The 54,036-nt window shown below is 50.7% G+C and overlaps 1 protein-coding gene across 1 annotated transcript; it reads left to right on the plus strand.

Moving 5' to 3' along the window:
- The first annotated feature begins 7,134 nt into the window (after positions 1-7,134).
- On the plus strand, positions 7,135-44,833 carry Zc3h4 (zinc finger CCCH-type containing 4). Its single transcript, XM_052762043.1, has 15 exons — positions 7,135-7,437; positions 7,618-7,792; positions 23,320-23,539; positions 23,822-23,932; positions 27,331-27,550; positions 28,439-28,590; positions 29,140-29,236; positions 29,330-29,469; positions 30,438-30,548; positions 32,163-32,274; positions 32,562-32,671; positions 36,321-36,679; positions 36,860-37,239; positions 40,007-40,255; positions 41,219-44,833. The coding sequence occupies exons 2-15, from the start codon at positions 7,623-7,625 to the stop codon at positions 42,706-42,708; spliced, it is 3,921 nt and encodes a 1,306-aa protein (XP_052618003.1). The 5' UTR covers positions 7,135-7,437; positions 7,618-7,622; the 3' UTR covers positions 42,709-44,833.
- Positions 44,834-54,036: the final 9,203 nt, after the last annotated feature.

A 54,036-nucleotide genomic window follows, 5' to 3' on the forward strand; every position in this document is an offset into this window, starting at 1 on the left:
TGTAGCCTGGCGTGGTTTCTCCTGTCTATAATCCTAGTCCTCCAGATGCTGAGGCAGGAGGGTGGTTTTTAGTTCCAGGCTAGGCTGTTAGACTAGGAAAGGAGGATGTCAAAATAAAACAAAAACTGTGTATAATGGCACAGATTTTTTTTTTTAAGAAATGATTTATTTTTATTGTATGTGCATTGGTGTTTTGCCTGCTTGTGTGTCTGTGTGAGGGTGCCGGATCCCCTTTAACTGGAGTTACAGACAGGTGTGAGCTGTCACAACTGGGTGGTGGGAATTGAACGCGGGTCCTCTGGGAGAGCAGCCAGTGCTCTTAACCACTGAGCCGTCTCTGCAGCCCCAGAATTTCCTTCTTCTTCTTTTTTTTTTTATAATTTATTTATTTTTATTTTATGTGCATTGGTGTTCTGCCTGTATGCATGTCTGTGTGAGGATGTCAGATCTTGTAGTTACAGACATATTAGCTGCCATGTGGGTGCTGGGAATTGAACTCATGACCTCTAGAAGAGCAATCAGTGCTCTTAACCGCTGAGCCATCTCTCCAGTCCCTTTTTTTTTTTTCTTTCTTTTCTGAAGGCCTGGCACAGATCTTTAATCCCAACACACAGAAGGGAGAGGCAAGGGGAACTGTACGAGTTCCAGGCCAGTCATGTCAGGGCTCCATAGTGAGACCCTGTCTCAAAAAGAAAAATAAAGCCAGGCAGTCAGCCAGGCAGTGGTGGCTCACGCCTTTAATCCCAGCACTCAGGAGGCAGAGGCCGGTGGGTCTCTGTGGGTTCGAGGCCAGCCTGGTCTACAGAGTGAGTTCCAGGATAGTTCCAAAGCCACACAGAGAAACCCTGTCTCGAAAAAACAAAAATAAAAATAAATATTTAAAGGCTTTGCTTTCTGAGTGCCCATATGGCCTCATCATGTTCCTGCTACCATGCCTTTCCCGCCATGATGGACAGATCCCTCCAAATTTATCAGAATCTCGTGCCTGTCTGCTGCCCTTCTCTGAGGGTGTGACACCTCAGGGTCTGGAGAGTGAGCTCTCCCTAGAGGAGACATCAGTGGGCCCAAGAGCGGCAGCTGATCCAATGGTGCTCCGGGTCATTGCTGGAAGGGGAGGAGACGGGTATTCCTAGCCCTCTTCCCGTTTCCTGTGTGTTCACGGGATTAGCAAAATAAAATAAAAATAAATATTGCTGCCGGGACAACCAGCAACCCTCAAGGGCCTTGGAGAGCTGGAGTTACCCCCATTGCTGCTGCAGCTCTTCCAAATGCAAGACCTAACTGCAGAGCCAAAGGCTGAGTGGAGGAAAGACCAACAGGCCGCGGGGCTCACAGACGAACCTGATCAGTATGGGCGCCTTGCCTGAGGCCGCGGGGCTCACTGGGGAGGAACTCAGTTTGGGTGCCTTGCCTGCTGTGTAAGGAGCAAATAAAGGAACAAAGGCAGCCGGGCGGTGGTGGCGCACGCCTTTAATCCAAGTACTCGGGAGGCAGAGCCAGGCGGATCTCTGTGAGTTCGAGGCCAGCCTGGGCTACCAAGTGAGTCCCAGGAGAGGCACAAGGCTACAGAGAGAAACCCTGTCTCGAAAAACCAAAAAAACAAAAACAAAAACAAAACAAGGAACAAAGGCAGAAATGGTATCAAGTGTACCCAGGGATGGGGAGATGGCTGAGTAGCCAAATCCCCTGTTTATTTTTATTTTATGTGAATGGGTGTTTGTGTGAATGTTTGTACGTGCGCCACACGCATATAGGTGTCCTTGGAGGCCAGAGGAGGTCGTGGATTTACTGGAACTGGAGCAATAGATAGCTGTAAGAAGCAGGTGTTTTTAACTGTGCATCATCTCCTTGCAAGTCTTTCTTTCCGTTGTTTTTTGTTTTGTTTTTGAGGGGGACAGAGTTTCTCTGTGTAGCCCTGGCTGTCCTGGAATTTTCTCTGTAGATGAGTCTGGCCTCCAACTCACAGGGCTCCTGCCTGCCTCTGCCTCCTAAAAATGCTGGGATTAAAGGTGTATGCTACTACCGCCCGGCTTGCAAGCCATTTTCAAGTGGATAATTCACAGTGACATTTAGTGCATTTACTATGTCGGCCAATTACTGTCCTGAATGACAATGACAAAACATTTCTTCTTCTTCTTTTTTTTTTTTTTGAAAAAAAGGAGGATAGCCCTGGCTGTCCTCTTTCTTTCTTTTTCTGTGACAAGGTCTTGTGTAGCTCAAGCTGAACTCCAAGTAGCCATTTACTGGAGGATGACCTTGAGCTCCTGATTGCGCGGCCTCAATTTCTATAGTTCCCGAAATTTTGCCTTTTGCCCCAGGCCTGGATTTCATTAACTGTTAATGAGGTAATCATTTATGATGAGTGCAGTTCCCTAGAAACAAACCCCTCATCGTTGTAACTAACCGTTAAAAAAAAAAAAAAAAAAAAAAGGAAATTAAAAAAAGGGATCCTAAGGGAGGGTATACTGTTCCCTGGAGAAAGTTGATTACTGAAAACCATGCATTCATTTTCTTTCCTCAGTAATTTCACAGAGATCCTCTAGGGGGCAACATCATCCCCCACGAGAAGAGGATGGCTCTGTCTCTAGGCTTTGATTTTATTACCTGGCACCTTCTTTCCCCCCCCCCCTTTTTTTTTTTTTTTTTTTTTTTTTGGCTTTTTGAGACAGGGTTTCTCAGTGTAGCCCCCGCAGTCCTGGATCACTCTCTAAAGATAAGGCTGGCCTCCAACTCACAGAGATCCGCCTGCTTCTACCTCCGAAGTGCTAAGATTAAAGGCGTGTGCCAGCACACCTGCCCCCTCCCCCACCACCACCATGGCTTGGCTTCCTTTCTCTTTCTTTCTCTCTTTCCTTTTCTTTTTTTTCAAGACAAGATTTCTCTGTGTAGCCATGGCTGTCTTGAAACTTGCTCTGTAGACCAGGTTGGCCTCGAATTCAGAGATCCTTCCTGCCTCTGCCTCCTTAGTGCTGAGTTAAAGGCGTGCGCCACCACTGCTAGGCTCTGATGGGTTCCTGTTTTTTCTAGATGGCTCCAGAGGCTGGTACTGGATATTTTTCCTCATTCATCAGGAAATGAGAGTATCTTCTGTGTAAAATCCTTCATTTACATAATAAAAACCCACCCTAGAGCCATCCCAAGAACTAGAAAGAAAAGACCCTTGTTGGGCTGGGGAACAGAGATCAGTTGGTTAGAGTGCTTGCTTGGCACACAGGAAGTTCTGGGTTTGGTCCCCTAGATGGGATGGTGCCTGCCTATAATCCCTGCACCCTGGAAGTGGAGGCAGAAGGGTCAGAAGTTCAAGGTCATCCTTCACTACATAGGAAATTGAAGGCTAGCCTGGGATATATGAGACTGTCAAAAAAGAGAGAGGGAATGGGCGGTGGCGGCGCACGCCTTTAATCCCAGCACTCCGGGAGGCAGAGCCAGGCGGATCTTTGTGAGTTCAAGGCCAGCCTGAGCTACCAAGTGAGTTCCAGGAAACAAACAAAAAAAAAAAAAAAAAAAAAAAAAAGAGAGAGAGAGAGCGCGAGAGCATGGAGCATGGTGATACGCACCTATAGTCTTTACTTCTCTGAAGCCTTTGGCCAGAGGATCACCTGAGCCCCGGAGTTCCAGGATATCCCAGTAACATAGCAAAACTCCAGCTGGGGAAGAGAAGGGGGAGGGAAGACAAAGCGAGGCAGAAACAGATTCAGGGAAGAGCTCTACTGGCATTTTGTTTCTCTCTCCAACAGTAAAGGGCAAAAGTCAGGTGGGGCACGCATACACCTGTACTGCCAGCACAGAGGGAGTGGAGGTGGGAGGGTCAGGAGTTTAGGGTCATCCTTAGCTACATATCAAGTTTAAGGGCAGCCTGGGCTAAATGATCCCTTGTCTTTAAAAATTCAACAAGTCCAAGGACTGTGGCTGTGACTCAGAAGTAGAGTATGTGTCTGGCATGCGTAAGGTCCTAGGAAAAAGCTTTGCTGGGGAGGGTGTCATGGACCTGTGGTCTCTCTACCTAGCTCTGGCTGTCCTGGAACTGTAGATAAGACTGGTCTTGAACTCATAGACACCTGCCTGTCTCTGCTCCTGAGTGCTGGGATTGAGGTTTGTGCCACCATGCTTGGCTGGGAAGTTTCAAACAGTGCTTCCAATAGAAATTCTTGCTTGTTTGCTTCAGGTAAGGTCCAGGCCCAAACACATTGTGTAGTAAGAATGACCTTGCTGGGATGATGGGTTTAGCCCAGCTAGTCCAACCCTCTTACCCTCCCTCCTTCTCTTCTTTTTTTTCTTTTTTCTTTTTCTTTCTTTCTTTCTTCCTTTCTTTCTTTTTTTTGTTCGAGACAAGGTTTCTCTGTGTAGCTTTGGAACCTGTCCTGGAACTCACTCTGTAGACCAGGCTGGCCTCGAACTCACAGAGATCCGCCTGGCTCTGCCTCCCGAGTGCTGGGATTAAAGGCGTGCGCCACCACCGCCCAGCTGAGTTTTGTTTTAAGATCAGGTCTTACTCGAAGTTTACGTTGCCTTGGAACTTACTGTGTAGTCTGGGTTGGTCCCAAATCCAAGACTCCTGTGTCAGTTTCTGAAGTGCTGGGATTACAGGTGTGAACTACCAGTGGCCAGTGTGTGTGTGTGTGTGTGTGTGTGTGTGTGTGTGTGTGTGTGTGTATTGGTTTTTCGAGACAGGGTTTCTCTGTAGCTTTGGAGCCTGTCCTGGAACTCACTCTGTAGACCAGGCTGGCTTCAAACTCACAGAGATCCACTTGGCTCTGCCTCCCGAGTGCAGGGATTAAAGGCGTGTGCCACCACCGCCAGGCTATATAGATACTTTTAGATAATTTAGTTATGAGCAGGTCAAAAGATCTGCTCTTAGAGACATTGTATGTAAGAGAATAGCCTGAGTTGTGGCTAATCTCAATACTCTGGAGGTAGAGGCAGGCAGATCTCTGGGAGTTTGAGGCCACCCTAGTCTAGAGTGAACTACATAGTGAGACCCTGTTGAGACAGACAGAGACAGAGGCAAAGAAAGCTCTTACTAGATTAGGATAGGAACTGAGCCTGGGTGTCTCAGAGAATTTGTGTACCAAGTACAAGGGTTTGGATTGCGCCCAAAGAAATTAGAGATTGAAAAAAAAAAAAAAAAAAAGAAATTAGAGATTGAATCCCGACAGATACTTTGGCTAAAGATCAGGAGGCTCTCAGCAAGCAGTCTCAAATGGGTGGCCCATTAGTTTTTCAGAACTAATTTTATGTCACCACCAACCCTAACATGCATCTCAGGTGAGTTAATGAATTTTGTTTTCTTTCATCCCAAGGCCCTGTCTTCGTACACTTTTCTCTCTCTTTTGAGAACCAAAGCGATACCTGCGTCATCGGGGGGGTGGGGGGGGGTGGGGTGGGGTGGTGAAAAGAGCTATTTTCTCCCTTTGGAACTTTCTCTTCCTCCTTGTCCCTGCCTGTACTGTCTTTTCCTTTATTCTTGTTTCCACTTTCTCTCCCTTAAGGGCAATTTCCACTACTAAGCTCCAGGATGATGCTGTGCCCATCTTTTGTCACAGAAACTGGCACTGTAGAAAGAACCGATGAAAACATAGATCTCTGGGTGCAAATCGAATTGAACAACTTAACTTTTAAATTATTTAATGTGTGAGCCTGCGCCTGAGGTTAGAGGACGTGGTATCTTTTTTTTTTTTTTTTCGTTTTTCGAGACAGGGTTTCTCTGTGTAGCTTTGCGTCTTTCCTGGGACTCGCTTGGTAGCCCAGGCTGGCCTCGAACTCACAGAGATCCACCTGGCTCTGCCTCCCGAGTGCTGGGATTAAAGGCGTGCGCCACCACCGCCCGGCCTGCGCCACCACCGCCCGGCCGTGGTATCTTTTGAGAATCGTTTCTCTCCTTTCACCGTGTGGGTCAGGATAACCTTGAATTTCTCATTTTTCTGCCTCTCCTAACCCCCGCGCCCCGCACCGTCCCCCGGTGCTGCGGCTACAGGCCAGAGCCATCGCAATCGGTTCTACCCGCTGCTGGGGATGAAGCTTTGGGTTTCATATATGTCTAGAACCAAGCACTGCCAACTGAGCCTTTTCCCCAGATCCTGGCCCTAAATCTATGATCTTACGCCAACTGAGCCTCAGCCTTCGGCTTCAGTCTCCACCTATAAACTAGGAGCATCAGTTTAGGCAGGTGGTGAGGGTCAAAAGATTTCCTTAGTGGTTTAAAAGAACCTAGAAGATTTCCACTACGCCTGGCATAGCCAGGCCCCGCCCTTCTCGCCCCCAAGGATGACGTCACCGCGCGAGTTATGTCGTGACGTCATCTCCGGGCCGCCTCTGCTCCAGCCCCTCTTCGGAAACGTCCGACTCCTGGGACCAGTCTCCGGCTCTCGGTTAAATTTTTTTCCCTCCCATTCTCCCACCTAAAACTTTTGGCTCTTCCCGCCTTCCTTCAAACTAGCAATTTTCGGTTCTTCTCGCTTGCTCTGGGGCGAGTTTCTGAAAGTCATTTACTCTTTGAGTTAATTAATCGCCTTTCCAGCCCCACCCGTCCAGCTCATTCGCTAATTCCTATTCGCTCGGCTCGATTTATTTCAGCTACTTCCGCCTCTTGCCGCGATCCCTTCACTGACTTCGGCTCTTTCCGGATTTTCTCAAGTCCGTGGGGGTTCTCCAGTCCCGAAGCGCTTCGGCTATTTCCGGCTCTCCGTGCCTTCTCTAGTCCCACCCCCACGACCACCCTTGGTTCTTTAGGTGGGTCTTTGAGCCGCTTCACGTTCCTTCCGTGACCTCGATCTTCCCTCGGCTCTTTCCGGCTTATTCCGGCCTCTCGGGTTTTTCTCAGCGGCATTCGGCTCTTTCCGTCTCTCCGCCACCTCGCCCTTCCGCTTCGGTTCTTTCCGCCCGCTGTCGGGCGGGCCGTCGCTGCCCTTCCCCACGTGACGCTCCTCCGGCCTCTCAGTGCCCCCCCCCCTCCACGCCCTTCCTCCAGCTTCAGCCTGGGTGCTCGTCCCGGCTGTGCCGCCATTTTGTGTGAATTCCTGACCGCGGCGGGGGCCGGGCAGCTGGGGCACCTAGGGCGGGCAGACAGTCGGCCCCATCTCCGCAGCCCGTTCCCTCTTCTCCCTGGTGTTTTTTTTTTTTTTTTTTTAACCATCCCCTTGCTCGCTCTCCTCTTTCCCCCCCCCTTCCCCTTCGCTTGCTCCGTTGCGCGCGGTCCGCGCTAATTACACCCAACCACCCACCAGTGTCCGTGTCCCCCGGGTCTCGGGCCTTGGGGGCCCGTATGTGTGTGTGTGTGGTGTGTGTGCGTGTGTGTCTCGGGAGGGAACCTCACGCCCCGATGAGGGTCCCGTGCCCGTGAGCGAGTGATCGCAGGGGGCGCGGGCTGCGGAGAAAGCAGGCGGCGGGCGGCCTCGCCGGGGCCTAGGCCGCGCGGCCTACGTGGAAGTCGGCTCAGAGGTGATTCCGAAACCGAAAAGAAAAAAAACCCTCTCTCTCTATATATAATGTGTATATGTAGACATAGCTAGATAGATAAATGCCCCATTCCCATCAGGAGCCTCGGAGAGCTGAAGTGTGCCCCTCCCGCCACGCCCAAGCAGTCCTTTTTCGTGCATTAACATCCCCTCCCCCTCAAAGGAACGATGGAGGCCGCGCCCGGGACCCCCCCGCCGCCGCCATCAGAGTCGCCGCCGCCGCCGCCATCGCCGCCGCCGCCGCCGCCATCAACGCCTTCGCCTCCTCCGTGTTCCCCCGACGGCCGCGCGGCCACCCCGCACCTCCTCCACCACCGCCTCCCGCTCCCTGACGACAGGTCAGGCCCCCCGGCCTGGGCCGGGCAGCGTCCCCCGGGGAGGGGGGAGGAGGAGGAGGAGGAGGAGGAGGAAGGGGACGGCCGCCATGTTGGGCCGGGCCGCGGAGGAGGAGGAGGAGGAGGAGGAAGGGCGGGGTCGGTGGGTGTCTCTAACTCGCTCGCTCTTTCTCGCTTCGCTTTCTCTCCCGGCCTCATGCGTTGCCCCCCCTCGCGGCGTTCGCCCGCTCTCCCTCGCTCTCGCTCTGTCTTTTTTTGGGCGCCATGCTGAGGGGAAGGTGAGGAGGCGCCCCCCGGACCCCCCGCGCCCGCCGGCCCGTCCGTCTGTCCGTCCGCCCGCCCGGGGCACGGGCCGCCAAGGGGGTGGGCTTGCCGAGGCCCATCAGGCTCCTCGGCCGCCCCTGCGCTCGCTCGGAGCTGGCCGTCAGCGGCCTGTCGCCTGGCTTCGGGGAAGGCTTTGGGGGAGGGGCCCCCGGATTCTCTTGTTTTAGGGGGATCCTCCAGCTTACAGCTCCTCTCTTAGGGGTTCGGAGTTGGGGGTCTTCCCAGTCCCTGACAGTATCCTTTCTCCTGGGGGAGGTTATACCCTGCCCATTTTGGATAGGTACCCGAATCTAACGCAGGCAGAAAGTGGGGGTTCGGATCAGCCTTCGCTCCAACCTTCTGTGGAGGGCTCCTTAGGATGGGGGCTCTTGTGCACATTTTTTTGGCGGGAGGTATTTTCTAGTTACTCCTCTAGAAGGCAGGCAGGGAAGGGGTGCATCTCCAGCTCTTTTGATGAAAGCTCTTGACCTTTTTTGGAAGCCCTGTTTTTTCTCAGGGTCCCCTCTCTTTTTGTAGGTAGGTGACAGTGGTGGATGGTCCTTAGTCCTAAGCCTTTTTATTGTTACTTATTTTCGCGGGGAGGTTGAAGGTTGCTTTCCCTGCTGTGGATGGGAGAGGAAGTTGGCCACCGCTTTCCCCTGGGCATCTCCCCTCTTAGGGTAAAATGGGGTGCGGTTGCTCCTACGGGAGCAAAGGAGGTCTCCTTATACTTTGGCAGGACGTGAACTGTGGCGCCCCTTGTTCTTTATTAAGTGCGAAGTGGGTTCCCCCACGCCCTTCTCTGGCGGGTGATAATGGGGACAGCCCCGCGTGCGTTTTCAGGATAAGGTTTGGGGCCCTTTTGGCCCTGCTGGAGCATAAGGGTATGGGGTAAGGGTTTGCTGACTCCTGGGGGCTGGAGTGAGTAGGTTTGAAAAAGAAAGGTGGGTTTCAGTGGGCAGGAAAGCCAGTCTTGCAGGCAGTGGGGGGTGGGGTAGGGTGGAGAATTCGCTGGACAGATGGCTGGCAGCCGCTTGGGGAATCGCAGAGTACCCCTCCAGACAAGGGTCTCAGCCCTTTATCCCACTCCCAAGTCCTGTTTTCCCTTTCTCCTTCACAGACCCTCCTTTGCCTTTTAAAAGAAATGGCACCCACATTCAAAGACACAGGTGCAGCAGTTTGGTGAGCTTTTTACTTTTTTTTTTTTTTTTTTTTCTGTTTTGTTCTAATTAAATGTATCGTCCTGGGAATCGCAGCCCTTCGCAGCCAGACTACAGTTCAAGGAAATAAACAGATTAGCGGAGGTCTGTTCGCTAAGCCCACGGTGGGCTTCCAGGCCCTCTCGGGGCAGGTGCCTTACTCAAAGGTGCTTACGAGCTTTATCCGACCTCTAAGGAGTTCTCTTATGTCAGAAGTGTATGTCTTACAATGGGTTGGGATGGTAAGTAGCCTCTTTTATTGAGTAATTCAATGATCTCCCTCTTTTAGTCCCTTTCCTGCCTGCTTCCTCCTCGCCTTTAGACCAAAGTGATGCTTGAGAGTGGATTTATTATGTTCAAATCAGGATTCTAACCCTGTTGAGCCCTTTTAGACTTGCACATCCTTTCAGTGTTTAATTTTTAAAATTTGATGTACACAGTTTTCTTAAAAAAAAAAAAAAAAGTGTTACTGTAACATGACAAAAATCCATGGAAAAGGCCCAGTATGTTTTCAGACCCTTGGTCCCTCTTTCCAGATCCACCCATTGCTTTGTCTCCAGCCTTCATGTCAAAGTGGCTAACTTCAAGTGCAGGAGACAAGCTTACTGATTTGGTTTCTACTTCTATTCAAGTTAAGGTCACATCCCTTGTCCTCCCCAAAAAGACTGTTTCAAGCAGGTCCACTTCCCTTATTTTACTCGAATGTTTCTTACAGTGATAGACCTTTAAATTGAGCAAGTCATTTGTAAAGTACTGTCTAAGCACAAAATGTATCTGTAAACTGTGTCAAGCCCTGATCTCTCCTGTCTCCACTGCTCTTTGTTCGAAAGCACATGCCTGACCGTGAAAAGTTGATGTAAAACGTGTTACACGCCCAGTCATGTTGGAGAGAACACCTCCTGCTCTCAGTGCCCCCTCATCCGACACATACAAGTTAAAAAGAAACATCGACCACAAAGCAACAGCAATGACTTGCAGGACCTAACGCTGTCCTTCTAATGTGTTTTACAAGCATCAGTTCTTCTGTTAAAAGACAAAACACGGTGACGTTCCCTGTCCCCTGGCCCACTGTTGGTCCCTGAGGTACTTCGTTAGGGGAAGTCTACTCACACATGAGCCTGGCCCCTTCCAAAGAGCCTGTTGCCCTCTGCGTTCTCGGGAGAAGTGATGGCCACCCCACTTGAGCATGTAAGCTGCAGTTTGCCAGGTCACTTGTTTTCTTCCTTTAATGTATTCACAGTTTTACCTGCCATGCAGTGGTGGTCTGGTGTATAATCAGTTGCCCGAGGAAGGAAGAAGTTTCCATAACATGCAGTATTCCTGCACAAAATGTCGAAAGCACGAACTCAACACACTGTCCGGTGCGCTGGGTCAGCTGGAAAAAACATTTGAAGGTTCCTCCCATCTTGTGTAAAATTCCTCCTCTAGGAGCTCAGAGCAGAAACTGGGTGCTGACCGATAACCCTTCCAGTCCACATGTTTAGGATTACTGAGTTGTAAAAGGATGTTTAAACTTTAAAAATAAAATGTTAGAAGGAAATGGAATTCCTTTTGTAAATGAAAATTTTAGCAGTCATTTGCTGAACTTGAAAATGTTTCCTCCAAACATTTTAAAGAGCTCTTAGGCATGTCCATACAAGGGTTTGTTGTTTTTGTTTTTGTTTTGTTGGCAAAGGAGTCCCCAATATTAAGTTAGCTGTGTTTAGGTATTCCTTATTTTTGAAATGTCACAGTAGTACCTTTTTTTTCCTCCCTAAACTGATGTACCAGTATTAGTTAACAATGAAATTAATGGATGTTGCAAAAGCAAAAAGAAAAGGGTGTCACTTGGAATCGCTGATTTTAACAGCAAAGCATATATAGATATACTTTGTAACCTTGGAAGTTTTTGTTTCCTCTGGATGAAAAGTTTTAACTTGAAAGCGAGTCAAAAATCTCCCAGTAGGAGCACAGTGGGCTTTGACCACGACAATGTAGATGCTCAAGTCAGAGGCCCTCACATCCCGCATTCTCCAATTTAATCCTCCAAAGGGAGGGTGATTGATTCCGCATAAGAGCTTTCTAACTCCTAGTCTGTCTTCTAGGGCTTTCCTTCATTTACTCTAAGGTTTAGATTTTTGATTCTTGATAAGACAATTTTCTGGAAGTAAAGTTAGCTGTTTTAGAAAATCATCCATGTGGTTTTGCCTTATTCAGGAAGACTTATCCCAAGGGGAAATTGTGTGGGAAATAAGGCTACTCTGACTGCTCTGCCTGGCAAGTTAGAGGTGAAGTGTATGGCTCCTGAGTCTGAGTGTTTCCATATAGTTGAACTCTGGGACAAGTTCCTAGGCCCTGGCTCTGCCTCCACCCCTGCCCACCCAGTGTTCTTGAGTCCTTAACCTTCCCTGTGGGCTGTCTCAGAACCACCTCAGGTTCTTCACTGTTCTGTGGCGTCCCTAGAAACCTTTTTCATGGAGGTGATGTTTAGGGATTCATTTCCAGTGACTACCTTAAACTGTCTCCAGGTATCTGGATAGCTTTAAGTCAAACCAAATTCAGGGAACCTACATGTAGTCCATGTGGATGGAACCTTCTAGTAGTGCCAGAGTGACTGGTTCTGCCCTGCTATGGGATCTTAAGTGATAGGCTTGAGTTGAGCCAGGCCCTTGGCTGTACCTCACCACTGCTGGGGTGCACAGCCAGGATGAGAGGGAAACAGGAAGGTTGCAGCATTCTGGCAGTTATTACTTGCTGATTGCTTTGAGGACCTGAAGGAGCAGCCTGCTCATTGGCAGAGGTAATGGAGGAAATGGTCTGGAGTCAGTTACATAATTAAGGCCTCATAGGCTGTGGCAAGCTGCCTGTTTGGATAAGTTAAGGCAAAAAATGAACTTGCTCAAAGGGAGCCAAACTTTCCAGCTCTGACTTTCCTAGTTTCAAGGCCTCATCTGCTACAAAGCTCTGTTGCGTCTGTGAATGTTGTGGGCACACTGTTAGACCCAGTGCAGCATTAGTGTGGGGATAGTGCTATGTGGTGAGGTGAGGCGGTTTCAAAGTCCATTTCAGGCACATTGCCTACAGAGGTGATTTTTTTGAGCTGGTGTAACAAATGAAGACATGACCTATTATTGGTTGGTGCTAGTTACAGCTATATCATCATAGAGATAATTTTTCTTTAGCAGGATGGAGGTTGTCTGCTAGGAGTAGCTTGTTTCTCTTGGCCAGATTGCTCCTCCCGATAGGGAACCTTACTGTTTTCCCTGCTTCAGCTGTGTTGATTGGTGGCTCAGCTCCCTGTTTGTCAGGCAGGCGGTGACATCTCTGAACACTGGAGGTGGCAACAGGATGTGAAGGAAGAGTGGGTATTTGGAAGTCGCTGCTGCTGTTCAGGGCTGGTGCCCACTCCAGCACCAGTGCCCACTTGTCAGGGTCACCACAGGCCAGTGGGCACTGCCGAGCACCTACACAGTGGCTGCGGCTCAGTGCCTCTTCCTTACCAGGAGGAAATTCCAAATAGAACGCTGGCAGCCTGTGTGTAAATAGAAGCAGGATGTGTGTGACTGAGGGAGGTTTACTCATCCTGCACCTCTTAGGTTGAAAGGAGCCTGTGGGGGACTGAAGTCGATGGAAGCCATCTTGTGGCACTTGTTGTTTCACAGTGCTTATCTGGATGCTAAAATGGTCCTGCTGTCTGGAGCCCGTGCCTGCTGTCCTGGCATGTGTTTGCCTTTGCAATTAAGAGTGGAATGAGTCAGCGTTCCCGCTGAGGTTGGCCCCCTGAGAACCAGGAAGCTGGGGATCCAAAGCCAACCCTCGCTCTCCTCCCCACCTCCTCGCTCTGCTTCAGCCACCCCTTCCTGGTCTGAATCTCTGAGGGCCAGGCCTCCTGCATTCCAGGGTCTGTCACCCTTGTAATTTGGCTGAGTCCCTGAGGGTTATGCTTATTCAGCAGCAAGGCTTGTCCTACATGTTGTGCCTAAATACTTGCTTCAGAGGAAAAGCCAGTGCAAGCAAGCACTTTTTTTTTCTTCTCGGAGCTGAGGATCAAACCTAGGGCCTTGAGCTTGCTAGGCAAGCGCTCTACCACTGAGCTAAATGCCCAACCCCCTTGTCCCGCATTTTGATTGGAACAGAAGTGTTTGATTGTTGTGTTTTGTTTTCAGTACTAGGGAGGAAGGCCCAGCACCTGCTGGATGTTTGCTCTACTCCAGAGCTGCGTCCCCAGCCCTTGGTTGTCGTTGTGTTTGTTGTGAGACAGTTCAGTCCATACTGGCCTCCAACTCTAAGTGATGCTCTTCCTTAGACTTCAGGATGCTGGGATCACAAATGCAGCCAGTAGGCCTGGCTAGCCCTTAGTATTTGTTGATTTGGCTGGTTTAACAAGAGAGGTTCTCACACAGTATCCCTTGCTGGCATAGAACACTGGCTATCTTACCATGCTGAGTCCCATGTACGGCAGTCCCTCTGCCTCTGCCTCCTAAGTGCTGGGATTGCAGGTGTGTTCCACTGTGCCCTTTGGCTTTTTGACGCTGGGTCTCAGTTTGTAGCACAGCTGTACCTTTGTGAGTGGAAAGGTCAAAGGGTGATAACCATCAAGCCCTGCTGCAGACTTCCCACAGAAGCTCCTTAACCTTTGGTGGGAAATCAGCAATAAGATCTAGTCACAAAAAGCGCTGGAGGCTATATGTGACAGATGCTGTCTCTCCCCACTGCGCTGTCCTGAGTCTGCTACAGTACTCCTCTCTCTTTTCCACTCATTTTATTTTAAAGTGTGTGTGTGTGTGTGTGTGTGTGTGTGTGTGTGTGTGTGTGTGTGTGTGTTTGTGTTGGCATGTTTACATCAGTGCAGGAGTTATTATACCTACTTGGGGGCTGGGAACTGCTCAGGTCGTCTAGATGAGCATTTAGTGTTCTTAACCACTGAGCCGTGTCTTTAGTCCTCTTTCTGTTTTGAGATGGGGTCTGATTCTACAGTTCGGGCTGGCCTTAACCTTGAAGTAGTCCTTCTGCCTCAGCCTCCCAATGCAGTAGTATAGTACTTTTTTGTTGTTTTGAGACAGGTTCTAAACTCAATATATAGATCAGGTTGGCCTCAAACACAGATATCTGCCTGCCTCCACCTCCCGAGGTTGGGATTCAAGGCGTGTACCACCATACTCACCATACCTCACACTGGTATAGTACTCTTCACACTGTAGGATATGATCATTAGTGGTCTATGAAGTCCAGTTATTGATGTGTCTTCATATCAGACAAACATCAGAAGAGGGTAGAAAGAAATGTAGTTAAATGAAACTTCCTTTACATTTTACACAGAATGGAAAAGGAGCTATAGGTCAAGGGCAGAAAGTTTGACCCTGGCATGATGATCAGGCCTACAGTCTCAGCTTCCTGGGAGGCTAAGGCAAGAGGATCGATCACAAGGCTTGCCTGAGCTAAGCTCATGGGTGCCTGAGTAACTTTAGCAAGACCTTGTCAAGATAGAAAAGGGAACTGGCTAGGGACGTGGCCAGGGGTGTTTTGCTTGCCTGGCATGTACAAAGTTCTGGGTTCCATTCCCAGACCCAGTACTGCAAAACAAGAAATAGAAAAAAAGAAAAAGAAAATAAAAATTGAAAACCGTTCATCTAGTATAGGACTTTGCAGACCTTTGCCCTTGTCCCAGGTCAGTTTTTATAGGCCAAGTTTATCAGCATAGCCATGCCCATCTGTATTATCCTCAGTAGCAAATGGCAGAGCTGAGAAATTGAGACAGGGACCGTGTGGCCTGCAAAAAAGCTGACAGTATATACTCTGGGCCCTTGACCAGGCTTGCTGGCCTTTGCACACAGTGGCCACAGTATGTTTATGTGGAAGCAGATGGGAAGTGCAGGGATGGCAAGTAAAGTTGGTCCTGCAGAGGTGGACATCACCGTCAGCCTCCCGACTGCAGAGGGTCCTATCATCGTTACGTTCTGTGCCTGGGCATGTAGAGATCCAGGCTCAAGCTTTTCAGCTGCAAAGTAGATGGATGGATTTTTCCTTTTTGAAGTACTGGGGATTGAACCAAGAATGTTCTAGACAAGTGCTCTACCACTGAGCTATATTCCCAGCCCTCATGGATGGAACTTTGATTCATGAGAAGTAACCAAAGTCTTCCTGAAGCCTAGCTCTGGAAGTGATCACAGCTAATACATCCTTCTGTGGCCTAACTCTAGGCAGCTGGGACCAGACTCTAGAGTTGCTTGACTAAATGTCCACTGTAGGTGGATAATTGCCCTCCTCATTTTCTTTTTTGGTTTTTGTTGTTGCTTTTCTTTCTTTCTTTTTTTTTTTTTGGAGCTGAGGATCGAACCCAGAGCCTTGTGCTTGCTAGGCAAGCGCTTACCACTGAGCTAAATCCCCAACCCATCATTTTCTTAAGAGACACCGGGGCTTAGTTTTCCTTAGGACGCCACCTTACAGGGCACCAGCAGACAGCTATATGCAGTTAATTGCAGCTCTTCAGAAGTTTTGTGTGTGTGTGTGTGTGTGTGTGTGTGTGTTTTGTTTTTTAAGATTTATGTCATGTATGAATGTTTTGGGTACAACATGTGTCTACCTGCTGCTCAAATAGGGCATTAAAATTCTTGGAACTGTGAGTTCGAGGTCAGCCTGGTTTGCAGAGTGAGTTCCAGGACAGCCAGGGCTACACAGAGAAACCTTGTCTCCACCCCCAAAGCAAACAAACAACAAAAAGCCCTAATTCAGTGGTTAAGAGAACTTGGTGCTTGTCCAGAGAACCTGAGTTCTGTTCCCAGCATCCACATCTGGTGGTTTACAACCACCTATAACTGGGGTATCTGCCACCTTCTGGCCTCCACTGGCACCCACACAGATGTGTACAGGTAAACATAAAAATCAAGCTGGGCGGTGGTGGCACAACCTTTAATCCCAGCACTTGGGAGGCGGACACAAGTGGATCTCGAGACCAGGCTGGTTTGCAGAGCGAGTTCCAGGAGTTCCAGGACAGCCAAGGCTACACAGAGAAACCCTGTCTCAAAAAAAAACCAAAAAAAAGTCAAAGGCAGGGAATATAGCGCTCAGTGCTAGAGTGCTTGTCCAGTGTGCACAAGGCTCAGTATATTAGGCGGCAGAGTTGGTTCCCCTAAAAATTTATAAGGTGGAGTCTTTCTTCAGATTAATTAGACATATTAGACGTTTCTTTCCTGAGTAATGGGAATGAGGTAGCCTTGCCTTGGAACTGTCCGAAGCTCCTAAGCTGGTATCCCGTGGCTAGCAAAGGGTGTGATAGTTGCTGAGGGTCGTCTTCTGAAAGAGCCATGTATCTTGGCTGTTTGCCAACTGGTGGGAGGCAGACAGTAGCTACTCCCACAAAAGAAGTGGCAACTTTGTATCTGGGAGGTTCCTCTGGGCTGGCTTTCTTAAGCAGTTGATTTGAAGCTTCTGCGTTAAGAGGTTCGTGCTTGAATGAACCACAATGTGGGGGCTGCAGCTTGTGAATACAAGTGTGCATTTCCTTAGGGCACTTTGTATATTCCCTCTTTTGGTTTTGCATTGCTTGCTTATCCCCTTTTCCCACCCCAAGACTATGTCTTACTCTGTAGTAAAACTGTCCTCTTGATCTGATGGAGGGTCAGATCCTGGATTCTGACAGCTTGCATCTCCAAAGGCAAGAGCCTGTCCCGGCTCCACCGTCTCACTGGCCCTCCTGCCTCATTTTGACATTTCTTGGAGTACTGTCATTTCATCCATTTCATATGCATGTTGCTCATTTTGTCTGTTTAATGAATTATTCCTGTACAAGATGATTTCTAGTTATCTAAAGGCTAGAGATTAAGAGCTAGTCTTTGGGGTCAGAGTCCTGATTTCTAATGCTGTTTCTTGCTGTGACCCTACAGGCAGATTTCTCTCCATTTCTTAGCCTCAGTTTGCTTGTCTGTAAAATGGAGGTGTAGATGTCAGTAGTGAGCAGTGCAGACTGCCTTCAGACTGCCCAGGACCCCAGGATACAAGAAGTAGGTCAGAGAGATGTTGCCCAGCCCTAGCTTGTCATATATTTGTTCCTTCCCATTTTTTTCAATGTGTGTGTGTATGTGGTTTGTTTTGTTTTTCCTGAGGTAGCATTTCTCTGTGTAGCTTTTGGAGCTTGTCCTGGAACTCACTCTATAGACCAGGCTGGCCTTGAACTCACAGACACCCGCCTGCCTCTGCCTCCCAAGAGTGCTGGCATTAAAGGAGTGTGCCACAATGCCTGGCTAAGAATGTGCATGTATACTGAAAACCTCCATTGTTCTTAGCAAAATTAGTAGTTAGCCATTAAGTGCCTGAAATACCCAGTCTCGGTTCAGTCTGCTTGGACGTCCCTTGTGTGGCATGCTGTAGGTGGTTCAGATCCATGCACTGGCATCAGGAGGTCTCTTTCTTCCTGTGGTTGGTTTGTGCCAGTGGTTCATCTGGTTGTCACAAGGCAGGCATGTTACCATGGAGATGACATGACATCACAGAGCAGGTTATGATTGTGCCTACAAATGCCAAGGGGAGGGCAACAGAGCCCACTTGCTCTTGGTTTCTGGTTGATGAACTGGGTAGTAAGGACACTGACAAACATGTGTGAGGTGCAGAGGCTTACTTCAGGGCTCTCCTAGCTCTGCAGAGCCCTCAGTGCTGTCCCCCTTGGCTGCTGTACCACTTCCTAGATCAAAGGAAGGTCATGGGTCGGGGAGGGAGGCTTCTTTAGTTATGAGCCCAGGCCAGCTTTCTAAAGGAGAGGCTCTGTGCCTTGGTTCCTAGTGACTGACCTGTCCTACAGGGCCGGGCCAGGATCCTTGACTTCTGCACTTAGGCCTGTTGTTAAGCATTTGAAGAGGCAGCGCCTCCTTAAATTTTTGTGATTTTTGTCCCCAGTTAATGGGTCATTAAGAGCCTACCTAGGCAATTTGTTGAGAGTCCGGTCAGTTAATGATCATAACCCCGACCTTCACATTAACCTAGCAGCCTCATGAGCTTCAGGTAATAGCCACTGTTCCATGAGTTTCCACTTCTGTTTTATGGTGTGGTATCTGTCTCTCCCCTCTCTCCCCCGTGTAAACCAGAGCCACAAGCTCCTGGCTTTCAACTTGGTTCAACAGAACTCTTTATCTATAGAGTTGCTGAGAGCTACAAGATTCCTTGTCCTGTGGGGTCTTTGTCTTTTCTACCAAGCTTGATTGGTCCCACTGTCCTCTTTGTCAGCTCTGCCTGTCTTTTTTTCTCTTGGTCAGACATTCTGAGGCTTCGTGGTCCCATGTAGATTAGTTGAGGAAATGGAGTCAGCAGGTGTGGTTGAGAGAGGATGGCCACAGTGAAATGGTCACTTGTTGGCGGGCAGTCAGCAATGTCCCCCAGGAGGAACTGGCTGTCGCTTCCGCCCATGCCTGTTCCCCAGGTCACATGCCAGCTCCTTCAGGCTTCTCCATGTTGTGTGCCCTGGTACTACTGTTTTATCTTGTTCTTTGGGTTCTGGTTTTTGAGACAGTCTCGTGTAGCCCAGGCTGGTCTCAAAGTTGCTCTGTAGCTAAGGATAACTTTTTTTTTTTTTGTTTTTTTCAAGACAGGGTTTCTCTGTGTAGTTTGGTGCCTGTCCTGGATCTTGCTTTGTAGCCCAGGGTGGCCTCAAACTCACAGAGACCCGCCTGGCTCTGCCTCCCGAGTGCTGGGATTAAAGGCGTGCACCACCGCCACCACCACCACCACCACCACCTGGCCAGCTAAGGGTGACTTTGAGCTCCTGATGCTGCTGTCTCATCTGGTGCACTAGCTGCTCCTTGGACAAGTGTAGCTTCTACTCTGTTGCTTACTGTCTGGCTGCTCTTTGTGCAGGGCTTTGTCTGTTGTCATTTAATGTCCCACCCTGGAAATGCCTGTAAGGCTATCTCATTGTCCAGGTGAGAGCCCATTCTAGGGAAGAGGCAGAGCTGGTTGTGTGTCACTTGGTCTGTAGGAAGTCTTGTTCCGTCCCTGAGCTGCTTGTTCCGTCCCAGATCTCCTTACTGAGTGTTTTTGGGAAGCCCATGCTGTATGAGTTGGCAAGCTAAGGACCCTGGGGGGTTTGGCCAGGAGCTGTTGCTTAGACTGGGCATCTAGGTGTATTCTCTGACTAAAGAGGAGCTGCAGTGAGCTCCAAGAATGGAAACTTGGAAGCTTTGTTCAGGAGGTTAGAGGCAAAGCTGCAGAAAACGAGGTGGTGTCTGTCCCATGCCCATTTCTATCTGCTGGCCAGGCACTGTCCTGGGATGGCTGGTTCTTGTCTTTAGGGGTCCTGGAAGTGGCTCCAGCCGCAGACAGGCAGGTGAACTGGAGTCTCTGCAGCCCAGCTGTAGAGTTTTCTCCCTGAGCACCTGTCTCAAGAGGGTTTGGCAGGGCTAGATTGAAACTATTAGTGCAGTGGGGCTTCTCCCACTTTTCTTGGGGGATTATGTCACAGTCTATTAAGCGTGTTCCCTCGGTATTTAATCCCACTCTGACAGGATTTTTCTGGCAGCCTGTTAAAGTGCCATTTTGTGAACCTGCCAGCTGTTTTCTGTCCCTGGCCCTAGGGATATCCGCCCTCTCCCGGTGACTTCCTTCCTTTCTAGTGAATAGTCTGCAGGAAGTAGTCAGACCTGATACACAGGCCTCTTAGCTGGGAAGGCATCTGCAGCGTGGTGACCATGGCAGAGATCATATAGTCTCTGGGGGCTGAGGGCAGAGCACAGCCGAGTGTCTGCAGATGTGGTGACCAATCTAGTGTCACCTTCCCAATGCCTCTTCTAAGTCACAAGCAGTTTTTTATTTATTTATTTATTTATTTATTTATTTGGTTTTTCGAGACAGGGTTTCTCTGTGTAGCTTTGTGCCTTTTCCTAGAACTCACTTGGTAGCCCAGGCTGGCCTCGAACTCACAGAGATCCGCCTGGCTCTGCCTCCCGAGTGCTGGGATTAAAGGTGTGCGCCACCACCGCCCAGCTTATTTTTTATTATTTTGTCATTTTGAGACAAGATGTTGCTCTGTAGCCCAGGTTGGCCCTGAACTAGAGATCCTCCTGCCTCAGCCTCCTGAGTGGGATTACAGGCACAGATTGCCATGCCTAGCTAGATTTTCAAAAAATTTCTATTTTTAAGGGTCTCTCCATTCAAGGGAAACAAAGTTTTAAGCAAGTGTTGGCCCATTTTGTAGAAGCTTGTGCATGTAGCTCTTGCTGAGCCCAGATTTGCCTGGACCTGTTAGCAACACTATTGGTGAGAATGTTGGGCTGAAGTCTTTGTAGGGTGGAGAAGCTTCTGGAAGGAAAGCTGTATGATTCTTGATGACAGTTAAGGTTCATGATAATCTTGTCACATGTTCCTAGGGTGTTAGAAATGGGACACCTTCATCAGAGCCAGCTGTAGCTTGGGGACAGAGTGGAAAGCCTCATCTGATCCTGGGCAAGTTCTCTACGTGCATAGCTCTGTGCCCAGGGACCTATCCAAGACTGCCAGATGGGCTGAATTTCATGTGGTTCCTGCCGTTTTCTTACAAGGAAATTGCGGGAAAGGAGGTAGTCGGGTACCCATGCCCAAGACCATTAGCTTTCCTTCACAGGGAATCCCAGCCTGCCTGGCTCCAGCTGCTCCTAACCTCTGCCTATTCCTCCTCTTTCTCTGAGGCGTGGCCCTGGCCCACCCACAGTATTCCCATCAGAGTGGCTTTGTTCCCATCACCGCTGGCCAGTGGCCATGTCACTGAGTAACAGCTTCTTCCTCGAGACAAAACCAGTTTTCCTAGTCAGGTTTTCCCATTGCCGCTGGTTCTGAGCTGAACCTGCAGGGTGCCTCACTTGACAGGAATGCTTCTCTGTGCCCTGCCCCATCCAGAGTTGGCTGTGTCTTCTGTGCAGGTGGGGTCCCACAGCTGAGCTGCTTAGGTGGAAAGCCTCTGAGGAACACAAGGCCTCACTCCCCACCGTGGTTGCCTTTGACAGCATTAGGAGCCTTACGCCTTGCTGTCTGAGTGTTGTCCTTGACCTCCATTTTGTGTGTCTTTGGGGCCAGGCCTCTTGGATGTTGAGCCAGGCCTGGCTCTTTTGAATTGGGCTCTAAATTAATTAGAGAAGCGCCTCTTGAAGCTGGGAAAGGGCTGTGGAGGGCTGGGGAAAGAGGCTCTTGTTTCCCTGGGAGCCCTTACGACCCTCAGGGCTCCCAAGTGGTTATTTCCTCCTCCTCCAAAGCCGCTTTGGAGGGCTGTTCCCTGTTCCCTTTTCTTTGGTTAGCTTTTTCCCAGCCTATTGAAATTTTTAAAAATTGTTTTTTGGTGTGGTGTGGAATAGACTCTAGGCAAGTAGCCCAGGCTAACCTTCAGCCTGCACTCTTCCAGGTTCACTTCAATTCTCTTACTCTTACTACTATTATCATATAATCTCTTTTTGACCCTTATTAGTTGAAGTGTAAGGGACTTGTGTGCTCATTCAAAGACCTTTCTGCTGTCATTTATGAGGAACATTTATGAGGGAGCTATAAACTAATTTGTGCTTGTTTTGTTGTTTACCTTTTTTTTTTGTGATAGTGTTTCTCTGTGTAGCGTTGGCTGTTCTGGAACTCACTCTGTAGCCCAGGCTGGCCTTGAACTCACAGAGACCTGCCTGCCTCTGTCTCCCCAGTGCTGGGATTAAAGGCCTGGGCCACCACTGCTCATTTGTTTGCCTTTTGAGAGAAGGTGTCTGTAGCTCTGGCTGTCCTAGAACTCACCATGCAGACCAGGCTGCCCTGAATCTTACAGAGACCCTCCTATCTCTGCCTCCTGAGTGCTGAGATTAAAGGCATGTGCCACCAGACAGGGCTGAGAGCTTTTAAAATCTTTTTTTTTTCTCTCCCCCAGGCAGGGTCTCACTGTATACTTTTGCTGACCTGGTACTGTAACCTGGCCTCAAACTCAAAGAGATCAGCCTGCCTCTGTCTGCCATGACACCCAGCTAAATTTAAAAGATTTTTCCATTCTCCCAACTCCTGTGCTTAGCAACATCTGTGTCTGTGGGTCTGACTTGAACCTTGGACTCCTTTCCCATCTGCTGCTTTTCTTGACCCACCCTGACTCCACCCATAGATACCTGCCCCTACCCCACAACCTGTCCATAGCTATTTAGACGTGTTGGGTGACTCATAGCTTGTTAGGTTAGGAGAGTGCTTTTACTTTTCAAAGCGCTGAGCCCTGAGTGACATGGGGAGTTGAGAACGTCAGGAAAAGTGCCTGAGAGGGGTGGGAAAGGGTACCTAGAGTCAAGGTGAGGGAGTCAGCTGGGAGAGAGAACAGAATTAGCTAAGGGAGGGCTCAGCAGGAGTGGGACCTGACTCTACCCTCTGGGTCCCTAATGGAACAAGTTCAGTTTGCTGTGTATCTCCATATACCAGAGTGTGTCAGTTGGGGTTCCCTGCAAACGAACTTCTGTGGTCTAGTAGGTCTCAGTAATGCTGTATAGAAGAGCTTTGTGGGAGCTGGGCAGCAAGGCCACTCAACCTATAGCAGTCAGTACCCAGGAACACATTCCTCAGCTCAGTGGCCACAGGACCTACTGCTTTTCTGCTAAGAGCACTTAGGCTCTGGAATGGTGGGGAATCCTGAAATAGGCTTGTCCCTGTGTGAGCACAGTACCTTTCTTTTTGTTTACTAGTGGGGGTTTTTGTTTGTGCTTTGTTGTTTTTGTTTTTGAGACATGGTCTCACTATGTAGCCTTGGCTAGCCTGGAACTCTTTTGAAGACCTGGCTGGCCTCAAACTCAGAGGTCCTCCTGCCTCTGCCTCCCCAGTGCTTGGATTAAAGGCGCGCTGTATCACACCTGGCTTAGCCTGGCTTTTTATTTTTTGAGTGCTAGGACTGGGGCTCAGGGCGTCTTGTGTGTTAGGCAAGCACCCTCCCACTGAGCTGTTCTCCCTGCCTGCTGGTGATGACCCAGGATGAGAGTTGGCCCTGTCCCTCCTGGGGCTTGTCCCAGCCACTAGAGCTGTACCCACCTTCAGAGCCTTCAAAGGCCCTGCAGGCCCCGAGTTCACGGTGGTTTGGGGGTTGATTCGCAGGGAAGATGGTGAGTTGGAAGAAGGGGAACTGGAAGATGACGGGGCTGAGGAGACCCAGGATGCTCCTGGCGGACAAGAGAGGAGTCGGAAAGAAAAGGGGGAGAAGCACCACAGCGACTCGGATGAGGAGAAGTCTCACCGGAGACTGAAGCGGAAGCGGAAGAAGGAGCGGGAGAAGGAGAAGCGGAGGTCAAAGAAGAGGCGGAAATCCAAGCACAAAGTAGGTCCCTGAGGGTTCCCCACACACCCGTCCACTGCTGGCCCAGAGCCCACCTGCATGCCTAGAGGCACTCTTAGGAACAGCCTTTCTAGCATCCGGGGCCTGAGGACAGTTTATCAAGTCTGGAGCTTATGCTCTGTTGCTGTTGAGTGCCCCCAGGTGAGAGTTTTCAGGCAGAGCGCAGAGTCCTTCCAGGCACACTCCAGCATTGTTTGTCTTGGGGCTGGCTGTGCCAGGGTGACCGCCAGCAGCACTCACTCACGGCGTCTCTTCTCATTGCAGCGCCATGCTTCTTCCAGTGATGATTTCTCGGACTTCTCAGATGACTCGGATTTCAGCCCCAGTGAGAAGAGTCACCGCAAGTACCGGGACTATAGCCCACCATACGCACCGGTGAGTGACACTATCCCATGCATTCTGCAACAGGACAGGTGGATGGTAGCCCAGAGACAGTGGGTATTGTTTTCAGGTTGAGGGAACAGAGAGTTGGAATGTATGGCTTTGAGTCGGGGAAATGGCTTTCTCCACAAGGCCTGCTCCTGAGTTTGCCTAGTGTCGAGTCTCCCCCATGGTTTGGCAGGACTCAGTATGTCTAACTCATCCGGGTCATGGATGACTGCTTTCCACTGTTCATAAGTGACCTTTTGTGGGAAATTGGCAAGAGAATGAAGTGGCCAGTAGAGTAAATTATCTCCAGGGCTGCGCAGTTAGAAGTTAAATACCCCATTACAACTCTGAATTTAACCATAAATTTACATCATTTGTCCGGTGTGTGTATACTTTCTCTTTTAAAAAAAAAAACGTGTAAGGAAAAACAAGGACTGGGGATGTAGCTCAGTGGTGTAGTGATTGCCTTTGTGCTCATAGCCATGGACCACTGCCACCACTACTAATACTAAATAATAGAAAATAAAAACAAACAGGAAATGGGGACACGGACTAGTAATCCCAGGACTAGGAAGGCTGAGGCAGAAAGATCAAGAGTTGGAGCCCAGAAGCTGGAGAAATGGCTCAGTGGTTAAGTTGCATGCATTGTTTTTGCAGAAGATGCAGCAACTATGTGGTAGCTACAGCTCTGTGTGCCTCCAGTTCTGGGAGATGTGGCCTCTGTGGGTACTGCATGCATGCGGTGCACGTGGTACATGCATCAAAACACTCATACATATAAAAATAAATAAGTAGAGTTTGTCTTAGGGTTTCTATTGCTGTGAAGAGACACCATGACCATGGCAACTCTTATAAAAGAAAATATTTAATGGAGTGGCTTACAATTTCAGAGGCTTAGTCTGTTATCATCATAGTGGGCCATGCTGGAGATGAGATTCCTACACCTTCATCAGCAGGCAACAGGAAGTGAATTGAGACACTGAGTGTAGCTTGAGCATATATGAGACCTCAGAGCTGGCCTCCACAGTGACACACTTCCTCCAGTAAGGCCATACCTACTCCAACAAAGCCGCACATCCTAATAGCCACTCCCTGTGAGCTCATGGGGGCCAATTACATTCAAACCACCATAAAGTTAGAGCCCCGCCTGACCTATACAGCAAAACCCTGTCTTTTAAAACCATGGGCTAGGTGGGGCACTGGTGGTACATGTCTTTAATCCCAGCACTCGGGAGGCAGAGGCAGGTGGATCTCTGAGTTCAAGGCCAGCCTGGTCTCCAAAGCGAGTTCCAGGAAAGGCGCAAAGCTACACAGAGAAACCCTGTCTCGAAAAACCAAAAACCAAACAAACCAAAAAAAAACAAAGAAATAAAAGTAAATAAATAAAACCACATGCTAGGAAGAGTGTGACGGCACCTTTTTTAATTAAAAAATATTATTTTATGTGTCTGTTTTCCTGTATGTCTGTTTGTGTACCATATGTATGTCTGGTGCCAGCAGAAGCCAGAAGAGTGTGTCATAGCCTCTGGAACTGGAGCTACTTACAGTTGTGAGTCTCTATAGCTGCAAAGAGCCATACTCAAGTTCCTGGAATAGCAACCAGTGTTCTTAGCTGCTGGGCTGTCTCTGCAGCCCCATGATGGCACTTTTTAAAGCCTTTCCTGTGACAGCATCGTGCACCACTGCAGATGGTGGAGGGTGTGGTACAGTGATCCGGACTGATTAATGCAGAAGGGTGTCTTCTCCATGCTAGGGGCTGGTTTGGTTATGACCCTGAGCTGGAGTGCCTGTGTGTCCATGTGTCTGGGTCTTACATTTTCCTTTTTTAGTTGAGTCTGGCCATCACTAAAGTGTTGCACATGTATGTCACGGTGTTACGACCTGTGAGTGGGTGTTGTCACATTAGTATCCACTGATCTTCCTTGCTTGGCTTAGTTTCCTGAGCTGGTTGCAGTGGGCTTGCTGTTCTAATGCCCCACGCTCCTCAGCCCTGTCACCAGGGCCACCAGACCCTACTTTTTTTTTTTTTTTGGTTTTTTGAGACGGTTTCTCTGTGTAGCTTTGCGCCTTTCCTGGATCTCGCTCTGTAGACCAGGCTGGCCTTGAACTCACAAAGATCCGCCTGCCTCTGCCTCCCAAGTGCTGGGATTAAAGGCGTGCGCCACCACCGCCCGGCAACCCTACATTTTATAGCACTTGGGTCCACCTAGCTTTTCCTTAACAGTATACTGAGAGGTGGCTTATTGTGTTTTCAGTTTTGAGACTAAATCTTTACTTTGTTGCCTAGGGCAATCTGTTTTGTTTGTTTGTTTTGTGAGACAGAGTTTTTCTGTGTAACAGCCCTGACTGTCCTGGAACTCACTTTGTAGACCAGGCTTGCCTTGAACTCACAGAAATCCATCTGCCTCTGCTTTCTGAGTGGTGGCACCACCGGCCCGCAACCTAGGGCAGTCTTGAACTCCTAGGCTCAAGCAGTTTTTCTGACTCAGCCTCCTATGTGAATGGAACTGCAGACATCACACCTTGTCTTAGCAATGTGGATTTAATTAAAGCCAGGTATGATTGTACAGGCCTATAATCCCAGCACTTTGGGAAATGGAGACAGATCAAGAGTTCCAGGCCAGGATGGAACTCCCAGCACTGGGGAGGCAGAGGCACACAGATTTCTGAGGGGAGGTCAGGGCAGCCTGGTCTACATAGTGAGTTCCAAGACAGTCAGGGCTACACAGAGAAACCTTGTCTTTTTTGTCTGTTTATTTGTTTGAGACAGGGTTTCTCTGTGTATCTTTGTCCTAGAACTTGCTCTGTAGAGAAACCCTATCTTGAAATCCTTTCCCCTCTTCCCCCTCCAAAAAGATAGTGTTTCTGGCCAGGCTGGGCTACATAAGACCCTGTCTCAAAATAGTAAAGTGTTTTCATTGCTTATAGCTTTCATTGCTAAGGTGGGCCTCATTGTCTAAATGCTACACTTTGTCTGTTCACCTGTTGAAAGGCATCTTGGGAAGTGTCTCTGGAAATAGCAGTCTGCTATGGCCGTGGGGGGCCATTCATTGAAATCCAAGGCCCTAGGGAAAGCTTGGACAAGCTTGGACCCCTCCTCCTTCCTCTAGACTCCTGCCCAGGCGTGTTTGCTCTGCATCTTTGTCCTTGGTTTGCTAGGGTGGGCTCATGTTTCTCCTTTCCTTCCACATCTTGGCCCTTTTCTTAAAGACAAACGTGGGCCCATTGCTGTCCCCCAGCCTGTCAGGGTATACAGGTCTCCAGAGAGGCCACGAGCCAGTGGTAAACCAGGGATGATAGAGATACCCAGATTCACAGGTTCTGCGGACTGAGGTGACCTCAGTGGTCCTGACCCAGGCCAAGGGTCCTGGCTCACCTTCTCCCCTCCTGTCTCCTGACCCCAGTCCCACCAGCAGTACTCCTCATCACACAACACGCCCCTGCCCAAGAAGTCCTACTCCAAGATGGATAGCAAGGGCTACAGCATGTACGAGGACTACGAGAATGAGCAGTATGGGGAGTATGAGGGGGATGAAGAGGAGGACATGGGCAAGGAAGACTATGACGACTTCACCAAAGAGCTGAACCAGTACCGGCGTGCCAAGGAGGGCAGCCGGGGCCGAGGTGAGCCCGCCCTTCCTGCCCTTCCTGGTACTTCTCCATGGCCAGTGTTGCTGTTGGGAGTGGAAATTTGCAGAGTCAAGGAGATCCCAGCAGCCACCCTGAAGTGAGCCTCATATCTAAGAGCCAGGCAGAGATGGCCAAAGTGCACAGAAGCTGTACACTCAGGGGTAAGGACTAGGGACAACCTTGGAACAACAGGCACAGAGCAGGGCAGCTAGTGTCTCTCATCTGGGCCAGTGGGAGGAGAGCTGGTGGCCCCAGCTCTGCCCTCTTGCAGTCTTGGGCTGTCTGTCACCTGACTGACCATTTTGTTCATCTCTGAACTTTGTCCTTCAGGAAGCTGGTGAACTTGTGGCTGGAGGCCTAAGGGAAGATGGGGGGGGCATAACAACTCAGGCGATCTTCTAAAGCCAGAACAGACAACAGCTGGAGGAGGCTTCCAAAGTCTGCCAGCTCAGCTTCTTAGACTTACGATCCAGGTTATCGTTAAAAGTGCTGTCCATGTTTGCTCCGGGAGCAGGCTCTGCTTTGTGGAGACCACAGACTAGCGTCCCCCAGGGATGCAGTGGGCCACCCACATCAGTACAGTGAGAGGAACCAGGTCACACTTGTTTATTACTGTCTTATCAGTCTTACCAGAATCTATAATAGACACCAAGACACTCCCTCTCTGCTCTCCCTAAGTCGTTAAAATCTGGTATGAATCTCCCAGTTGGACTAGCAACATGTCCTGGCTTTTTAGCCACATAGGGCTGGTGGCTGCTGTCTTGGACAGTGCAACCATGAGTAGAAAGGATCAGGAGGCCAGCTAGTGAGTGCCGGAGTTGCTGTGTGTCCAGGGTGCCCAGTGAGCCCCACGTGAGGCTCACTATCTCAATCACTCCACAGGTAGCCGAGGCCGGGGCAGGGGCTACAGGGGCCGTGGAAGCCGAGGAGGATCTCGAGGCCGAGGAATGGGCAGGGGCAGCCGAGGCCGGGGCAGAGGCTCTGTGGGAGAGCACCCAGAGGATGAAGAAGACTTGTACGAGGAGGAGATGGAAGTAAGGTTTTCTGTAGCTCTTGGGATGTAATGTGACTAACAGGCTCCCCGGGCCGCAAGTACTGCGGGGGTGGGGTGGGGGGCACTGGGAGACTAAGGTAGGAGGACTCGTGGTACCCCAAAGGAAAGGCTTTGATACAGGCACACACATGGTTAAAAGGTTCCTTTTGGGGCAAAAAGAGAAAAAACTTGAGTGGCTGAAGCAGGAAAGGCACCAGATGGTAAACTACAAAAACTGACCTGAGGCAGGGCTTCTCTGAGCGTCTTCTAGAAAGTCTTCTGCCTCTTGAGGCAGGCACGGGAGGAGTGTGCAGAACACATGCCGTTCTGTCCTGCCTTCTAAGTCCACGTTGGGTGACGCATTTCTTGAAGTCGCACTGCTGCCCCTGGTGCCCAGAGGCCCCGTGCTTGGCTCTGCCCAGTGGTGTAAGAGTTTGAAGTGAGAAGGCTGCCAGGGTAGGGCTTGGCCTCCCCACCCCCAGGAAGCCACTCAGTGTTGGGTCAGCATTGTCGCCTGTGTAACTCTTCTGCCCTGTCCTCTTGGATCTAGTATGGAGAGAGCGAGGAGCCCATGGGAGATGATGATTACGATGAATACTCCAAGGAACTGAACCAGTACCGCAGGTCCAAGGACAGCCGAGGCCGAGGTGGGCAAGGGCGCTGCAGGGACAGGCCGCCTGGCCTTCAGCAGCTGCTGGGCTTAGCATGGGAAGTCAAATCCCTTCTCTCCTTCTCCACAGGGTTAAGTCGAGGCCGAGGCCGGGGTTCCAGAGGAGGTCGAGGGAAGGGGATGGGCCGGGGCCGAGGTCGAGGCGGCAGAGGGGGAATGAACAAGGGCGGGATGAACGATGACGAAGACTTCTACGATGATGACATGGGCGTGAGTACAAGCTTGTGATCCGATGCGGATTTTGTTTGTTTCTCATTTCACTTTCCTGTGGATGGGTGTTGTGTCTGTGCTGCAAGTGTGTCCTTGGTGCCTACAGAGGCAGGACAAGGGCATGGAGTTAGAGACCGTTTGGAATGGCCGTGTGGTAGTTGGAATTGAACCTGGGTCTTCTGGAAGAATAGCCAAAATTTTGTTATTGTTTTGTTTTGTTGTTGTTGTCTTTTTTGAGTTAGGGTTTTTCTGTGTAGTCCTGGAATTCGTTTTGTAGAGCAGGCTGGCCTCGAACTCGGAGATCTGCTGAGCAGCCAGTTCTTTTTATGTTTGGTTTTCCGAGACAGGGTTTCTCCGTGTAGTTTTGGAGCCTGTCCTGGATCTCCCTGTGTAGACCAGGCTGGCCTCGAACTCACAGAGATCCGCCTGCCTCTGCCTCCCGAGTGCCAGGATTAAAGGCGTGCGCCACCACCGCCCAGCGAGCAGCCAGTTCTTAATGCTTTTAATCAGTGAGCTCTCCAGTCCCTGTGATCTGATGTTTTAACCAAGGCTACTTTGGGGATTTTTGATACTGTTTTCTAATGAGCCTTTCTCCTAAAATTGATCTGTCCTGTTTCCTCAGTCCCTTCGCCAGGGGCTGAGCAGTGTTTACCAGTTCCCTAGAGGGATGCCCTGTTGATACAACCCTCTGTTTAAAACTACACTTTAGCAGTACTTGCAGCCATCTTGTTGAGTCTAAGGTGGAAAGGTTCTACATGATGCATCCCAGTGTTCCTGGAGAGTTTCCAGAAAGGCTTGCAGGCCCCTCTAGGAGTGGTGTGTCCTATGCTACACTTGGAGCTTGGGTGCCCGAGGTTTTCCAGTCTGAGTTCTGCATTGCATGTGGGTGACTGGAGCTGTCCGCACCTGTCCTGTTCTCCTGTACACTTTATGTACTTCCCATCTCTCTCCTTGTCTGTTACTCCCAGGATGGCGGTGGTGGAAGCTACCGGCGGAGTGATCATGACAAGCCCCACCAGCAGTCCGACAAGAAAGGCAAAGTCATCTGCAAGTACTTCGTGGAGGGGCGCTGCACGTGGGTAAGCAGCACCCTAGCACGTGTGGCCCACACGGACGGGCGGGCGGCCGGCCGCAGTGCGCTCTTGGGAAGAAGGGGAAGGATTGTATGATGGCCTGCCCTTCTGGGCAGCCTGGAAGTCTCCGCTCATTTCTTAGAAGTAAGAGGACTTAGAGCAAGCAAGATGATGTGTTGAGAGTGTGAGTTGGTAGAACTTTTTATTAGTCTCTAGAGTCTCCCATGAATCTACAAGGATTAATCTGTTCTGATTATACTGTTGAATCTCAGGGTGTAGCCCTGGCTGTCCTGAAACTCCCTCTGTAGACCAGTCTGGCCTTGAACTCACAGAGATCCACCTGCCTCTGCCTCCTGAGTGCTGGGATTAAGGGCATACGCCACCACGCCTGTCCTGGAGAAGAATTATTAAAGACTCCAGGCAGAATCGGCCTCACTTCAGAGTTGTGCAAGAGACAAATGTGGTCACTTAGTTAGGACAGTTGGCCTGTGACTGTGATGCAAAGGCCTCGGCAGGTGGCACATAGACCTGAGGGGTACTGCTCCCGTAGAACTTAGAAAGAGGGGCTGGAGAGGTGGCTCAGAGGTTAAGAGCACTGACTACTCCTTCAGAGGTCCTGAGTTCAATTCCCAGCAACCACATGGTGGCTCACGACCATCTGTGATGAGATCTGGTGCCCTCTTCTGGCCTGCAGACATACGTGCAGGCAGAACACTGTATACATAATTAAAAAAAAAAAAGAACTTAGATAGATATTTCAAACAGGCACGTTGTGTATAAAACAATCCTTATTACTCTCAGTTTTAACTCTACTAATTTCAACACATACATGTTTGTCACTCAGCATGTCAGAGACTTCAAAGCTACCGCTTGGTCAGTGGCCCTCTGGGGACCTAGAGTCTTTCATACTTAAACATGTGGCATTTGGCTGGGTGGGTGGGGGAGCACACAGCTTTAATCCCAGCACCTGGGTGGCAGAGGCAGGAGGGTCTCTGTAGAGTTTGAGGCCAACTTGGTCTATAGAGCAAGTTCCAAAACAGTTAGGGCTACACAGAGAAACCCCTGTCTCAAAAAAGAAAAGTTGGAGTAAGTACCTGCTTTTTGCCAGGTGTGTGGTTTAAGCCTTCAATCCCAGCACCGGGGTACAGAGGCAGGCAGGTCTACATGTCAAGTTACAGGCATAGTGAGATCTTGTCTCAAAAGATAAAAATCTATTTTAATTCAGAAAGTATCCTGCCTGGAAGCTTTTACCTGTGTTTGATTGGCTAGATAAAAAAGGGAAGCTGGGAAATGGGGTATGTCTAGCCAGACAGTCTTCCTCAGATAAAACGGGTTCAGTTAGGCAGGACAATACTTGGGACAGCTTAGGTGGTGAGTGTTTGTTGCCAGACAGCAAATGGTATGGAACAGAGTAGATGGAGAGGAAGGAAAGCGAGGGCCAGATGTGGGCCTGTGCAGAAGGACCCAGAGCAGGCTGGGGAGCTGGTACTGGGCTGGGAAGCAGCATTTGGGAGCCTCCTTTTCCCTAGGGGGTAGGTATGTTCCTGTCTGTGGTCCCTCTGTCGCCAGAAGTGAGTCAGCGCTCCCTTCCCCGACTCACTCTGCCTGCTTCTCTTCCAGGGAGACCACTGCAATTTCAGCCACGACATCGAACTGCCGAAGAAGCGAGAGCTGTGCAAGTTCTACATCACGGGGTTCTGTGCCCGGGCTGAGAACTGCCCCTACATGCATGATATCCTGTCTGCCCTGTGCTGCTGCCCCCCTACCCACACGTCCTTCTCCGTCCCCCCTTCTGTCAGGGTCTGAGGACCTTGTTCAAGGCCAGCTCTGCAGGCCAGAACTTGCTCTGGAGTAAAGCGGTGTCGAGAAAGAAAGGCACCTGGTCTTGGGTCAGCTGCCGGCCACGGCACAGCTTCCTGAGTTGGTCACCTCACTCCAGAACAAAGTGGGTGGAAAGGGGCTTGCTTGTGCTTTGGGGTGGGTTCTGAGAGGAAGCATTTACCTTAATGAGTCGTGAACGTGACTTTCCCTGTAAGTTATACCACACCACTGGGAACTGCATCAATGGTGACGACTGCATGTTCTCCCATGACCCGCTGACTGAGGAGACACGAGAACTCTTAGATAAGGTAATGTCTGGGGCGGCACAGGGGCAAGGCTGAGAAAGCCCAACTCCACTCAGTGGGCACAGGCTCTGCGGGATCAGAGCCCCAGTTGCACCCATCTGGACTAAGCCTTTGTTGGGGGAAACAGCTGGGTTCCTTCCTACAGGAGACGTCGGGGTCACCTTGTGGTGTTGTGTAGAGAGAGATGCACAGAGTGGAAATGTCAGTGTCTCTCTAGTCACAGGGACTCATCCAGAGAAGGGAGGGGGACCAGGATCTCCCAAACCAGGTGCCATTTGACATTCACCTTGGTGTCTGTTGTTCATCCCCAGATCAGCACAGGTGGTGGGGATGCTTGCTTTGCCCATTCCTTTTCAGAGCCTATTAGCCTAGGGATGATTAGCAACCAGTCATTTCAGGGTGTAATCAGTGGCCTTTGAAAGGACCAGCAGTGTCTGATTGAGGGCTGCCCCCTGCTGGAGGTTCAGTGTTCACACTCAAGCAGGAGCCCAGTCCTGCCCTCTTGGGTTGGCTTAGTTTTTCTTACAGGTTTGTTTTGATTTTTTTAAAGTTTGGTTGGGGGAGTTGGTTTTTGTTCATTCATTCATTCATTCATTCATGGTTTTTTGAGACATGGTCTTTTTATGTAGTCCTGGCCATCCTAGAGCTCACTATGTAGACTAGGATGGCCTCAAACTCAGAGACTCTTCTCCCTCCCTAGTGCTGGCCTTAAAGGTGTGCACCACTGTATCTGGCCATGTTATTTAAATTTTTATTACTTTTTATGTCTTTTTCTTTCTCTCTCTTTTTTTGTTTGTTGGTTGGTTGGTTGGTTTGTTTTGGCAGTTTTGCTATATGGCCCAGACTGACCTCTTCATTTCTCCCTCCTACTCTTCTCGGTGCTAAGTATGCAGGTGTAGACTCCAAGGTTCACATGCTAAATTTTGTTTTGTTTGGGTTTGGTTTGGTTTTGTGTGTGTGTGTGTGTGTGTGTGTGTGTGTGTGTGTGTGTGTGTGTGTGTGTGTTTGGGATAGGGTTTCTCTGTGCAGCTTTGGAGCCTATCCTGCAACTTACTCTGTAGCCCAGGCTGGCCTTGAACTCACAGAGATCCGCCTGGTTCTGCCTCCCGAATGTTGGCGTGTGCCACCACTGCCAGGCCCTTTTTTTTTTTTTTTTTTTTTTTTTTTAATGGAAAAAATGTTTTGAAATTAATTTAGAAATAGAAAACCTCTTAAAAGGAGAGAAAAAAGACAAAGTATACAGGCAAATTTTTACTTCATGATCTTCTTACTACCTCATTTGTTTACCAGTTCCCACGATGAGAGAATACTCAGCCACCCATGATAATGTTCTTAATAGGGATATAGATCAATTTCACAAAGAAGCCAATTAATCTCAAGATAGCAAGTCCTATTGCTGTTGCCACGGCAGTATTCTGGAATTCTTTTCTATCTGGTTTGGTGTATCTTTCAACCAGTCCGATTGAGTTCTTTGCAAACTGCCAGCTTGCCTCAAAAAACTGCAGTCCCTGGTCCATGACTGCTGGATGGATAGATGGATGGCAGTTTGAGAAGTTGGAGACTACTTTCTTAGGTGTCGAGTTACGCTCGAGCACAAAACCTAAGCATCCTGCAAGCGTGCACATGTGTCCCTGTCCTCCCCATGGTGGCAGTGCTGCAGCCATTCTGAGGTGGACCCCATGATCCTCCTGTCTCAGCTCCCAAGTGCAGGGATTACACGCGAGCACCACCATGTTCCTGCCCAGCAGTTCTGTGGGTGTTGACCAACAGGTAGATGTGTGTCTCCTCTGCACAATTTAGACACACAGGAATTCTCAAGAGCTGGGCTCCCTCTGTCTTTTTCTATAAATGCCCTACCCCAACTCTTCCTTTGCAACTGTCTTATGGTTTCTGTCTCTATGGTTTACTCTTTTAGGGACTCATAGGGATGGGAGCAGGGAGTAACTCAGTGGTCAAGCCTGTGCTTCCCATGAGGAAGGCCCTGGGTTTGATCTCTGCCATCACAGGAGAAAAACGAGGGATTTCTAGGTAGAACTGTACAGTAAGCAGGCTAGGGATGTGTGTGAGCCGTAATGCACTTGCCGTATACTCACAGCCTTGTGGGCCTCTGCAGTTCAGTGCTGTTGGCCGCAGGGAGGAATTCCTCAGCCGGTGGCTAAGTTTGTGATCCAGTCATTGCTTGAAGTGCATTTGTATACCTCAAGTTGAGGCAAAAGCTTAGAATTTGTAAACAACTGCCTTGTTTATTTGTGTATGCAAGCATGACTCGTGTGTGTGTGTGTGTGTGTGTGTGTGTGTGTGTGTGTGTGGGTTTTTGAGGCAAGGTTTCTCTGTCTATCTCTGACTGTCCTGGAACTCAATCCATAGACCAGGCTGACCTTTTATCTGTAGAGATCAGCCTGTCTCTGCCTCCAGAATGCTGGAATTAAAGATATGTGCCACCTCTCCTGGGTGGTGACTGTCATTTTCGCATAGGTGACAGACTTTTGGAAATCCTTCAGAATACCAGCATCAGATCTCCTGAAATGTTTGGGGACACAGCTGGGCACTAGAAGTCATGTTGAACAAGAGCCTGTTAGCAGTGGTCATTGCTAGTAGCTAGGCCATGTATGGAAAGGCTGCAAGGGAGTGTAGGGACAGACATTTGTACGCTCCCTCCATCTGTGCTGAAATGGCTGATGGGTAGTTTATGTTCTATCCTCTGGTCATTCTCTCATGTGTGTTTTGCATGTTCATGTCACTGGGCTCAGATTGGTGTAGCGGGTGGCTGTTTGTGCCATGTCCTGAAGCATCACCCCTAGTGAGGCAGCAGGTAGCTGCAGGTACCTGTCCTTTGGGTGTGGCCGCCAGGGACCCTATAGACCTAGGATATACATACATGCCCTCTCTACCGCATGGAGTTTGGACACTGAGACAGACCAGGGCAGAGCTCTCCAGAGAACAGCTTAGACCCTGCCTCACCCTTCCAGGATCCTGCTACAATCCCTCATTTCTGTCTGTGAGTTAACCCCCAAATAAATTCCTTTGACCATTAAGCTAATTCCATAGATTAATAGCAATCTCATCACACTGGATTGGAAGACCAGGTTAGGAATGGACTCAAGCATCCTTCTTAGGCTATGTTGTGGAAGCCACGTATGAAGGCAGAAGCCAAGCTGTAGGGCTGCCTGAGAAAGGTTGTACGTTCATGGTAGAGGGCATCTCTAAGGGTGCTGAGCTGGGTGCCAGTAAGACTGCTTCGATCTAGTTCCTTACCTGACAGTACTTGCTAGGGTTGATCCCCAGGCCTATCCTGACTGGTAGCTGTCTGTTAAGGATATTGGCCAGGTTTTCACACTTGCTCATTGGTAGTAGAGTGGTGTAAAATGTTTTGGACCCTTGCTGGGCAAGTCTGTCTCAGGACATCGGGGACCTGTGGACACTGTGATGGGAAGCATGGCAGTGAGGGAAGGCTGCCTTCAACCTTGAGATCTTTGTGCTTCAGCATCCCCGTGCTAAGATTACAAATGTGTTCCACTATTCCCTGATGAAGATGGGTGAATTTAGGCCCTGGGCTCTAAAGGCCTCTGCAGGCTTGCGTTTTAGGGTTTTTCTCAGAAAATTCCGTCTGACTTGGTGGAGCCTTCTGATGGGACTTCCTTTGCGCCCACAGATGCTGGCTGATGACGCAGAAGCAGGGGCTGAGGACGAGAAGGAGGTGGAGGAGCTGAAGAAGCAGGGCATCAACCCCTTGCCCAAGCCACCTCCTGGTGTGGGGCTCCTGCCCACCCCTCCAAGGCCCCCTGGGCCCCCAGCTCCCACCTCTCCTAATGGCAGGCCCATGCAGGGTGGCCCTCCTCCCCCACCACCACCCCCTCCTCCACCTCCTGGCCCTCCTCAAATGGCCCTGCCGGCACATGAGCCACTGTCCCCACAGCAGCTACAGCAGGACATGTACAACAAGAAGATCCCTTCTTTGTTTGAGATTGTGGTGCGGCCCACAGGGCAGCTAGCAGAGAAGTTGGGTGTGAGGTGAGTATATGCCCACAGAAGCACAGGAGCATGACCTGGTAGGGCCCTACCCTCTCTGAAGCTGTCAGATCCTATTTGGGCCCTTGGCCTTAGGTTTGAAGTGAGCACTGTGGGTATCCTGGGCTGGGCGCCACTACCTTTCCTCAGCAGCTTCCTCACAAGTATCATTTCCTCCTCTAGGTTCCCTGGACCTGGTGGACCCTCAGGGCCAATGGGTCCTGGCCCCAACATGGGACCCCCAGGGCCAATGGGGGGACCCATGCATCCTGACATGCACCCTGATATGCATCCTGACATGCACCCAGATATGCACCCTGATATGCATCCTGACATGCACCCCGACATGCACCCCGACATGCATCCCGACATGCCCATGGGTCCTGGCATGAACCCTGGCCCTCCCATGGGTCCTGGTGGTCCCCCGATGATGCCCTATGGTCCTGGAGACTCCCCACACTCGGGAATGATGCCTCCTATCCCGCCAGTCCAGAACTTCTATGAGAACTTCTACCCGCAGCAAGAAGGCATGGAAATGGAGCCGGGGCTCGTTGGGGATACAGGTATGTAAACACTGGCTGGGCTGCAGAGCTGGGCTCACCAAGGTGGGATGGTGGGCAGAAATGGCTTTTTCTTCCTTGTTCAAGTCTGAAAGCAACATTCCAGTCCCATTCCTGTCCTGTGGGTGTTTTCAGTATTGTGGGACCCTTTGCCTTATGGGAGCAGAAGGACTCCTGTGTGAGTTGTCTGTGTAGGAAGCTCTGTCGGAGTGCCTGGTGTCACTCAGAAGCAAGGCAAGAATGCCTTAGGAAGCTGTGCTCATGCAAGTGCCCTAGACAAGGCAGTGCTGGGCTTGCTGACTGCCTGCCTGGCCCAATGACTGGACAGGTTCCTTCCCCTCTCTGCTGTGCGGTTAACAACTTCAGTGTCCCACAGTCAGGGCTGGCTGTTGTGGGTGGTAGTAGGATATTCATTGCAGCCTCTGAAAGGAGAAGGGCCCAGCTCACAGTGAGCGTGCTCTGTCCTTGCCATGCTGGCATCCTAGAGAAGGAAGAGAGGATGTTAAGACGAGAGGAGTTCGGCGGCTCGTTTGAGCATTAGCCGTTGTAGAAAATAGCATGGGACGGTGAGAGTGGTGGGACACAGCCGAGGCCCAACAGGGACAGTCAGCTGGACCTTCTCTGAGGAGGTGGCCAGGTACCACAGCTGGCCAGCTTGTCTGAGGAGAGCAGAAATGACTCTGCTGTAAAGGAAAGGTGTGTGTCACCTGGCAGTAGTGGCCTTGCCTGCTCTACAGAACAGTGTCGGGGGCGGGGGGCATGGGACATGCATTCCTGTGCTTCCCAGCATCCAGGAGGCTGAGGCTGAGGCTGGAGGATCGCTTGGAGTTCTGGACCAGCCCAGGATACAGTGAGACTGCCAAACAACCATAGCAGTGGAGGAAATTTCCAAGCTTCCATGGAGTTGCGTACAACAGATGTACCAAATGGTGGCAGGGAGGTAGCCGAGAGTACAGAGACAGGTCACGGGTTTTGGACATGGCACTTTGGAGCCAGTGTGACCTGTATGTGCTGTGTAGGGCTGAAAGGAGCAGCTTGAAGGATGGGTCCGAGTATGGGCAGACCTTCACTGAAGCTCAGGCTGGTCTGTTGGATGTGAAGATCACTACTGCCTCGGGCCGTGTGCCTGAGCAACCGTAGTGTATGCATGGCACATGCTAAGGAGTAGGGCTTTAGGAGATGCTGGGAAAGGCAGGCTGCCAAGAGTGAGGTACTAGTGCCTGGCCTCCATTAGTCGGCTTGTTGATGGTGGGTCTCTACAGTGAAAGTGAGCTTGTCATGTGAGTTCCAGGAGCCACCCATTAGAGCACAGAGCTGCCGTGGTTTCCACACACCTATGTGGCCTTCTTCTTCTAATGGGTGTTCTGTGGAGATGGGGCCTCAGCCTTGGTCCCCAGCTCTCGTGGCTGTAGCAGCGTAAATTAAGTCTCCTTAGGCTCAGACACTGACCTGGAAGGAGGCCTCCTACCACTGTGTATGAACATGAGCAGTGTGCACAGGTGGGAAGGCTAGGTTGACATCAGTTGACCACTGTGTATATTGGGGCAGAGAATCCCTGGAACTTGAGATAGCCATTTCAGCTAGTCTAGCTGGCTAGATCTAGGGATCCCCTGTCTGCTTCCCAAGCACTGGCATTACAGGCCGTTGCCATGCATGCCTTGCCTTGCTTTATGTCTGTGTTGGGGATCCAGTTGTGTGGTGGTAGCCCACTGAACCATTGTGCCAGTCCCCAATTTTTCAATTTAAACTATTTAAAATACCAGACTGACGTTCTTGGTAGCATGGACTACATCTCTGATGCTCAGTATATTGCCCCAGCTGGATAAGAGTCATCGCCACATGGGGAAGGGGCAGAGTGGACTCTTGACAAACCCCGTCCTGGGCCCTCTGGCTCACCACTCTACATTCTAGGGAGTCGCAGTGAGATAACGGTGCCGTGTCTAATGCACATGGTAGAGCTGGTTGGTCAGGAAGGGAGTCTCCCTCGCCCTGCCATCCATCTGCCTATGTGCTCAATAATTCTGGTGTCCAGGAGCCCCTAGAGGACAGAGGGGGTGCCCTGAGCTGGACTGAGGTTTTTAGTGAGTCTTGTTCTCTTTTGGTTCTGCTCCTGGGAGATACAGTGATTTTCTTTCTTACAGGCATGTCCAACCTGCAGCTTAGGCCCTGCATGCAGCTGAGAGTAGCTGTGAATGCAACATAACACAAACCTTAAACCTAATTATGCGTTATGAGTAGACTAGCCATGGTGGCTCACACCTTCAGTCCCAGCACTTGGGAGGCAGTGAGTTCAAAGCCAGCCTGGTCTGATAGAGTTTCAGGACCTTTTTGTGTGAGATTATTTTTACTTAGATTACGTGCTTTCTCAAGCATGAACTTGGCAGATGACAGCATCACATCACAATGTCAAAGGGTTGGACATGCCTGCAAGAAACCCTGAGACTGCTCATGGCAGCCGATGAACCAAGTCTGCTTCCTGTGAGGACAGCAGCAGCTACCTAGCCTGAGAGGGACAGGCCTGTCTGCAGCAAGTCTCTGTCTGAGGCGTATGCACGCAGTTCTGCTGACATCCATAAGCATCCACCATGCCCTCCCTGAGCCTCATCCTTTCCCTGCCAGCTGACCCACTGTGGGCTCCTGCTGGACTCTCAAGGCACCCAGGCCTGGGGAGGAGGAAGGGACGGGTGGCCATCCTCATCCTCACACTCGCCACCAGGCTTGGCTTTTCCAACGGAGGCCTTCCCGACACAAACCCTCTTCCCTGCCACAGAGGACTACGGGCACTACGAAGAGCTGCCGGGGCAGCCTGGGGAGCCCCTCTTCCCCGAGCACCCTCTGGAGCCCGACAGCTTCCCCGAGGGAGGGCCCCCAGGCCGGCTGAAAGCGGGCGCCGGTGTCCCCGACTTCCTGCCCTCGGCCCAGAGGGCCCTGTACCTGAGGATCCAGCAGAAGCAGCAGGAGGAGGAGAGAGCGAGGAGGCTGGCTGAGAGCAGCAAGCAGGACCGGGAGAATGAGGAAGGCACGTGTCCCCCGGCAGGGGCCCAGCCGGCTCTGTGCAGGGACGAGGGGGGGCACCTAGGCTGGGTGCTGTGTCTGAAAGGAGCTTGGCAGGGAGGCCTGTCCTGAGCTGCTGTGCCTCACGCTGAGGAAATGGAGGCCAGGGTTCCTCTGCAGCTTGGGTTCGGGAGACTCCTGACTCGGTGGAGGAGGGTGGTGGGCTGGTTCCTAGCAGAGACAGTGCCCTTCCCTAAGAAGCTTGAATGACACTCTGATGGCCTGATCCCTAGAACACGTACTTGGGACTCCAAAGCCAAAGATGGGCCAGCCAGCCATAGAGATACCGATCACCAGTGTTAGGCACAGACTCGAGTGGTCACCCCGGTGGTGTCCACCTCAGGGCTGAGCGGACCCAGGGTCTCAGGGACTTGGAGCACGCCAGTGGGGGCAGACCACAGGAGGAAGGATGGCAGGGAGGGAGGCGGCCCTCCCTGGCGGCTCAGGTTTCCCTCCTGGGCTCTGTTTGTGGGTGCACCTGCCCTTCCCTGACCCCTGGACTGTTGTGAGGGGTCTGGGGATGTGTGTGTGAACTGTCAGCATGGCCGTTGTCCAGACCTCCAGAGAGAGGTGACTAGAGCTGGTCTGGACCAAACCTGCCTGGAGGGTGGGAAGAGGCAGTAGGACTTGGGCTCTGAGGCTCAGCCCTACCCTGACTTAATGGCACCATACATACCTCCATTTCCTCATCTGTCCAGTGGGCATGTTGATGACAGGACCTCCTGGGGTGGTGGTGTGAGTTATTCAGATCAGACCGCCTACCAGGAATGGTACTGGCCTGAGAAAGAGGCCATGATGATATCAACACCTAGAGCCAGGTTGTGTACCCCTGGCTCCCAGCTGGGACCACACACCAGGGGAACCCAGGGCTCCGTGAGGCCTATGGGATATGGCCATTCATGCCTCCCACTGCTCTGCTCTCTCTCAGGTGACACCGGAAACTGGTACTCAAGTGACGAGGACGAGGGGGGAAGCAGTGTCACTTCCATCCTCAAGACCTTGAGGCAACAGACGTCAAGCCGACCCCAGGCTGCAGTTGGGGAACCGAGCGGCAGTGGGCTGGGGGATCCCCGCCTGCAGAAGGGACACCCCACAGGCAGCCGGCTGGCTGACCCCCGCCTCAGCCGTGACCCCAGACTCAGCCGCCATGCAGAGACATCAGGGGGGACTGGCCCAGGGGATTCGGGGCCCTCTGACCCTCGGTTGGCTCGTGCCCTGCCCACCTCCAAGACGGAAGGCGGCCTTCATTCCAGCCCTGCAGGCCCCAGCAGTTCAAAAGGACAGACCCCTGCAGAAGAAGAGGAGGGGGAGCGGGCCTTGCGCGAGAAGGCAGTGAACATTCCCCTGGACCCCCTGCCTGGGCACCCACTGCGGGACCCTCGCTCTCAGCTGCAGCAGTTCAGTCACATCAAGAAGGATGTGACCCTGAGCAAGCCAAGCTTCGCCCGCACTGTGCTCTGGAACCCTGAGGACCTGATCCCCCTGCCCATCCCCAAGCAGGATGTGCCCCCGGTGCCTGCTGCCCTGCAGTCCTTGCCCGCCCTGGATCCCAGGCTGCACCGCTCCACACCCCCTGGACCTCCCAACTCCCGGCAGCGTCCTGGCTCCACAGATCCCAGCACATCTGGCTCTAACCTACCTGACTTTGAGCTCCTCTCTCGAATCCTCAAGACTGTCAACGTCAACCCCCCTGGCCAGAGTGATAAACCCAGCGACCCCAGGGTGCGGAAGACCCCTACTGACCCCAGGTTACAGAAGTCGGCAGATCCTGCGGCAGCGTCCCGGGCAGCCAAGCCCTGTCCCACCGAAGCATCACCTCCTGCTGCCAGCCCAAGTGGAGACTCATCCCCACCGGCCACAGCCCCCTATGACCCCCGAGTGCTGGCAGCTGGTGGCCTGGGCCAGGGCAGCAGCAGCGGGCAGAGCAGTGTGCTGAGTGGCATCAGCTTGTATGACCCAAGGACTCCCAATGCAGGGGGCAAAGCTGCAGAGCCCGCCTCCGACACGAGCGCTCAGCCCAAGGGTCCCGAGGGCAATGGCAAGAGCTCAGCCTCCAAGGCAAAGGAGCCCCCGTTTGTCCGCAAGTCTGCCCTGGAGCAGCCAGAGACAGGGAAGGTCAGCGCGGATGGGGCCACAGCCACGGACAGATACAACAGCTACAACCGGCCCCGGCCCAAGGCCCCTGCAGCCCCCACTGCTGCCTCGTCCACCCCGCCCCCTGAGGGGGCCACACCCCAGCCCGGGGTGCACAACCTGCCAGTGCCCACCCTCTTTGGGACTGTGAAGCCAGCCCCCAAAACAGGCACAGGAAGCCCATTTGCTGGCAACAGCCCCGCCCGTGAGGGCGAGCAGGACGCGGGGTCCCTGAAGGACGTTTTTAAAGGCTTTGACCCCACAGCCTCCCCCTTTTGCCAGTAGTGTCTGGGGGCTAGCGCTCCCTCCACTCCACCACCCTTCCAGGGTGACATTTGAGGGCAGCAACCAGTTACGGGTGGGGGCAGGCAGGGTGTTCTTTCTTTACATGTTTCTTCCCCTTTCCCTTTTAAGTAGTACTTTCTTTGAGTCATAAATTGTATCTAAGCGTCTTGGGTTCTGGTCAGTGCTGCAGGCTCCTGGGCTCCCTCTGCCCAGAGAGCAGCTTGGACCCCGCGTTGGACAGTAGCACGTACCCAGCCTGGGGCTTCCCTGGACCTAAGGAAAGCGTCAGTGTCTGGGAAGGCACTGAAGGCCACTCACCCTGGCTGCTGGGAGAGACAGACCACGTCGTGTGGAAGCTGGTGTCGGAGTTTCTAGAGCCCAGGGTGAGCTGTCCTCTCTTCAGGATGCAGCCTGTGACAGCCTGCTTCAGGACACAGCAACAGTGAAGTGAGAAAATGTCAAACGGAGAGAAAGGTCCTGGCAGCCCCTGGCCCCAACCTGCTTGGGCCTGTGCATCCCACAGCCTCCATCCAGGGTTTGTCCTGAAAGTGACGCCCTCTAGCCCTCCAGGAGACTCTGGGTGAGACAGACCTTCAGGCAGCAAGCCTGAGAGGGTGGGGCCGCCCCTCAAAGCGTTCTCCCTCAGTATTACCTGTCCAGTGCCACTGGCCTGACCCTCGAGACAGCTCAAGGATCCGTGGTGTGGCCACCTGCCAGACTCCCGAGGCGGGAGGCCGGGGTGGCCCTGGCCAAGTGTCTGCTAGCTGCTTTCATGCGCCTTAGCCGTGTTATCTGTAGAGTACCAGATAGTGTTTGCTTTCCCGCCCAAGCTGACGGAAGCACGGCATCAGCGGTCTGTGGTGGTGGTGGTGGATTAGTGGGTGCTTCCCAAAAGGGGGCCTGAGCAAACAGTCGAGTCGAGCTGGGGCCAGAGTGGTGTGTTGGTCCTTTCTAGGAAAGGGACTTGGGGTGGGGAGGTGTAAGGCATCTGCCAGATCCCAGTCAGTGGAGGCATTTCCACAGCCTCCCCCACTAACCACCTTAGGACTGGCCTTGTCCAGAGCCCCAGGGGACACTTCCTGTGACCATTCCCCAAGATTGGGTCAGGGAACTGGGGAAGACCCGCCGGCCTTTGTGCCTCTGGGTCACTTGCCAGGCCCTAGAGTCTGCTTTCCTACAGCCTGCCTTTTCTATATGGGGTCTCTCGGCCCCACACACAGCCAGTGGATCTCCTCCACCTTGGGGGAGACAGGCTCCCACTTCCCCCATCCCCCGCCACCCATCCCCCGCCACCCTCTCCATCCCACCCTCATATACCCTCCACAGCCCAAAGAGAAATCCCTTCAAAACATTTTGGGGCCTGAAGCCAGGGTGGGCGGGGCTTGTGCCCCACAGGGCTTACACCCTGTGGGGTCAGTGCACCAAGATCAGGTTGGTTTTGTTTGTCTTTGTGTTTTTTATTTTGTTTTGTTTTCTTAAACAATCATCAATGAGATTTGTCTTTGGACTCCAGCCTTGACCTCCAAGACTGGGACCGTGGTAAATGTAGGATAGGAAGAGTACAGTGTGGCAGTGTTTGGAGCCCCCAACCCCCACCCCTTTGAAAATGCTCTTCTGTAAAAGCCAGGCTTGGAAGTGCGGACCTGTCATCCCAGCACTCAGGAGGCGGAGGCAGGAGGATCACGAATTCAAAGCCAGCCTGGTCTACATTAGAAAAAGAAAATTTTTCTTTTGTTAAAGAAAAGTTAAATGAATTTTGAAATCTATGAAATCTGTGGGTGAGATGGACTCTGGAGCCCTTGTCTTGGAATAGTTTAGCCGAAGACCCTCATGGGACAAGGAACTCCGCTTGAGTCTCCACTCGCCATCAGGCCACACTTTTAAAGAAAAATTGTTCTCTAACCAGGATTGTAACAAAAGTGTAAATAGTATTTCTGAGTTGAAAGTCGATGGTGCAAATATGTATATACCGTACTGTATTTTTACAATGATCGTCGCATGGCTCTCCCACCCCTTTTGTACTCAGTCTCTGTCTTCCAGAAACCTCACCTGCCTTCTCTCATGTGGTCTCTTAATCCAGTAATTGTATTACTGCCATTAAAGGATGCAGTTATTTTAAACAGCCTGCCAGTGTAGTGTCTCTCTGCCCTGCCAGGGAACAGACAAGGAGCCCAGGGCCTTGTGCCTGCTGGGGAGCACGAGGTCCTGCCACATCCCCAGCCCCCAGACACTTAGAGAACAGCAACAGCCAGAGCAGATGCACAGCCATGTGATCCTAGCACTTGGGAGGCTGAGGCAGGAGGATGATGAGTTTGTCTTAGGCTAGACCTTAGGATCAAAGAAAGCTCTGAACTCCTGATCCTCCTGCCTTTCCTTTCTGTGTGCTGGGATTCTGGGTGCACACTGCCAAGCCCCACTTGATCTCTGTGAGCACATGTGTGTAGACAGAAACATGTAGATACGTACACACACCTACCGATGTTCCCCTACTGAAGATGGTTCGGCTTGGATTTGGACACTAGAGTGTGCCCTGTTCAGTGAACTTCGAATTTGGATCTTTTCCCGGGCTAGCCATCCTGGATTTTTGTTTGTTTTGGTGTTTTGTTTTTGAGGCAGGGTTTCATTGGCCTTCAGTTCATATAGCCAAGGATGACCTTGAACTCATGGTCTTCCTGTCTCTTCCTAGTGCTAAGATCACAGGCATATGCCACCAACAGCTCCAGCCTCAGCCCAGCAGCTCACAGTCCGATCTGCATCGTTGGGATGGGGAGGAGAGCTGCAGCTGGAAGCCAGGCACAAGGCCGCCATCACTGAGTAAGGCAGGGGTAGTGTCCGATGCTGTGCTCTGAGCATGCTGAAGTAGGATAGGCCAACTGCTCTCCAGGGCCTTAGGTGTAATAATGTTTCCTTTCTTTTTGTTTGTTTGGGACATGGTTCCACTGTGAAGCCTAGGCTGGCCTTGTACCTATAAACTTCCAGTGTGCAATGCCTCTGTCTCGCCCTCCCGAAGGGTGTGATCATAGATGATTTCATCAGGTCTGGCTATATGTAGCTATTTTTAATTAAAGGTTTCTGTTTTCTGTGCATAATTTTGCCTGCATATGTATCTGTGTACCTGATGCCCTCAGAGGCCAGAAAAGGGCATTGCCTCCTGGGACTGGAGTTGTGAGTGCCATGTGGGTGCTGGGTGAAGAGCCTGGGTCCTCTGGAAGAGCAACCAGAACTCTTAAAAGTACACATTATTTAAAATTAAAAAAAAAAGCCGGGCGGTGGTGGCGCACGCCTTTAATCCCAGCACTCGGGAGGCAGAGGCAGGCGGATCTCTGTGAGTTCGAGGCCAGCCTGGTCTACAGAGTGAGTTCCAGGAAAGGCGTAAAGCTACACAGAGAAACCCTGTCTTGAAAGAAAAAAAAATTTTTTAAAAGTTAAAAAAAAAACCCAACCAACAACAAAACAACTCATGGACTCGGCTTAACACATTTTCTCAAAAAGTTCTAGAATGTGGGAGGTCAAAAATGAAGGTTCCAGTAGATTGAGTCCTTGGTGGGGGTTCTTCCTGACTTGCCTAGGCCATGTCACTGTCCTTACAGGGTCTATTCCTAGGTGCATTCAGGTAAGGGAGAGGGGACAGTCATAAGACATTGAGCCTGTTAAACTGGGTTCCCATCCTCAGTGACCTTCTAGAACAATGGTTCTCAACCTGTGGGTCATGACCCCTTGGAGGGTTGCATATCAGATATCCTGCATTCAGATATTTACACTATGATTCATAACAGTAGCAAAATTGCAGCTATGAAGTTTTATAGTTGGGGGGGGGGTCACCACAGCACGAGGGACTGTATTAAAGGGTCACAGTATTAGGAAGGTTGAAAAGCACTGGTCATTTCATCTACCCACTGCCGTTGGCGGGCCATTGACGTGATCACACCCTCCGGCCTCCTTCATGTGTCCCTGGCCAGCTGTTTGAAAGGCAGAGCTGGGATTTAGCTCAGTGACAGCAAACCCTGGGCTTGTGAGATTCCCCAGCACTCAAAAGCACAAGTATACGTCTTCTTTCTTTTTTTTTTTCAGACAGGATCTTGTAGCCCAGGCTGGCTTTAACTGGTGATGCTCCAGCCTCAGCCTTCCAAGTACTAGGATCACAGGCATGTAACTTCGATGAATTTCTAAACAGTCTTATTAAATAAACACACAGCCAAATATAGGGGTGAAAGCCGTAGAGACCAGGAAAATAGTCACCAGCTAACCTTAGCTCACCACGATTCCTCCTTCGTCTTTGCCTTGTTATTTGTTGTTTTCTTTTCCCCTCCAAGAGTAAGAAGACTGTAGATGCTTTATGTCAACTTCCTGGTCCCTTCCATCTCTTCCCCTACTTTGAGACTGCTCTTTCTTTATTTTGGTGTTTTTGAGACAAGGTCTCTCTATGTGGCCCTGGCTGTCCTGGAACTCACTCTGTAGACCAGGCTGGCCTCGAACTCACAAATACCCTCCTGCCTCTGCCTCCCAAGCGCTGGCATTAAAAGCATGCAGCACTAGGCGACAGGATTGCTCAGACTGACCTCTAACTTGCTGTACAGCTGCGGATAACTGAATTTCTGATCTCCCTGCCCTCCAGTGCTAAGGTTACTGTTGTATCCACCAGGCCCCACTTAGGTAATGCTGGGTGTGGAGCCCAGGGGCCAGCTTTTTCCGGGGGCGGGGGGTTCCCATCTCTGCCACTGTGCACCGGGGTTACAGGTGGAGTGTCATGTCTGTCCAGCATTGATGTGGGTGCTGGGGATCCAAACTCATGTCCTTACGCTTGCACAGGAAATGCTTTACCCACCAAGCCATCTCCTCAGCCCCTGGCATCATTTTATTTCTGAGTTTCAGAAGTTTCCATGTGGAGCTTAAGAGGGAGAGAGAAGGAGAGTGTATGTAGTTCCTGCATGGCAGAAGGATGGAATTCTTAGTTTCAGTTAATTTAGTTTTAAATGGAAACCTGGGTATAGTAGTGCACATCTACAATTCCTGTACTTAGGAGGCAGAGGCAGGAGGATGCCTTGCAAATCCAAGGCCAACCTGATCTATATAGTGAATGAATGGAGTAAAACAAGTAAGTACCAAGTCCATGGCTGAACTGGTTAGGGACGCAGTCAAGCATAGGGAATACTTGAGCAACCTGTTAGTGGAGTTTGGGAACTCCGCTTGGCTTGGGCTGTGCACGCAACCCTCTGCAGACAGTGCGCTGGGCATCTAAGATCATCACCTGTATTCTGCACACAGACCCTTCTAAAGATTCACCTAGCAACTGCTGGCAACCTGTTCGCCAGCATGTGAACAATGGAAATCAGTTATTCCCCTTCGCAAACCCTTGGTAGCACCGTGTTTCTATTCAAACACGGTCTAGGAACTATGAACCATGGATGAGCTGATCTGCTGTGAACTTGTTTGGTGCAGGCAGTAAACTGTGTCCCCTGAGTGATCTTTTAGGAAGACTCCTCCCACTAATTGAAATTGGGAGCAGGGCATCCCAGGTCCCAGAACTGGGCAGACAGAGGCAGGTAGATCCTTGTGAGTTTGGGGCTAGCCTGCTCTGCATAGTGAGTTCCAGGACAGTCATAGATAACTACACAGTGAGACTCTGTCTCAACAAAACAACAACAAAAATTACCAGGGGGCCTGGAGCCATTGCACAGACTTTAAGAACACGGCGGTGGTGGCACATGCCTTTAATCCCAGCACTCAGGAGGCAGAGCCAAGCGGATCTCTGTGAGTTTGAAGCCAGCCTGGTCTACAGAGCGAGATCTAGGACAGGCTCCAAAACTACACAGAGAAACTCTGTCTCGAAAAACAAAAAACAAAACAAAAAAAACAAAAACACCTACGGCTTGCCGGGCAGTGGTGGCGCACACCTTTAATCCCAGCACTTGAGAGGCAGAAGCAGGCGGATCTCTGTCAGTTCAAGGCCAGCCTAGTCTACAAAGCAAGTTCCAGGACAGTCAGGGCTACACAGAGAAACCCTGTCTAGAAAAACCAAAAACAACAACAAAAACAAAACAAAGCAAAAGACACCCATAGCCCTTGGGGCTGAAGAGATAGTTATAGTTCAGTGGTTAAGAACACTAGCTGTTCTTCCAGAGGACCCGAGTTCAATTCCCAGCAACTATATGGCAGATCACAGCTGTCTGTGGCTCCAGTCTACAGGATCTGACACCCTCATGTAGGTCAAACAATGCATGTGAAAAAACAAAAACAAACAAACAAACAAAACAAACAAACAAACGAAAATACCCACTTCTTTCTCTTTCTCTCTCTTTTTTTTTTTTTCAAGACAGGGTTTCTCTGTGAAATAGTCCTGGCTGTCCTGGAACTCACTCTGTAGACCAGGTTGGCCTCGAACTCACAAAGATCCACCTGGCTCTGCCTCCAAGGCGTGAGCCACCACTACCCAGCTTCTTCCTTAATGTTGTTTTTTAAAATTATTTGTTTATTTTATGGTGTTTTGCTTGCCTGTATGTCTGTGTGAGAATGTCAGATCCCCTGGAACTGGAGTTACAGATGGTTGTGAGCTGCCATGTGGGTGCTGGAAATTGAACCCGGGTCCTCTGGAAGAGCAGTCAGTGATCTTAACCACTGAGCCATCTCTCCAGCCCCAATGTTGTTTATTTTTATTGTGTGAATGTTTTGCCTGCAAGTTCTCAACATATGTGCCTAGGCCCCCATGAAGGTCAGAAGCGGACAGACATCATATCCCCTGGAGCTAGAGTTATAAGATGCTGTGAACCACCATGTGGGTGCTGGGAATTGAACCTAGATCCTCTACAAGAGGTTTAGCTCTTAACTGCTGAACCATCTCTCCAGCCCCAGAGCCCTAAGTTTTCATGCCCAACAGTACAAAAAGAAAAAAGAAAAAAAAAAAAAAGAAAGGAAGAAAGAGAAAAAAATTGAGTCCTCTCTCTAGAGGTCACAAAACTCACACGTTTGTAATGTGTCTATCTACTTCGGTTCTGGGCCCATCTTCCCAGTGTTTGTACTTCTGTGTTTGGTGGTTTGAATGAGACACACACACACACACACACACACACACACACACACACCCCATAGGCCTGCATTTTTTTTAAACTTTTTTAAATATTTATTATTATGTATTCAGTGTTCTGCCTGCATGTCTGCCCTCACACCAGAAGAAGGTATCAGATCTCCTTACAGATGGTTGTGAGCCACCATGTGGGTGCTGGGAATTGAACCCGGGTCCTCTGGAAGAGCAGCCAGTGCTCTTAACCTCTGAGCCACCTCTCCAGCCCAGGCCTGCATAGTTGAGCACTCCCCCCACCCTCACCCCAGCTGGTGACTCTGTTTGGGAAGATATAAGTGGTACAGCCCTGACGGAGGAAACGCCTCTCTGGGGGTGGGGCTTCAAGCTGCTGTGGCCCCACCCAGTTTCCCGTTTGCTCCCTCTGCCTCCTACTCCTAGCTGAGGTGAGATCTCTCAGTTTCCTGTACCTGCTGCCGTTCTTCCCCGCCGCGAGGGGATCTTATCCCTCTATAACTTTGAGTCCAAATAAACTCTTCTATAAATTGCCTTGGTTATGGTGTTTCATCACAGCAACAGAAGAATAACCAAGCCAGGTGGTGGTGGCAGCACATGGCTGTACTCGGGAGGCAGAGGCAGGCGGATCTTTGTGAGTTCGAGTCCAGCCTGGTCTACAGAGTGAGTTCCAGGACAGGCTCCAAAGCTACACAGAGAGACCCTGTCTCGAAAAAACAAAACAGACAAAAAAAGAAGTAGATTAACTAAAATACTGTGTGCTCGTTAGGACAGTCGAGGTACTCTTGGAGAACCCCAGCGTTGCTGATGGCGTCGGGGTTACAGTGGTCTTGGGTATGAATTGGTCACCCTAGAGTCATGCTTACCTCTGTTCCCATAAACTCTCCGAGCTGCTCCCCAAATGAGCATCAGCGTGTGACCACATAAAATGGTCCCGGGAGGTGGGGGGCTGAGATGGAACCCAAGGCCTACCAGGTCCTGGCCCCTTGCCGGTAGATTCTAGGCAGGTACTCTCCCAACTGAGCCATGCCCCTATTCAAGACCCTTTCTTTTTGGCACAGAGATTATGCATCAAATGTGACTATTGCCAGAGGATTCTTTCCTTACTGACTATTCTAGACTGGAACTCACAGAAACCCACCTGCTTCTGCATCCCAAGTGCTGTGATTAAAGGTGTGGGCCACACCCGACTCTAGATAATTTTTTGTTTGCTTTTTTTTTTTTTTTTAATTTTTCTTTAGTGAAGTGGCAGTATTGGCGCATTCCTTTAATCCCAGCACTTAGGAGGCAGACACAGGTGGATCTCTGTGAGTTTGAGGCCAGCCTGGTCTACAGAGTGAGTTCTAGGACAGTTAGGGCTACACAGAGAAACCCTGTCTTGAAAAAAACAAACAAACAAACAAAAAGAAAAAGAAAGAAAGAAAGAAAAGAGAAAAGAAAAACGAACAAAAAGTCTGCTCCCTCCCAGGCGGCTTTTCTCGGCAGTGGACTAGTGTGCTGACATATGTTTTAGAGTTCTCCGGTTAATTCTCCCTCATACCTCAGGTCTATGGGGCTGGAGAGATGGCTCAGTGGTTCAGAGCACTGACTGCTCTTCCGAGGACCCGGGTTCAATTCCCAGCACCCACATGACAGCTCACAGCTGTCTGTAATTCCAGTTCCAGGGGACCCAACACCCATGGCAAAGCACCAGTGCCCATTCAGAACAACAAAAAACCCTCAGGTCTAATTACATGCTGGCCACAGGTAAAATCTCTTTAAGGAAGTATTGCTTTCTCTGCCCTGACCCTTCCTGGCTTGCGGGTGATTGTTATTCTTTCCTCTTTCTTCTGCACACAGACCCAGAGCATTTCCCTAGCCAAAGAATGTGAAAAATGTCGTCTCTGGCTTTTTCAGTTCTCAGTTAAGCCTCTTGTGGAATGTCCCCTGCAAGCCAGCAGGGCCTCTGGCTGTCCATTCGAACCCGCCTCTCTCCACCCTCCTCTCTCTGGCTGCCTTTCCAGCGCCCACCCTTTCCTCCCTTGAATTCCAAGCCCTTGAGCTGGGGCTGCAGCTCAGCTGGTAGAACTCAGCAGGCCCTGCATTCCATTCCCAGCACCGCGGAAGACAGGCACAGAGCGGCAGGCCCGTAATCCCAGCACTCTGAAGGGGAAAGCAGGAGGATCAGGAATTCAAAGTTGTTCTGAGCTACGCAGCAAGTTCAAGGCAAGGCTGGACTCTATGTTGCCCTGTCTGAAAAAAAAAAAAAATTCAAGTGGTAGATGAAGGGACAGACATCACGAGTGTTCTGAAATGGGCATGATGAGATACCTGCCTATGATCCCAGCACTCCTGAGCTGAGGCAGGTGGATCAAGTCCAAGGCCAGCCTGTACTATATAGTCCAGGCTAGCCTAGGCTACATAGTGTCTCATTAAACCAAGGGCTGGAGGTGTAGAACACTTTTATACCGTGTGCAAAGCCTTGTGTCACAGCCTCAATACTGGGGAAAAAACACAGTGCTCCACCATCATCTTCTAAGACCCCTGGGTGCTAATATTCTGACCCGCCCCTTGGAAACCAATGTTAATATTCTGACCCGCCCCTTGGAAACCAATGTTAGTATTCTGACCCGCCCCTTGGCGCCGCCCTGTGTCCTGACATAAAAGCCTCATTATAAGGGAAAAGTGCTCCCCTTCCTCTCTCTCTTCAGCTTTTCCACCCATGAGGTGTGCACCTGCGACCCCCACCTCTCTTCCTCTGTCTTTTCTTTCTCTTCTCTCCCTCTTTCCTATCTTTCTCTTTGTCTCTATTTTTTTTTTGGTTCTTTTGAGACAGGGTTTCTCTGTGTAGCTTTGCGCCTTTCCTGGAACTCACTCTGTAGCCCAGGCTGGCCTCGAACTCACAGAGATCTGCCTGCCTCTGCCTCCCGAGTGCTGGAATTAAAGGCGTGTGCCACCCCTGCCCGGCGATCTTTGTCTCTATTATAATAAACCATTTCTGAATAGATGCTGTGTCTGGGTCTCGAATGACTGTCCACTGCCGCCCCACCGCCATGCCTGCATGGTGTGGGCTGCCCACCAGCCCACTGCTGCATCTGCCCAGCATGCCAGCATGGTTCCCTGCACTGGAGGGATACCCTGACCCGGCTAGCTGGAGATCCCCCACGAGTGCAAATTTTTAGCAGATCCAACTGTGGGGGGCCCCAAAACAGCTTCACCACACAGCTGCCATGACAGTCTTAGAGACAGGCTTACTGGCAGGCAACACCCGGATCCAGGAGAAGTCATAAGCTGACCCCACCCAGGGAGGGCCTGCATCTAAGGGGAAAGACATTCCCTATACCCCTAGACAAATGTCAGCCAATCAAGGTCCTGAACCCTGGAAATCCCTTCACCCCAACCTCTGACATGATTAAAAACAAAACAAAACAAAACAAAAAAAAAACCAAAAAAACCTACCCTGCCCGGGCTCAGAGCTCTCTGCTCTCATTGCTACCTTGGACAGAGAGTCCAAGCTTGAAATGAAGGCTCTTTGACTTTACATATGGGATTCGGTCTCTGTGGTGGTCTTTTGGGAGGGTCTCTGCGATCTGGACCTCTTCAGGCCTCTGTGGGCACCAGCACTTATGTGCACATACTCATACACAGATATATAATTTCAAAGTGCATCTTAATCTTATGTGAAAAGCAGTTAATATTTCACCTTTAATGGACAATTGAGCCATATTACTCACACCCGTAAGCAAACTGCAAAAACTCTGGGTTTGGTGTCCCAGGTTTCAGCACCAAAATGTTAGTAAGTTGATGGCTGAAACTGCAAGGAGTTAAGCCCTAGAGGGCGAGGTATCCAGGACACCTCAAGCTGCTCAGAACAAGAGCTCTGCCCTGAAGGTGTCCCGGACACCTGGAGCTGTTTAGCACAGCTCTGATGACTGGGACTGCAAAAAAACAGCACAACCTTGGAAAGGAAGGTTTTCTGACTTCTCGGGAGAGTCAGGCCTGGAACTGCTTCAGCAAGGAAGGGTATCCTGACTCTTCAGGAAATTCAGGATATACCTGGTGTGATGGGTGATGTTCTCCCCACAGGACACAGCAATCCTGCTCCTCTCCTGGAGAGCCACAATCTCCGGCTCAGTGTTACCAGCTCTCTCTTTCTCAGTCCACTATGGGATGTCTTAGTAAGGGTCTTCTGTTCAGCTCCCCCTTGCTCAGTCCACTATGGGATGTCCCAGCAAGGTTATTCTGTGTACCAGTGAATGAAGGTCTTCACCCAAAATTCTTTTGAGAAAGAGATTTGTTTGGGAAAGAGGAGTCCAGGA

Source organism: Peromyscus californicus, unplaced genomic scaffold (assembly GCF_007827085.1).
Source record: "Peromyscus californicus insignis strain IS unplaced genomic scaffold, ASM782708v3 Scaffold_4__1_contigs__length_199733344, whole genome shotgun sequence".
Taxonomy (NCBI): Eukaryota; Metazoa; Chordata; class Mammalia; order Rodentia; family Cricetidae; genus Peromyscus; species Peromyscus californicus.

Excerpts from the sequence above, each read along its gene's own strand:
- Zc3h4 (XM_052762043.1), top strand. The coding sequence starts at position 7,623 with ATGGAGGCCGCGCCCGGGACCCCCCCGCCGCCGCCATCAGAGTCGCCG. Across the intron at positions 27,551-28,438 it reads GGAGGGCAGCCGGGGCCGAG|GTAGCCGAGGCCGGGGCAGG; the intron begins GTGAGCCCGCCC and ends ATCACTCCACAG. Across the intron at positions 29,237-29,329 it reads CAAGGACAGCCGAGGCCGAG|GGTTAAGTCGAGGCCGAGGC; the intron begins GTGGGCAAGGGC and ends CCTTCTCCACAG.